Source organism: Oreochromis niloticus, linkage group LG5, assembly GCF_001858045.2.
Source record: "Oreochromis niloticus isolate F11D_XX linkage group LG5, O_niloticus_UMD_NMBU, whole genome shotgun sequence".
In the NCBI taxonomy this organism is placed as follows: Eukaryota; Metazoa; Chordata; class Actinopteri; order Cichliformes; family Cichlidae; genus Oreochromis; species Oreochromis niloticus.
In genome coordinates, this window is record NC_031970.2 from 1,179,788 (window position 1) to 1,250,876 (window position 71,089).

The 71,089-nt window shown below is 44.3% G+C and overlaps 4 protein-coding genes across 10 annotated transcripts in view; all 4 read right to left on the reverse strand.

Annotated features, from left to right (window-relative positions):
* Positions 1-7,425: 7,425 nt before the first annotated feature.
* Positions 7,426-16,261, reverse strand: LOC100707960 (deoxynucleotidyltransferase terminal-interacting protein 1). Its single transcript, XM_019356824.2, has 13 exons — positions 15,962-16,261; positions 15,413-15,483; positions 13,157-13,253; positions 12,973-13,071; positions 12,784-12,843; positions 12,660-12,716; positions 12,528-12,583; positions 12,406-12,448; positions 12,158-12,216; positions 10,535-10,595; positions 10,321-10,392; positions 9,465-9,520; positions 7,426-7,685 (listed from the first exon to the last, which is right to left on the reverse strand). The coding sequence occupies exons 1-13, from the start codon at positions 16,043-16,045 to the stop codon at positions 7,577-7,579; spliced, it is 924 nt and encodes a 307-aa protein (XP_019212369.1). The 5' UTR covers positions 16,046-16,261; the 3' UTR covers positions 7,426-7,576.
* Positions 16,262-23,235: 6,974 nt separating this feature from the next.
* On the reverse strand, positions 23,236-30,760 carry pcif1 (phosphorylated CTD interacting factor 1). The gene is made up of 16 exons (XM_013265688.3): positions 30,609-30,760; positions 28,969-29,128; positions 28,768-28,892; positions 28,563-28,688; positions 28,233-28,366; positions 28,009-28,166; positions 27,664-27,811; positions 27,398-27,481; positions 27,215-27,314; positions 26,960-27,119; positions 26,709-26,878; positions 26,402-26,488; positions 26,113-26,297; positions 25,937-26,030; positions 25,683-25,858; positions 23,236-25,572 (listed from the first exon to the last, which is right to left on the reverse strand). Exons 2-16 carry the CDS (start codon positions 29,093-29,095, stop codon positions 25,245-25,247), a joined length of 2,202 nt encoding a protein of 733 aa, XP_013121142.1. The 5' UTR covers positions 29,096-29,128; positions 30,609-30,760; the 3' UTR covers positions 23,236-25,244.
* A 9,383-nt stretch (positions 30,761-40,143) lies between these two features.
* Positions 40,144-60,077, reverse strand: zgc:77375 (haloacid dehalogenase-like hydrolase domain-containing 5). 7 transcript variants are annotated; one of them, XM_025907045.1, is made up of 11 exons: positions 59,679-60,077; positions 57,385-57,543; positions 56,982-57,207; positions 56,615-56,806; positions 54,941-55,053; positions 53,381-53,474; positions 53,134-53,167; positions 52,883-53,057; positions 52,627-52,803; positions 42,185-42,350; positions 40,144-40,537 (listed from the first exon to the last, which is right to left on the reverse strand). In XM_025907045.1, exons 3-11 carry the CDS (start codon positions 57,033-57,035, stop codon positions 40,349-40,351), a joined length of 1,194 nt encoding a protein of 397 aa, XP_025762830.1. In that variant the 5' UTR covers positions 57,036-57,207; positions 57,385-57,543; positions 59,679-60,077; the 3' UTR covers positions 40,144-40,348. The 7 variants fall into 7 exon arrangements, with proteins under 7 accessions (XP_025762830.1, XP_025762828.1, XP_025762825.1 ...); XM_025907043.1 differs by having other exon boundaries at positions 57,385-57,573; XM_025907040.1 differs by having other exon boundaries at positions 57,385-57,612.
* A 6,199-nt stretch (positions 60,078-66,276) lies between these two features.
* Positions 66,277-71,089, reverse strand: part of isy1 (ISY1 splicing factor homolog) — a 7,802-nt gene continuing 2,989 nt past the window's right edge. The window contains exons 7-11 of the mRNA XM_019356825.2: positions 70,031-70,148; positions 69,832-69,954; positions 69,545-69,657; positions 68,622-68,711; positions 66,277-66,458 (exon numbers count right to left, since the gene is read on the reverse strand). Of these exons, the coding sequence (XP_019212370.1) occupies positions 66,351-66,458; positions 68,622-68,711; positions 69,545-69,657; positions 69,832-69,954; positions 70,031-70,148 (552 nt within the window). The 3' untranslated portion in view covers positions 66,277-66,350. The remainder of the gene's footprint in view (positions 66,459-68,621; positions 68,712-69,544; positions 69,658-69,831; positions 69,955-70,030; positions 70,149-71,089) is intronic.

The window sequence follows — 71,089 nt, forward strand, 5'->3', positions numbered from 1 at the left end:
TCTACATCACAAACCTGCTGTGCAGTGACCTGATTACCTCAAAGCTTAAAGCTCCGGTTCAGTTTTTTTCATATATAAGTATATTTAGTTAGGAAAATGAAGAAAGGTTAATTGTATTTCGGTAAGTGCAAGTACTGTGTTGTTTTCTTTTTATTAATAAAAATATTTGCCAAAAAAAAAAAGCTCCTGTTCATACTGAGTTTACCAGTTTATAATTTATATTTGCGTTCCAGTTATGAAAATGATTCATTAAATATGTTTTCATAGAAAAAGTCCAACTCTTCCCACTTGGGTTTTATTTATTTACTTTTTAGGTCAATTGTATTTATACTTTATGTCCAAATGAAAAAATAACTATAAAATGAAACGTGAGGTTGTGCTGAAAAGAATGAGAGCAAGGCAAGGAAAAACAGTCAAAGTGAAATCAAAGTAGTCAAAGACTGGCAGTTATAGATGCGACGCAGAGGGTTAAGGATATAATCCGCCCACTGTTATCGTCTTCAATGCCCTGTACCAACACAGAGCAGAGCAGCTACCTGAACGCTACGCCAACAGAGGTCGATCATCTGGTTAATAATTTTACCTCCTCACTACGTACGACTCTGGATACTGTAGCTCCGGTGAAAACTAAGGCCTCAAATCAGATGTACCTGACTCCATGGTATAATTCTCAAACACGTAGCCTAAAGCAGATAACTTGTAAGCTGGAGAGGAAATGGCGTGTCACAAATTTAGAAGATTCAGTTTTGTTTATGTAGCACCAAATCACAACAACAGTCACCTCAAGCCGATATTGTAGAGACCCTGCAGAGAAAAACCCAACAATCATATGACCCCCTATGAGCAAGCACTTTGGCGACAGTGGGAAGGAAAAACTCCCTTTTAACAGGAAGAAACCTCCGGCAGAACCAGGCTCAGGGAGGGGCGGGGCCATCTGCTGTGATTGGTTGGGGTGAGAGAAGGAAGACAGGATAGAGACATGCTGTGGAAGAGAGACAGAGATTAATAATAACTATTAAATGCAAAGTGTCTGTTAGCATTTTAGCTCCTGAAATGTTCTCAGGTGTTCTCAGGTTAGTTCGAGGAGGGTTTTTGGCTCACTGGTGCAGTTATGGCGCAGTCGTTGTGTGGAAACTTTCAGACCTGAATGAGAGTCCTGATTTGTTCTTGAGGTTCCTTAGTAAGTCCAACTGATTAAGAGGAGGGATCAACCTGCAGACACAAATTTCACAAATAACAAGTGTGATTCAGCAGAGAGGTCTATTAACACATAGTGAGTGAAGAAGAAACACCCAGTTCATCATGGGAATCCCCCCAGCAGCCTTCGAGGGAGGATTCAGGGTCACCCGATCCAGACCTAACTATATGCTTTAGCAAAAAAATAAACAATTTCTCTGCAGATGATCAGTTTTCCACTTCCTGTTCCTTCTGGGGTCCGTTCTTCGTACCTCGCTAAGTAAGTTAGCCGGATTTGATTGTTGACGATTTCGCGTGATCTTGGATCGTTCGGTTCTCCGAAGCTCATCTGGGACTTGCTGTCATAGCAACAGATCCGTAAGCGTAAACCTGCTCGGGAGCAGGCTTACTTTATGTAAACAGGATTAGATCGCGGCCACTCAGGTATGTCCGCTTCATTTATACGAAAGCAACAGCGATATTTCTCCACTGTTTTACCATAAATAAATATTATCAATGTAACTAAAGATAATGCAGTATTTGATTCTTTTATTGATTTCATACAGATACATACAGGTCATTTCCTTAAAAAAGGGAAATGTTACTATTAATCATTCTATTTCATGTATTTGATTATTTCAGATGTAATCCATATTTTAGAGTAGTAATAGTAAATTACTTCGTGTAATCAAGATGAGAGACCACGGCTATAAAAGCGATAAATAATTAAAAAAAAGATTATATATATATATATGTATATATATATATATATATTTCAGTGAACGGAGGACGTGCCAGTGGCCCTGGGACCTCAGGTGGTGGGTCGTTTTCACACTTTCCTTTGTACAGCACCGGGGGGGTGTAGTGATTTTCTTTTTGTGTGATTTTCTTTTGGGTCCGCGGCTGCTGTTAAGTCCAAGTTCCATGATTGTTTTATTGTACTTTTAGGACACTGTCAACAACGACGCTACATTTTGCTTTCTAATATTTTATTTAATTTAACTACAAATAAAACTATATTAATATTGGAGCCAACCTGCCTCGGTGTGCATCCTTGAATCTGTGCGGCCTCTTTTAAGAAAAATAGATAAAAGGAATAAATGTATATTTCTGTTGCGATTGTGGGGTGATTGTGGCTCAAGAGTTGGGAGTTCGCCTTGTAATCGGAAGGTTGTAGGTTCGAGCCTCGGCTCGGACAGTCTCGGTCGTTGTGTCCTTGGGCAAGACACTTCACCTGTTGCCTACTGGTGGTGGTCAGAGGGCCCGGTGGCGCCAGTGTCCGGCAGCCTCGCCTCTGTCAGTGCGCCCCAGGGTGGCTGTGGCTACAACGTAGCTTGCCATCACCAGTGTGTGAATGGGTGAATGACTGGATATGTAAAGCGCTTTGGGGTCCTTAGGGACTAGAAAAGCGCTATATAAATACAGGCCATTTACCATTTCCTGGGGGTGAAATTCCCCTGGTGGTGTTGTCATTTTACTATTTCTTTTATAACCCCGCCGACCACTTGGTCACACTTGCATTCTTTAAATCTTTGCCTGTGTTCAGGAAAGAAGTCTGCTCTTGGGTGTATTTTATTATTTATATTTATTTTATTGTATGTGTTATCGAGTAAACCAACTCTATAGCTGTTTCATCAAATAGGTGTTAGGGATATATAGAGACACACACACACACACACACACACACACACCAACCAGGGTGCTTTTAACCACTATATAGCTTCCTTCCTTCTCTTTAATTTTTTTTTTTCTACAGCAAATTTTTATTGAGTTTGAAAATAATATCAAGACTTCTCTTTTCCTTCCTCGTTTATAAGAACTACTGTTTATGGTCAGACAGCCAAAGCTCTTCGTTGTTCTTTAGCAGACTGGTGTGTTTCTCTAAGCTCACTGCCTGGACCCCTCGTAACTTAGCTGTTTTACAACCAGTCTGTCAAGAGTTTTGAGTTCAAAAGACGGTTGGAGACTAGCCTATCCGGTTGTTCAGTGATGACGTGACGAATCCTACTTCCGGGCCTAAAGTAGTCTGCGTTTAATATGGCTTTTGTGTTGTTAACATGTTTAATGTTTTGTATTTTCTTCTATTTAATCTCAAAAAGGTCCTAAAACAGTCAGTGATCACTGTTGACCTCCCTCGGCTTTTATTACTGCTAATCATTTATTTAAGCTCAGTTTTTAAAACCTTACGATGTAACTACAGCACAGCCCATGCAGCAGTATATGAATGACTAACCTCGTATTGTGGATGGATTATCTCACTTGTTCTCCTGGCTGAAGTTTAGTCCTTTTACAGCATCCTGCCATGCGATTACATTTGTTCCTGACCACCGAGAACACTCACGTTAACTTTTATCGAGTGGAAAAAAAGTTAGCTTGTTTATGTTATGCTAACATAGCTGTGTCGCTAGCGGTCACGTAGCACATCATTATATACCAGCTAGCCAAACTTCAGTAACCCTACAAACGTCACTGCTGTTTAGTTTTCTGTCTTCATTTATGTTGGAAGTTATAGCAGAGCTGTACGTTTGAATTTTTTTCCAAAACCCCGCAGTCAGGACATGCTATATTGTATTTAGATAGAAGCTAGCGAGCTAACTTCCTGCTAACTTCTAACGCCGTTAAATGTCATAAATTCCATTTTCATGGATGCCTGGATGTTAAACTCAATTGTTACACCTGGTAGAGCAGAACACTGATCATTTTATTAAAGATGAAAGACTTTAGACAGTTTTTCAACTCTCAGTAATGCCACAGTGATCGTTTGATATATGGACCTGCAGCGGAGTTTAGGCCCAGACACGGCCAGTGACGTCAGACTGAACAACCGGATTATTGGCTAAGACTGCTGGGTCTAGTGATGGTGTTTTAAGTACTTTTGGATGTACCAGGAAGCCAATGTGATGGGAGTAAACATCAGTCAGAGCAGGAAGTCCAAACAGGACTCGACTGCAGCTCTCACACTTTCATTTTCACTTCTCGAAAATGACGTTGAATTTCTCGTCTTTCAGGTGTTGCGCCTGCTTTACCTGCAGCTGTTTGTCTGGTTTTGTTGGCTCTCGATTTACAGGAATCAGACGGTTTACACTCAGTGACTTTGTGCAGCAGGTGGGAGGAGTGAGGGACAACGTTTGGGTAACAAAAACACCAGGTAATGACGACCTCAGGTGATCAGTAGAAACTCAGCTGGGTTTCCTGAGAGCTTCCTGAGACCACTGGAGGAGGTCATAGATGTTTCTTCTGGTTTGAACTGAAGATGTTAGAAATGAATTCTTTAAACCTCTGAGTTTTTTGTCCTTCCAGCCTGTTTCATCTTTAGTTTGCTGTAATCCACAGACTTCTCTACGTTTGTGGGAAACCATCAGAGTACTGATGGGGTAGACACCTACACCCTCTCAAACACCACAGTCCTCCGGGAGGGGCATTTTATACTTTCAGCTTCATGTGATGAAAGTTTCGTTCATTCCACCAAGACATTTCTATTACCACAATCCTGTTGCAGGAAGCAGCTGAGGTCATGGAAACTTAACAGGTCTCTTTTAAATCAGACAATGACTCTCAATGGGGCTGCATGTATAAATAAAGGTTAAAAACAAAAACAAACCCCACTCTGAGTGGGTTACCATAAATCAGACAGCTCATTGTTATGTATTCTATTTCTACCGACTTTTCTTCTTCCAGAGGATACCTCCATCTGCTTCCTGCTCTCGCTCCACATCAGAGTATCATCATTCTGCTCCTCACTGATCATCACAGGTGGCAAAACTATACACAATCTGTACTTAAGTAGAAATGCAGATACTACTGTTAAAAACACTCCAGGAAAAGTTGAAGTAAAAGCTCTGAAATGTGCTCAAAGTAAGAAAGCTCTTTGGGCGTTTCTGTTTCTGTGCAAAGCTGAGCCTGTGCTACATTAATGTCAGTAATATCAGTAGATGCAATACAAATGTTAATCTCTTTTTAAATTGTATTAAACTCAGCTTGAATCAGAAGGAAAATGAAAATGTCTCTATTTCCTGTTGCTTCCATTGTAGAGCGTGACTTTGCCTCTAAACAGAACAATGTGCACAGTCACATCAGCTGCAATGGCTCTGTGTGGGGAGATACTCACAATTATCTCTACTGAGAGCTCCAGTCTTAATGTGCAGGCTTTGATCAGCTGACCTGCTGCTCTCTGTGGATGTACACACCTGGATTCATCCAGATGTGAGCAGATGTTTCCTGAGCCGTCCTGGCTGAGTCCATCCTCCACACTGACAGCACACTGTTTATGCTGTCTTTGCTATAAAGCTGGTATGAAGGTGAAATTCAGTGAATGATTCTCTGCTACACTTGATGGAAGCTAACTGTGATCATGAACCCACAGCCACTGTGCAGCAGTCACACACTGTTCTTTACTTTAAACCCATCACAGTGCAGCAAACTCACCTGTTCATCCTGCACTAACCTGCAGCCTTTAAATAACAGTCAGTCTGCCTCAGTTTGTTTAGCAGCAGGTTTATGAACAAACATTATGTGACACGTACAGATTTAGAAACATGAGGTCTTCCATGTGAGCTTTAAATGAGCATCCTTCTTTTAAATCTAAGCTCTCTTCTTCCTCTCCTGTCAAGAACGGTGCCTCCATCTTCAAAGCCAAGAAGCCTGACGACTGTAACTGCCAACCAATCTCCAATCTTCATTTCCTCTTGGAAAAGAAGGCAGTGGCCGCTCAACTCCATCAACAATGTCAAACCACGAGCTCTATGAACCCTTCCAATCTCAGAATACACCACAGCACAGAGACTACTCCTATTAAAGTGACTAATTACCTTCTTATTGCAGCTGACGCTGGCTACATCAGCTTCCTCATCCTCCTGGACCTTCCTGGAGCCTTTGACACTTTTCTCACACCATCCTTCTCTCCCACCTAACCCACTATCTTGGCCTCACTGGTACTGGAACAGCTTCACCGTGGAAGGCTCTCGCGCTACCTCTGCTCCAGTTAACCACGGCGTGCCCCAGGGTTCTGTGCTTGGACCTCTTCTCCTTGCCATCTACATGCTCCCCGTTGGTCAGATCATCCATCGCCATGGTCTCTGCTTCCATTCCTATGCTGGCGACAGACAAACCCTCCACCCTGTCACCTTTCTCTGAGGTTTACAATCTGTGTGTCATTTTGGCCTCTGCTTTTATTCTGTGAGACTCTCATCCACACCTTTGTCCCCGCCACCTGGATTACTGCAGTGGGTCCTGTTTGGGATTTACACTGAAGCCCTGGAGAGGCGCCAGTACGTCCAGAACTTAACTGCCAGGTTTGTAACATGCACTAAGCTCTGGGAGCACATCACCCCACCCTCAGAAATCTCCGTTGGGTCCTGGTTAAGTCACGCCTCCCTTCTCTCAGTGCCCTGCCCCCAGAACCTGTCTCAGATGCTGTGGCCTCAGCCAGGTGTGCTTTCTGTCCCTCACACCAGCCGCTACACCTCTGAGGACAGAACCCCACCCTCTGGAAGTCTCACCCATATGAGCATCACATCACCCATCACTCAAGTCTTTCAGGAAACTTGTCAAAACTCACCTCTTCAACCTGCACCTTTTTCCTGTTGTTGTTCATTGTGACTCTATAAAGCGTCCTGGGGTTTCTTTAAATCTAAGTTATTATTACCCCTGATGATCACCTCGCTTCAGCAACTCTTTCCATATCTTCATACCACTTTGATCTTAAGTTGGCCAGACCAGTGAAACTCTCAAATATTTAACTGTTATTCTACGTGATGAAGAAAAGCTGCTGTGACAGAGAAACATCTGTCAGTACGACTCTTTAAACTGTAAGGAGCTCGTTGACTGTCCAGCTTTTTTTTCTTGACTGTACCTGTGAAATAACTCAGAAATTCCTATTGTAGAAAGTGAAAACGTTTGTCTGTAGCATGAATGCCTGTACAGCAGGGGTCCCCAATTCCAGGCCTCGAGGGCCGGTGTCCCTGCAGGTTTTAGATGTGTCCTTGATCCATCACAGCTGATTTAAATGGATAAATTACCTCCTCAACATGTCTTGAAGTTCTCCAGAGGCCTGGGAATGAACTAATCATGTGATTCAGGTGTGTAGACCCAGGGTGAGATCTAAAACCTGCAGGGACACCGGCCCTCGTGGACTGAGATTGGGGACCCCTGCTGTACAGTATGAGGCCACAGAGGCTGAGCTCAGACCTGATGAACTTCCTGTTACTTGAAAGTGTTTTAAACCGCTTTAACAGACGGATCACAAGCACCTCAAAGACTCAAACATTTTTTATTTTTTAAAAACAGTACAAATAAAAACAGCTGGTCACATGATCGCCATCCTGCACTCTGATACGGCAATCTCTTATTTAATCTGTGGTTACTACAGATCTGCGGGGGTGCCGGGGGTGGGGTGTGAGGGTCAGGGGTCAGTGTCTCTCTGAGCTTCCATGGCTCTCTGCATCTTCTCCACCATCCACTGAGGAACTGAGAACGGCTTCAGCTCGTCCATCCTGACGTCCGGACAGTCCCTGAACACACACACACACACGTGTTCAGGTCAGACTTGTTACTGAACTAAAACAATCGTGTCTGTTTGAAATCAGCGCGGCGCCTCTGATAAATGAGCTGAGGATCAATATGTATGAGCTGATATCAGCCAATCAGAGTGGTGTGAGGAATTTAAATAGCGCCAAATCACAACAACAGTCACCATTAAGGTGTTTTATATCATAAGGTAGACCATACAATAACACAGAGATAGGCCCAATAATCAGTCGACCCCCCACTGAGCAAGTGTTTTGGCGACAGCGGGAAGGAAACTTCCTTTTAACAGAAAGAAACCTCCGGCAGAACCAGGCTCAGGGAGGGGCGGGGCCATCTGCTGTGACCGGTTAGAATGAGAGAAGGAAGACAGGATAAAGACATGCTGTAGAAGAGAGACAGAGATTAATAACAGGTATGACTCAGTGCAGAGAGGTCTATTAACACATAGGCCGTTTATCAATGCCCAAGTATGCGAGTACGTACTCGCCGAGAACGCACGGGAGTACGTACCCGCCAAGAACGCGAGCACGGACTCGCGATATGTACAATTGGAACACCTGCGTACGTGATGATGTCACAGGTCCGGAGGTTTTACTGCCGTCCCCTCCTAATTTAACTGTGAGTAACATGTTATGAAGCTTAACTGTAATCACAGCCAAACCGGTTTACTCAGGAACAAATAAAACACTGAAATAAACCAAACATTAACATTTAGAAGTGATCTAAGTGACTTATATATCATTTTTAACCTCAGTAGTGAAACCTCTATTGATAAAAATAGTGTACATGTACATACGTGTACATACCTTAATAAAAACAAGCAGGTGAGATGTTAGAACGCTTTTATTTCTATTCTAGTGGACACTCAATACTATAGACAGCTGCTGGGGTTTCTTTAACCTGAGTAGTGAGAAGACCGCGAGCGGGGGGGCGGGGTTGAAAACGATGTGCCGGGAGTCCGCTGTTGAGTTTTGGACGAAATGCATTCTGGGATATATAGCTGTCCCAAGTCCACACCGATGCATGCTCGATAAAATGGGCGGATCGAGAACACATCCGGGACTTTTTCGCGTTCTCGGCTTGATGCGTACTTCGAATTGGAACAGTACTTGGTCTCCGACTGATGACGTATCACGAGTACACGAGAACGCAAGTACGCACAAGTACGCATATTGATAAACGCCCATAGTGAGTGAAGAAGAAACACCCAGTGCATCATGGGAATCTCCCAGCAGCCTACACCTATTGCAGCATAACTAAGGGAGGATTCAGGGTCACCTGGTCCAGCCCTAACTGAACTTCCAAGTGAGCAACTGAAGCAACTACCAATGAGAGTGAAGAACAACCGTGACTGACATGTGACTTGGCAGTCATACATTAGAGAGTTACCAAGGCAACCAGACCCTGACCTGCAGAAATCAGGAGTCTCGTGTTGGTTTGTGCAGCGTTTCCCTTGTTGCCGGGTTTTAAATATGGCGTTTTTGATTTTTGTGAAGGACACGCCCCCTTTACTCATCAAGTGATGGCACCAACTAGCCAATCAGTGACATGCGGTCTGTTGATGTCACGTTTTCAGATCACAGGTACTTTAAAAAAAAAAAGCACCTTGTACCAACTACTACCACCTAATGGAAAACCCAAATACGGAGCCCGGCCAGAACAAGCCGGAAAGGGCTGAAAGTCGTCATCACTTCTCCTTCACATCTTTACTTCGCCATTGAGAAAAGTTCTTGAGAGAAGGAGGCAGGAGGTGACACACTTACCTGTACTCATCGCTGCGGGACAGATCCTGGATGTCCTCCTCTATCAGCAGGTAGGCCTGAGCAAGAGACAGGAAGTGGGTTAGCATATAGCCCTAACTCTCCAAAAGTTGAATCTGTTCATCTGGACGTAGCGTTTTGTGGGAGAAACATTTCGTCACTTGAAGAAGTCACATTTAAATAGCGCCAAATCACAACAACAGTCACCATTAAGGTGTTTTATATCATAAGGTAGACCATACAATAACACAGAGATAGGCCCAATAATCAGTCGACCCCCCACTGAGCAAGTGTTTGCTAAAGCCCTAACTATATGCTTTAGCAAAAATAAAGTTTGAAGTCTAATCTTGAAAGTAGAGATAGTGTCTGTCTCCTGAATCCAAACTGGAAGCTGGTTCCACAGAAGAGGGGCCTGAAAACTGAAGGCTCTGCCTCCCATTCTACTTTTAAATACTCTAGGAACAACAAGTAGGCCTGCAGTGTGAGAGCGAAGTGCTCTAATAGGGTGATATGGTACTACAAGGTCGTTAAGATAAGATGGGGCCTGATTATTTAAGACCTTGTATGTGAGGAGCAGGATTTTGAATTCTGGATTTAACAGGAAGCCAATGAAGGGAAGCCAAAACAGGAGAAATCTGCTCTCTCTTTCTAGTCCCTGTCAGGACTCTTGCTGCAGCATTTTGGATTAACTGAAGGCTTTTCAAGGAGTTTTTAGGACATCCTGATAATAATGAATTACAGTAGTCCAGCCTGGAAGTAATAAATGCATGAACTAGTTTTTCAGCATCACTCTGAGACAGGATATTTCTAACTTTAGAGATGTTGCGAGCCACAGATGACATGTTTCATAGTTTCTCACCATCTTCCCTCCTGTCGCCCTCATGTGGTGTCTCTCTGCCAGCCACTGTTTATCCTTGGCATCAGCTGCGTACTGACACAGACACACAGACACACAGAGTCAGGTGAGGCAGACTCAGCATGGCCTTCACTGGCAGTCAGACCACAGACTGTATACCAAAGATGGATGTAGACAGTATGATGTCACATTCCTGTTACATCATGCAGCATTTTACCTTGAACAGGTCGGCGTGTTTGATGTAGATTCGTCCTCTGGTTCCACCCATTCCGAGCGCCCTGCAGTGACATCACAACACATGATGTTTGTTATTTTAATGTCGTTTGAACTAGAGATGGCACGATACCACTTTTTTATGTCCGATACCGATACCGATATCATAAATTTGGATATCTGCCGATACCGATATGAATCCGATATTGTGTTTTTTAATCAATAAAACTGTTTGTTTTAATATCTTGCTGCATTTTGTATAAGTTCATACTCAAGTTTAAATAAACAACAACACTAAAGCTATTCTGTTATACCTGTGTGTAAAAAATACACTGCACCCAAAATATTTCATAGTTCAGCAACACTGATCAATCTAATAAACCTTACCTAACTTAAAACCTAACTTAAACCTACTCCATCCTCCCTATTCTGGTATTTTAAAGAGTACTTAGCAGAAATATTAAGCAACCTAACTAATAGGGTTGCAAACTCCCAGCAAAAAAAAAAAAAAAAAAAAAAAATAGGGAACCACCCACCCTCCACCTCATGATGCTTAATCGATGTAATCAACTTTAATTTGATGCAGGGTGAAAAAAAATGCACAGAAACAAATTATTTTTCAAGAATAATTAAATAGATTCAACTTCTTTCTTCAACAGAATTGCAGAATTCACAGACGGTACCTTCCCAAAGGAAAAAGTACTATAGCTTACTAGGGTATATAGACTTAACAGTTACTATATACAGTAATGGACTTCTATACATTTTACATCAGATTAAAACTTTGGGTGTAAGATTCAGATAATTATTTATTAAAAGCTAGATATTTTAAATGAGAATAAGAAAGAAAAGTATGTCTTTGTGCCCCCTTTTCCCTGTTCATGCCCTATCGGCCCCCCTGGCTGCACTTTGCTAGATCCGCCCCTGCACAGTTACCAGCCGTCAGCTACGTAGAAAAGGATCCTGGTGTAGAAAGTAATATTAAATACATTCTAACAACAGCTTATCAAGCTTAAACGTGCTGCTGTTGTTCAGCCGCTGGTTTCCTCTTTCTGGTGCAAAGTGGGCCAAAAACAAAGAAGAGAGACGGACTCGTGACAGAAAAGCCGATCAGCTGATCATTGATCAGTTTCACGATTGAAGTAGCGGCAGGAAGGTGAGGGAGGGAGAGAGGCAGTCGCTCCATATATCGGTTGTTAAGCTTAACATGGGAACGCTTTACAAACATTCAGAGATGAACTTACACACTTGCTTTACTTCTCTCTGGGATAACTTCCTCGGAGATGAAATGCTGGTTTGGTAGCGAGGCTACAAATACACACAGCCGCTCTATCACGTGAGCACACTGCTCCGACGTGCTACGGTTATGAGCCGAGTTACGCCGTGTTGCAAGTTTTGTGAGGTGCTTTTTTTGATACTTAATGGATCGGATTACATTTTTTATTTTTTACCGATATCCGATCCAGTAATTTAGGTCAGTATCGGACCGATACCGATACGTAATATCGGATCGGTCCATCTCTAGTTTGAACGTTGTATTGCTGTTATGTGGAGGTTTACGTGTTATTTAAACGTTTGAATGTTGTGTGAATGCCGTTTCCTGTTGGCGTTGCTGCTGCGGACTCACTTGTTGGCTCTGGACCCGAGCACGAACGTGCTGCTGTCGCTGAGTCTGGACGGATCCCACTGAAACACAGACAGCATCACTGTGACATCATCACAGCGGCGTCTTTACACCCCTGACATGAAGACAACGCTGTAGAGCACAGCGCCCCCATCAGGTCACTACCCCCGTGTTATTAGGTCTCTGATGATGATGATGATGAAGACATTTATTTCAGGTGAGTTCACCTGTCAATTCAAGCAATGACTCACCTTGGGCCCCTCCCTCTTGATGGGCTCAGACTTGGGCTTCACTCTGAGGACACAGACAGACATCAGTCAGGTGTGTTCATCTACCTGTGCACTGACAATGATGTCACTTATTAGATACTCACACAGAGAAGGTCAGAGGTCGATCAGATGAGGCCACAGGACCTGGACGCATCTTCCTCTAAGGACAGGAAGTGATCAGAGTCAATGATTGCATCAGTCGTGCGTGAGTGTGTGTGTTTGGGGGGTGGAGTTACCTTCTTGTGCAGCGGGCTTCCTCTCTGGCTGCAGTCGTCATCAGCAACTCGTTGCCTCTGTGGGAAACAAACAGGTGAGGCATGTGACTACCTTCCCAGGTAAGCTGCCTGCTCCTACACCTACCTTCATCATCGCCTCTGGCACCACCCTCTTCACCTCAGCCTCCGGAAACAGCTGCTTGGCCTGGAGATGAAATCACAGGAAACAGATCAGGCTTTAAACTCAACACAGCTCACTAACGCACTAATCCGGCTTCACAGGTACACCTGTCAGGTGAGTTCAGGTGGTCTCATGAGCATCAGAATGCCTCACGTGTTCGAGGACGTTCCTGCACGCCTCCTTAATCAGGTGATCGGTCTGAATGTCGTCTCCAACGTTCTCCTTCACATTCTCTGCCGCCTTCTCGAAGAACTGCAACACAAACACACCTGCTCGAACCCGTGCACAGGTCAAACCAAATAACTCCACCCCCTCCTCTTTCAGTGTGACTGCTGACCTTCTGATATTTACTGAACACAGCCATGATGTCTTGGTTGAAGCTGGGCTGGAGCACGGCGCGCAGCAGGTCCATGGACACCTGAGGATCCGTGTAGCTGCACAGACAGGTGAGGACAGATGAGCAGGTCTGTCTCCACGTCCTGCTCAAGGTGAAACACTGACACACCTGGACTCCCGTTGTCTGAGTGTTGTTGATAACGTTTTTTTAAAAACAAACTGAATGGCCGCGTTTACCTTTCCCTTCCTGTGAGCTCAGAGGTCTGCGCTACGAAGCCTGGCTTATCCAGGTGGTTAACCCTGGTTTTCATCACCATGGTAACTAACACTGTGAACCTCACCTGCTCCAGAGCAGGTTAAGATGCAGATCAGAGATCAGAAAGTAAGACATCACTTCCTACTGATCAATGAGCACTCCAGTAAATAGCGTCAGCATCCCTGGAAGATCCCTCGGACGGCTGCGGGGACAGTGGGAGGGTGTGAGGATTTTAACAACAATAGCTGTGTCCAAATTCATGGGCTGCATCCTCCTGAGGACCCGGCCTTCGCGGTCTACGTGGGCCGGGTCCTCAGAAGGTTGGGTAAGCCGGAAGTAAACGGCTGGGGAAATTGGACGGTCTAGCCTTCAGATTTGTGTCACCGCTGTCTCGGTGGAGTTTAATAAACTCAGCCGTCTGCTCCTTGCTATCTAAAATATAACAGGACACTGGCGTAAATTCTCGACCGTCTCACACTTCTGTTTAATCAGTTTTCTGTTTGACGTTTATTCAGCTGTGTGAAAACCAAGGAGGAACCCACCCGGGGGATTAATAAAGTTTTATTTTATCTAATCTAATCTAATAACTTTAATCTCAGCCAAACCGATTTACTCATGAACAAACAAAACACTGAAAAAAAGCCAAACAATAACATTTCTAGGTTGTCTAAGTGACTTATATATTACGTTTAACCAGAGTAGCGAAAGTCCGCGGTGATCTGAAAATGATGTGCCGGGAGTTGTGCCGTTCTCGGCGGCTTCAGTGGCCCTGGAGCTCCCGGCTAGCTATCGAGCTGGTGGGTAACAGATGTCTCCGAAAATGTCGAAGCACTTTTGCAAATATGTGATATCTTGATAAACCGAGCAGATATTTGAAGTTTACACAGCTACATTCTCGCCTGAAAATATGTTAAAAGTTTATTTTGTGACCCAGAAAGATTAATAAGAGTAATTTTAAAACTTAGTAGCGGCCGCCATTGCCGGAAAGTGGAGTTTGGCTGAGCCGCGCTATGAATTCTGGGATATGGTGGGCCACGAAGGACACATCCGACCCATCCTTCAAATTCGGGGAAAAGGAGAACGCATTTGTCGGCTGCATTCGGAGGAGTCTACGAATTTGGACAGCCTTCGGCGCGTCGCTGTGACGTAATCGGTCTACAAATGCATCCTCAGGAGGATGCAGCCCATGAATTTGGACACAGCTAATGTCTTTGTGTTTCCCTGACGACCATCAGTAACCAATGATAAATCACCTCAGCTTCAATTCTTGATTGTTTTCTGTTGGTAGTAAACAGTTTGTATCTTCGAGCATTAATATGTGATCCTGAAACAGCACACCTGCACTGTTCCGGCTGAACCCAGGTCAGATTTGTATTAAGCCATACACAGCAGCGAGTCTGCAGCTGAGAGCATAACAACTACAGCTGTCAGGAGCGCGGGACGTTTTCACTCGGTCTGTTATTCACGAGCGGCCGTACTTTAATAAACCAACTGAATGAAGCACAAACCGTACGTCGCATTGTTTCCTTCATCAGGCTGAGGGACAGGAAGCTTTAACGTGCAGCCGCCACCTTAGAAACAAACAGCAGTGTGAGCGCGCTCAGTGACAAAACTATTAACTAGAGGCAAGATGTTTACGGAGTGCGACAAAAGTCTGAACAACTGTCTCATTTGCATTTTACTGATATGCTTTAATGATCTTTGCAGTAGGTGGCGCTCATAGGGATCGTTTTCTGTGGACGAACAGTGATGTGAGACGTGAAATGCCCGTTTGCAATTGGTCACAATCACAAAAAACCTGCCCCTTTCATGTGAACGTGCAGGAGAAAGCCTCGGTGAACTTAGTGAGGTGATAACCAGCTTCATGTGACCTCCAATCTGGATCACCAAACTCAGGGTACGTGGATCCAGCCAACAGAAAGAAATCCTGGATCTCGTCATAGTACAGAGCCGCGGCCATCACAGGAAGTACGAGCCAATCAGATCCAACGGTCCACTTACCTGACCATCATGTGAGAGCGCCGTCCTCGTCTTTGGATCTGTCTGTGTTTGATCATCAAGTTCCACGGCTTCTACACACACACACACACACACACACACACACACACACAGATGAGTGTAACTGTATGAAGTGTGCGCAGGTAAGAGCAGAGGCCACAGGACAGGTAAGCACACCAGGACATTTTCAACCCAACGTTATTTAGAAAACACAGAGTGTGACCGTGTGCAGGTGTTCAGGTGAAGCGCACCTGTGTTTCCCGACAAATATTAACATATAGTAAAAGATTGCTTCCTACAGAGTAATGGATTACTTTCACCTGAGCAGGTATTTGGCTTATCCTGACAGTAGACACGTGACTCAAACCACCTGACAGCGAACTCTGACAAAATCACACCAAAAAGCGGGGGCCGGGGCTCCGTCTATTTCCTGGAGTTACCCCGGCCACCGTGTTTAGGTTTATTCCGTGACTGTGACGTCATCAGTTTTAATAAAAGAAATATTCACGGTGTCGTGTGACCGGATGTTTGTGCGGTGGCTCGCGGCCTCACCGGGCTCTGCTCCGGGTGGTCCGGCTGCTCCGGCCCGTCCTGCTGCAGCCAGTCCCGGCCTCCGTCACTGCGGTGCGCCCCCATTTGTTCCGATCCGGGTCCAACCGGGCCAAAGACCGCGCTAACGTCAATCAGCGGGCACTAAAAGTGTTTACGGTTACTGCCCCGAGCTGACCGACGATCAACTGATACTCACCAATCAATAATCGATACGTGACTACCACTCTGCCTGTTTATTGTCTGTTTCCCGGAAGCTTCGCTGCTGCTTCTACCACTTCCGGTAAAACCGAATACAACTGCACTTCCTGTCATCGCTTCACAATAAAAGCACCTCCTTCCTGAGGATTTGTGATCGTAAGTGATGGGTTTAAAAAATCGACTTCTCGATTCAAATCGATTTTGAATAATGTGATATCTGATGAACATCGTCACAAGTTTTCTCTGACTTTCCACCACGACAAAAACACACTTCCTCCACAGCTCTCTCTCTCTCTCTCTCTCTCTCTCTCTCAGTGTGCTCTGCTTCCCTTCAGCAGCATCAGGTAATGTTCACATGTTGATTCATGGTTTTCTTCAGTTTTTGATCTACTGCAGAATAATTTTAAGGTTATCTATAAAAGGTCAGGCCAGGCAAATCTGCTTCATGTGTTTCTGTTTTATCCTCAGTTACTTTGACACAAAGGCCTCTGCTGTGATGCTCACACCTCTGTTGAAGTCTCAGTGTCAGCTTTGTTTTATACACAGATATAAAAAAATTTTACTGATAAATGATCAGAATTAGAATACTTGTGACTGTCTGTGTAACTGTCCCTGAGACAGTTAAAATAAAGTTAGTTATTTCATATGTTTCTGTGATAGATTCATGCTTAATTTAGTTCTTTTATTTATAAGATAAGATGATAAAAGTGTAACATTGATTAAAAAACATGTCTAAAATATCTGATTACAAAATATGGGTTTGTTAAATATGTAAAGTGCTGTAAGTTTGTATGAGGTAAAGTTTGTTTGGAGTTTGGTTGAGAGCACAACCATGGCATTGTAGAGCTAGCATGGATACAGAGCTATAGATGCATATACAGCCTCAACGTTAATGTTATTCTGCATGTGGTCCAAGAGGTGCACACGGTATGGTTTCATATATATTGTTTATATAATGTTGCATGTGTGTTCTACATTGGTAATAAGAGGACATTTTCATTGATATCCATTATTTTGCATTTTTTCTGTTCTGCTTGCTCAAGACTGTTTATGGACACTGACATGAGAGACTGATAAGCTCAAAACATTTATGTTGTAAACTTTGTGTTTCTTCAGTTTTCACGGTGTCTGAAGACAATAAAAGTGTGTGAGAGAGAGAAATAAATTTCCGAAGACATCATGATGTGCGGCCATTCTTTGTTGGACCCCTGTAGTTACAGTCTGAGTCAAAAATGAATCGAATCAGTTATAGAAATCAGTGGCGACATTCAGCCCTGAACAGGTGTGCCAAATCAAAAGTACAAACCTGATCGCTATCATCACGTGACTCACTAATTTCATACTGAGCACAATGTAAAAAGGAGATAAATACTGACAGGCACCAAACATATTGTGGCGAGCTCAGACAAGGAGGAGACAGAGGTTTCGTTCGGTCTTGCTTCCCGCCGTGTTAGCCAGGGAGCACAGCTGTTTATTTGGATTTTAACTGGAGAACACTGCTGCTAGCAAACTGCTCAGCGCAGCACTAGCACAACAACAACAAAAAAAAGGTGCTCTCTCACCCGGAAAAACACACAGACGCCGAGAGAGCGCGTCCTCTGTAACCATGGCAACATGACAACAAAACATAACTGTCAGAACAAACCCCGAACAGCCCTGGCCCACTACATAGCCCCCACCTAAGGGGTCATTCGTCCCCGACAACCCCATTACCCCACACAAAGTCCTGCAAATGTCCAGGTGTCTTCTTCTGGCGCACCGGCCGATCTCGACCGGCGGGGGAAAAGTCACTCGGATCAGAACATGGGGTGCCACCAGCATCCCCTGCCCCGGTGTCTGCTGGCGCGAGGGGTCGGTATGGTGAAAGCCTGTCCTGGTGCAACACCACCATGCGCCCCGGGCCCGGCATGCGGCTACGGTACACCACTTCTGTTAGCCGCTCCACGACCCCCGCCGGTGCTTGCCAGTGACTGCAGAGTTTGGGGGACACTCCTCTCTTGCGAACCGGGCAGAGAACCCCTCCCCCCGGCACTTGGTGTCGTAGGCTCTTTTCTGTCGTACTCCGGCGCTGGCCTGGGCCTGGCGGGTGTAGTCATGAACCACCTGCAGCCGCTCCCTCAGCCTCCTGTAGTAGTCCATCTCTGGCCCACCATCAATCTCCGGCTCGGGGGGGACCTGAACACCAGATCCACAGGCGTCCGGAGCTCCCGCCCAAACATCAAAGCGGCAGGTGTGCACTGGCTGGACTCCTCGACCGCAGTCCAATATGACCAAAGGACCAGGGGCAGATGTCGGTCCCAATCCCGCTGGTGACGGCTGGTGAGAATGGCAAGCTGGGTGGCCAGCATGCGGTTAAAGCGCTCGACCAAGCCGTCGCTTTGCGGGTGGAGCGGTGTGGTTCACGTCTTCTCCACCCCCAGCCGCCGGCAGATCTCCCCGAAGACCTTCGATTCGAAGTTACGCCCCTGGTTGCTGTGGCGCTCAGCCGGGACCCCAAAACGGGTGAACATCTCCTCCACCAGCTTCTCCGCCGTCGTCATTGCACTCTGGTCCGGCACTGCGTAGGCCTCCGGCCACTTTGTGAAATAGTCCATAGCCACCAACACATACCGGTTCCCTGACTCCATAACAGGGAAAGGCCCTAGGACGTCCACTCCCACTCGCTCCATCGGGGCCCCCACCAGGTACTGTTGAAGGGGGGCAGTTGAGTCGGGCCCTTCTGTGCCGTGCAGGTGTCACAGCAGTGCACGTGAAGTTCCACATCCCGTCGACAGCCAGGCCAGTAGAACCGTCCCCTGAGACGGCGGAGAGTTTTGGCATTCCCATAGTGGCCGGCCCCCACCGAGCCGTGGACAAGCTCGAGCACCTGCGACCGCAGCGACCGAGGCACCAACAGCTGCAGGAGATCTCTGCCCTGACCAGGGGCCCGCCATCTCCGGTACAGGAGGCCGTCGTGGGTCTCCAGGTTGTTGTACTGGGAGTAGTAGGCCTTCACTTTGGGCTCCTGTCCCGACACCCCCGTCCAGTCTGGGTGTTGCGCCGCCTCCAGCCAGGCCCCCACCTGAACCAATGTCGCGTCGGCCTCCTGCTCCCGCTTCAGCTGCTGCGTGGTCAATGGGAGCCATCCCCCTCCGCTGGCTGTGGCCTGAGCAGTAGCCACGCCCAACGCCTCCTGGGCCCGCTCCTCCTGTCGCAGACAGTAGCGGCACTCGACGGCCATGCAGGGCCGTCTGGAGAGGGCATCAGCGTTGCCATGCTGTCGACCTGCCCAATGTTGGATCTTGAAGTCGTAGCCCTGAAGGACCTCCAGCCAGCGGGGCACCTGACCTTCTGGGTGTTTGAAGTTCAGGAGCCAAGTGAGAGATGCATGGTCAGTGCGCAGGAGAAACCGGCAGCCATGCAGGTATGGCCGGAAGTGCCGCACCGCTAGCACTATGGCCAGCAGCTCCCGCCGGGTCATGCAGTAGTTCCTCTTGGCTCGCCCCAGAGCACGGCTGAAGTATGCCACCACTCGTTCTCCGGCCTCGTCCTGCTGGGAAAGGACTGCCCCGACTCCTACATTGCTAGCGTCAGTGTCCACAATGAAAGGTCGCCAGGCGTCGGGGTAGGCCAGGACTGGGGCTCTGGTGAGGGCCTCCTTCAGCTGTGCAAAAGCCGCAGCGCAGGCATTACCCCAGCCAAACGGCTGGCCCTTGTCAGTCAGGCGGTGGAGGGGGCTGGCTATCGTCACGAACCCCTTGATGAACCGATGGTAGTAGGAGGCTAGGCCCAGGAAGCTCCGCAGTTCTTTGACGTTCGAGGGTGTCGGCCAGTCCCGGACTGCAGCCACCTTTGCGGGATCGGTGGCGATACCTTGAGCGCTGATCACATGGCCTAAGAACGTGGTCTCTCTCGCCAACAGCCGGCACTTCACAGGGTTGAGCCGCAGCCCAGCTCGATGGATGGCACTGAAGACCTCGCTCAGGTGAGACAGTGCACTGTCGAAGTCGCCACAGTGCACCAACAGGTCATCCAGGTACACAACACAGCGGCTATGAGGGATGTTCACGAGCACCCTCTCCATCAGCCTCTCAAACGTCACTGGCGCATTGCAGAGCCCAAATGGCATGACCCTGAACTGCCACAGCCCCTGTCCAATGGTGAATGCAGTCTTAGGCCTTGCTTCGGGGGCTAGCTCCACCTGCCAGTAACCGCTGTGTAGGTCGAGGGAGCTGAACCAGCTGGAGCCGGTAACATGATCTAGGGCCTTGTCGATCCGTGGAAGCGGGTACGAGTCCTTCTTGGTGACTGCATTGAGACGGCGAAAGTCCACGCAGAACCTCGGGCTGCCATCCTTCTTTCCCACTAGGACCACGGGTGCCGCCCATGGGCTGTTGGACGGCTCGATTACCCCAGCCGCAGCCATCTCACGGATCTTTTCCTCCGCCACCTGCCGTTTTGAGAGGGGCAGCCGGTGTGGGCGCAGACAGATGGGTTGAGCAGAGCCGGTGTCGATGGTGTGCTGGACCAGCCACGTCTGCCTGCAGTCTTTGTCACTGGCGGCAAAGATGTCCACATTCTCATCCAGGAGGCACCTCAACCGCTGGCGCTGGTCAACATTGAGACCTACGCTGCTGCGCTGCCACAGGTCACCAACAGCCTCGGTTGTCTCGGTCGAGGGAGATTTGTTGGGCTGAGAGGCTGGGGCTAAGGTGAGTAGAGATGACCCGGAGCCACCGGCACCCGAAATCTGCTGAGCGGCAGCTGCCTGACACCTGTCTCGTCTGGCTCTTGTCCCCTCCGCTACCTGCTTTTGACCGCACTGGAGGGCAAGAGTCTCTGTGCCAAGAGTGATAGCCAGCTTTGCGGTGTCGACACAGGGCCCCCAGCGGGTCAGCAGATCAAGGCCGATGATGCACTGGTCTTGAATGTCAGTAAGCCAGAAGTCGTGCACCAGCTCCAGATCCGTCACTCGGATCCGCAACAGTTTCTTCCCCCACATATCAGTTCTCTCCCCCGTCACTGTCATCAGCTGGATGTCGGTGGGCGACCAACCCTTCACCAGTGGCCCGGACGTTCCAGGGAGCACGCCAGGTCGTATTAAGGAAATGGTAGACCCCGTGTCCACCAGGGCCTGGCATGGCTGGTCCATAACACAGCAGCTCAGGTAGAGTCCCTTGAGGTGCCCAACTCGGCCCACGACCGTGCCTCGTCCTTGGAGGGGGACAGGAAGCTGGAGCGGTGGTCACCTTGCTACACCGCTCCCACCCCGTTTCCCTGAGGCTGCGTAGTTCTGGCCTTCGGGGCAGGTGCTGGGCAGTCATGTGCCACGTGACCAGGCTCATCGCACCGGTAGCAGCGGTTGGTCGGTCGACGAGGGCACCTCCAAGGCACTGAGGGCTGCAGCTGGCATATCTCCGCGACCTCCCCCTCCCCGCCGCAGTCTGCGGCTATGATTTGGGGGTAGTTTGTGGGGGGCACCTGCTGGTTATGTTGCGAGGTGAGCACCAGCTCGGCCCTTTCAGCCTCAAGGAGCACCTCATGGAGAGTTTGAGGCATGGCCAGGAGGAGGTGTTGGCGTAGTCGCTCTGGAAAAAGTCCTCGCAGAAAAGCATGCAGGCTAAGCTCCTCACGGGCTGCTGCTGGGAACTCCGGGTAGCCACGATGAGCATACAGCAACACGTCCGCCGCAAAGGTGCCCAGGCTCTCCCCCGGCCGACGGCTCCGGTTGGTCGGCTGCTCTCTGCTCTGATCAGTGGAGTGCCGCTGCCCGAATCGCCTCTCGAGTGCCACGGTGAGGGCCTGGAGCTCATGCTGCTCTGATCTGCAGTGCATCTCCCTCCAATGCTAGCGCTAGGTGTGTAGCAGCCTCCTCATCGCTCCAGCCACTATGTCTTGCGGCTAGCCGAACTTGTGAGAGGTAGGGCTCTAGCGGGGTTAGCCCGTTGTATTTCGGTACCTTAGCTGGCGTTGTAGGCATAACTGCTCGCAGTTGGGGACTCGGTGTGTCGGTCGACAGAGGCAGCCCATGAAGCATTGCCCTAGCGTCTGTCGCGACGGGCCGCCGCCGCGGTGCGCTCGCGCCATCGGGACCCGTCGGGGGACTTACATGGCCGCTCGCTTCCTCTCTCTTCAATCGCCAGCTTCCCAAGCAGCGGATGCTCTCCTTGACAGCTTGCTCCAGCCTCTGAATGTCTCTCTCCATTATGGCGAGGGTGAGCTATCCCACTTCTGACACCAATGTGGCGAGCTCAGACAAGGAGGAGACAGAGGTTTCGTTCGGTCTTGCTTCCCGCCGTGTTAGCCAGGGAGCACAGCTGTTTATTTGGATTTTAACTGGAGAACACTGCCGCTAGCAAACTGCTCAGCGCAGCACTAGCACAACAACAACAAAAAAAGGCGCTCTCTCACCCGGAAAAACACACAGACGCCGAGAGAGCGCGTCCTCTGTAACCATGGCAACATGACAACAAAACATAACTGTCAGAACAAACCCCAAACAGCCCTGGCCCGCTACAATATTATGTAAAACATAAATACTAAAATTATACAAAATGTTAAAAATTACACAAATTCCAAAATTAGATGTCATCATATCACTGAACTCTTTTTTTAATGCGAGTGCACGAGCTGTAAAAGGACAAATCATAAACGTGGACAGGTGTGCTGTCAGCAGGTATAGGAAGATAAAAGCATCTCAGCTGTCACTCAGATGATTACTGCAGTTTGTTTTGTTTTTTATTTCTAAGATCCAGCACAGTTTTTTTTTGCTGTGCAGTGTGACGAAGAATAAATGCATCAAAATGTCATTACCATGTGCACCAACCACTGCATGTTCTCAGAGAAAACTCGCTATTTTAGTCTGTCCTGTTCATGGTGATGGACCCTGGCAGGCAGACTCCAGGGTGACATCACAGGTGAGCTTACAGGTTAGAGTGTAACACTGAAAACTGACTAAACGTGAAGTTTGTTTAAACTGTCATCACACAGGAACGACAAATAAAACCTGCAGATATTCTTACTGTAGATGACAAACATTTACACTGGTGTGACTGTGTGAGGTCATGTGACTGTAGCAGAAAGAGGAACACCACTGGTTTTACTGGTTTCAGATTTTACTGGAGTACAGACACTATTTACAACCTGCAGAGGGGACAACAAACAAGACAGACCACTTCCTGTTTACAGCCAGGCTCTGGCGAGCCGCCACCTCCAGCAAGGCATCTACATAACAGACAGTTAAAGATGAGTGAACCCAGCAGGTGAGATGGATGAAGTGAGATGTCTGCAGCACTTTTAGCTCTGCCCTCTGACAAACACTTGGAGTTTGTGCACAAGGAACTGGGCACATGGACGCAGCTATGACCAAGACACACACCTATGGAGGCGGAGCCAGTGGATGAGCCTGTGATTGCATCACCGGAGCATCATGTGGCTGCCAGAACAGCATATCACAGCTCAGTATTCACTGTGACATCATTGCAGTGAGTACTGGATGGTGGAACCACAGTGCTCTGCTCACGTGCACACTCCTGGTTTTGAGTTAATCCACTACCATTCTTACATGTGAGCGAACGTCACAACGACAATTACGTTCACATATAAAAATCCGCTGTTCCATCGCGTCCTGCGTCACGTTTCTCCTGGTGAATTTGCTCCCATGGAGACAGATTATGATGGCATCTCTGTGAGCGACTCGGCTCGCCAAGAAAAGTGCGAAAAGTTTCATAGTGAGGGCAGCATTTAAAGGCACGCCATCACACAACGGCGACTAAGACAGTTCATGTCAGGGTTTGATGCCAATAACACGTCCACAGTGGCGTCCTGTGGTGCTTTACATTACTGTCACATGTCGAAGCCGTGACAAACGTTCTTAATGTGACCAAACGAGTGAAGCTGCAGCGGCACGAAACACCTGAACACATGACCTCGTGCTGAACGGGAAAAGGAACGTAAGAATGGCGGTGCTCGCTCTGAGGTTCAGGAACATCTTCGAAATAGTTCACGCACAGCGGATGATGATGAAGATGAGGTGAGGAGGAGGAGTCTGTCTATCGCAGCTTTGTCGCTTTGGTTTCACACCGTCTCTTTAAATTAAAACATCAACAAGCTGTACACTATATACACTGCTGCCAGCCCTGGAAACAGACGCCTCATTGGACCACAGCCAGCCAATCACAGAACAAACATTTGTTGTAGTGTCAGGTTACTGAGTGGGAGGAGCCAGAGAGGAGAAAAGCGGGAAAAAATGTTTGAAACACATTTAACAAAAAAAAAACAAACAAAAAACACACACACAAAGAAAACTCCAAAAAGTTTAAATTAAAAAAAAACTTTAATTTTTCTGACAAACGTTTGATGAACCTGAAAAAAAAAAAAGACGTTAATGACAAGCTGTCGTGTTCACACAAATGTCTGTCAGTTTGATTACATGAGACCCCACCCCCTCAGCCTCAGTGACCCCGCACTCTGAGGCGTCTGTCTCCGAGCATCAGTCTGAATCTGACTCCACCTCCTCCCACCTAACTGTTAATCCTCCACCTCCTCCACCTCATGAGTAGTCCATTTCCCCGCACTGACTGGCCGGGCCATTATGAGTAGGCGGGACCAGAAGCAGGACTGAAAAAAACAAAAACAAAATCAAACCCACGAAAAACAAAGATCTGTCCAATAGAAACAGTAGCTGCCTTATTGACCAATCAGAAAGCCCTATGGGTGCGGGGACCAGAGTCCTCCGTGGTCACAAGTGACATTACAGGTGAGGGAGGGGTTTATTGCCGCAGCTCCAAGTCGCTGCTCACTGATTGGCTGTGATGCTTGTTGCTGAGCAACAGAAGCCACAGCTGAACAAGAATCAGCTGCAGGTTTAAAAAAATAAAAAAAAATAAAAAAGCTCCAGAGCTTTGACCAATCACAACAGAGCGGGGTTAAGCCAGCAGAGGGTGGGGCTAATTCAGGCTTCGCCCGCCCCCTGGTGGTATGTGGCATTATGGATAAACAGTTGCTACAGGTGCTGGTGAGGGACAATCTGAACGAGACAAGTCAGAAAACAAAACTTTAAACAACTGTCCAATAGGTGATAGGGCGTGTCCTCCACAAGTCCCGCCTACACGGTCGACACTTTGTCTCGAGGACTGCTGCTGCTTCCGCTGCCACTATCACCGCTGCTGTTGTTGTTGTTGTTGTCATGGCCACCGGGTGACAATACGCTACTCTGTGTCCTATCAGATGTTTTGGGGGCGGAGTCTCTATCTCCAGGAGAGATGTGGGCAGGGCCAGGGGACGACAAGGAGGAAGTACGGGTGGAAGAGGCGCGGTACGCTGCTGTCAGCTCGGCCAGACGCTCTGGAGTAGGCGCCCACTTCACAAAGCCGGCGTCGTTCTGCAGGAAGAGAACCGCAGTACCGTGTACAGCCCGGTAGTACATCTCGTCCCTGAAAATATATAAAGTAATCAGAGTATAGGGTACTACAGGTCAATCAGAGTAATTCAGCGTACACAGTATTAGTATTACAGTAGTACTACAGCACTATAGTGCGAGTACCTTTTGCAGATGTGCTGACTCCCTGATCGGTACTCATGCTCGTAGGCGGGAATGCTGAGTTGATGACGCAGGAATCTACTTGCTTCCATACGAGTCAGAGCTGGAGTCACAGGGTCACGCCACTCAGGCACGAACACGATGAACGACAGAGGCTCCGAGGACTGGTCCAACAGGTCCTGACAGAAACAGGAGACCGGATCAGAAACCCTGGATCACAGTCCCTTTCAGAGGCCGGATCAGAGACTAGTACTGACCTCAAAGTGCGTCACCATGGCGTCCATCAGCTCCTCACAGAACGGCGGGTTGGCTTCAAACGAGCCGCTGACCGGACAGAAGGACAGGAAGGGCCTGAAACACACGCCAGATTGTTACGCTGGGACAGGGAGAGTGGACAGACTGTGCAGCGGAGTGTCCAGTTGTGTCACCTCACCCTCTGGACCCGAAGAAGCCATCGGTATCAGGGAAGGCGGAGCAAAACTGTTTGAAGTAGCAGTTAAGTGGCGAGGCAAAGCACTCGAAAGAAACACCAAACTGACGGTTCAGCGTCTCAAACACCGACACCGGCAACGCCCCCTGCAGGCCACTCCCCTCGTTAGCACCGCTGCCGAACATCACCTGCACGCACACACACACACACACACACACACACACACACACACCTATTTAGCTCTGAGCAGCTGATGAGGCAGGTAAACAGAGCGAGCACGCCGTCAGCTGACCTGGTATCTCTTCAGGAGGCACCAGACTCTGGACAGGAACTTGTCGAAGCGAGGGTCGTCTATACAGCTGTACCTGTACAACAGCTCCTGCAGCGAGACAGGTGAGAGGGAGAGACAAACGGGACAGATTAGACAAAGTAATCTGATTACAGTGCGATACTGACCAGCTTTTTGATGAGTACTTTGATTACTCTTTTGAGTCCTTGTGTTACTATGTAAAAAGTAAACCGATTACACCGGGGGTACTGACTAGGTTGCTGTAATGTACTCGGATTACAATTTTAAAGGTAATCAGATTACCACTGACCAGCTTGCTGAAGTGTCCTCTGTTAACTTTGACCATCTCTCCTCTAAAGCGTAGACACGCCATGTCATTCTCAAAGTGAAGCTCCACACGGGGCAGCGCCGGCGACGGGATCGCCAGACGCACTGGGTAACAGTAGACAAGGCGGGACTGCGGCGGGGACGCACACGCCTCTGAAACACGCAGAGACAGAACACTATGGGCTCAGACAGCCAGGTGAATAATACACAGGACAGCAGCTGAAGTGTGTGTACCAGTGGGCGGGTCCTGCAGCAGGCTCAGGTGTGTCTGGCGCAGGCGGCGGCTGTACTCCGCAGACAGCTGGTAGATCTTGGAGCAGATTCCCTCTACAGAATCTTTGGCGACAGCAGCAACGTGAGGACCGCACTGCTGCCTCAGGTGCTCCAGACGGTCCTGCAGATACACCAGTGACAGTCACAGGCGACTTGTACAGGTGATCTACAAGCAATCGTGTAATGAGTACAGATGAAGCGAAAGTCACAGGTTACCATGTAGTCCTCCTTGCTGGCGGAGTGATCTCGGCGCAGCCAGTTCATCGTGTCCTCGGCGTTCCATTTCACCACTTTCCTGCTCTCCGGGCTCGCATTCCTGCATGGGTGACAGGTCAGAGGTCAGAGTGCGGGCCCATCTGGTTATCTCAGCAGGATTGCAGTTGGTCAGCTGGGTCCTACCTGGAGTCGATCATCTTCTTGGCAGCTTCGGCGTATTTAAAGAGCAGCTTCCGAGCCTCCTCTTTGTACTTAATGCGAGACAACCTGTCACACACAAACCAATCACTGATCAATAGATGAATCTGCACGTGATCTCTGATCAATAAATTCACTCAATTTCTAGTGTCAGAGATTTATCACTCAACTAAAAGCAAATCTCATGTTCTCCTCACAGCAAACGAAAGTCAGGAGCACGAGACGCAAACGCCTCTCGATTTTAAAGTCACCTGATGGGAATGTCGTTCATGACCTCTCGGAACATCGATGGGGAGATAACAGGGTCACAGTCACTGGGCAGTAAGGGGTCGTGACCTTTGTCAATTACTTTCCTCTCTAGCAGCCAGCGGTTGAAGGACTCCCGGGGCGGATCAATACCTGAAGCAGAGAACCAACACCTGGTCAGAGCTCACGTTCACACATGCCTGTCATACCCATCAATGAACACTCGGGCTTGGACGGCTCCAAAGTCTCTGATGACCTTTGACCTTCACCCTATCTGAAGATGTGTTCTCCCGCCACCTCTCACCTGTGGGGGAGGAGCTACCTGTACACAACCTGCAAGTGTGGCATACCTTCCCTCTGGTGGCACAGCTCGTGGTAGTGCTGCCTCAGCTTGGTGACCAGCTGCGCTCGCTGGAGCTCAATCTCGGGGTGGGGGGGCAGGTGGTGGCTGGCGGGGGCCTGCTCTCGGATCACGGCGTTGGTCTGCACGTCCAGGTCCCAGTAGATCCTGAAAACACCGACCAATCAAAAAAGTCCTTCGACAAAACAAAACAAAACAACATGCAGTACTCACACAGCTGGTCTGTATGGTGCGGGGGCAGGGCTCGGTGTAGTGGGTGTGACGGACTGGGCCTGTTTGTCCTCAGGGGCGGAGCTCCAGGGTTTGACCCCAGGAGTGCTAGGAGAGATGGGCGTGGTCGGCTCCACCTGGTAACAGACAGACCTGGTCAGGGTTCGCTCACCTGCACTCGGAGCATCTTTAGCTACATGCATCACCCTACTCACACTCTGCTGTGATTGGTTGTCAGGTTACTAATCGTGGCACAGGAAATGTAAGGTCAGTACGTCAGCCAATCACAGCAGACCATCTTTCTGGCTCATCCAACCTAGGACTCAGTTTTACCTTTGCACGTTTGAAGCTGTTAGGTCCTCCCCCCTGCTCCTCGGAGCTCCTCCTCTTCCTCTGACCATTACCAAGGTTACTGTCCCCGCCCTCTGCAGGAGCCGCATTTAGACCTAAAGGATCAGACTGCAGACACAGATCGGTACCTGATCAATAACTGCACATCGATCAATAACTGTAACCAATAACCACAGGCGATACTCACAATGACATCATGCTGGCCGAGCACTGGCACCTCCCACAGGCTCTGATTGGTGAATCTGTTGAAGTAATATGGCCGATTCTCCCGCCGAGACCAACACTTGGACCATCCAGCCTGAACCAACTCATCTGGGGGGGAGAGAGAGAGAGGGTCATCAGAGTAAGAGTCCGGTGAGTGGGACAGGTGAGAGGCAGTCGGGCATACCTGGGAGCTCAGGTGCTTTAGAGGCAATGGACGGAGAAAGGGGTGGTCCCCCAGATGAGGCAGAGCCAGAGGGAGCCAGCATCATGGCCGCCTCCCCCTTCGCCGATCCCTGGCTGTCATTCGACATCTTGGCTGTTAGAGTCAGAATGACATCACGTGCCTTCAAAACAAAACACAGGTGTGACTGAGTCAGACAGGTGTGCAGCTGCACTCAGAAGTAGGGGTGGGTTTCTAAAAAATTTATTTGAGTTTGAATAATCTGGTATCGATTTGAAATATAAATGTATTTTGACAGAAACGCCAGAATCTCAGCTCATTTCAACACTCGCCAAACAGCAACGATTAACGAGCAGGTAAAAAAAATGTAAACACAGATGGATGATGGTCCACGGTACCTACACACCGTCGGGGCTGAAAGCCGACATCTCTTCGTCACTCTCAGACCAAAATTCACTGAACCAGCAGCAACAGAAGATCCAAACTACGCTTCACGTTTGATATACATGGTCACGAGTTTTCTCTGACTTTGGCTGTTTTGATTCCACTACGATAAAGTCACACTTCCTGCACAGCTCTCTCTCTCTCTCTCAGTGTGCTCTGGTTCCCTTCAGCAGCATCAGGTAATGTTCACATGTTGATTCATGGTTTTCTTCAGTTTTTGATTTACTGCAGAATATTTTTAAGGCTATCTGCTATAAAAAGTCAGGCCAGGAAAATCTGCTTCATGGTTTTTTGTTTTATCCTCAGTTACTTTGACACAAAGGCCTCTGCTGTGATGCTCACACCTCTGATGGAGTCTCAGTGTCAGCTTTGTTTTATACAAAGATATAAAAATATGGACATGTTCTGATAAATGATAAGAATTAGAATTTTTATGACTGAGTGAAAATCAGTGAGGACACCCAGCCCTGCTCAAAGCGCCATACAGATCAGACAAACTCATCACTAGTTTGATCAACGTTACAGGTGCTCGTTCAGGTGTGTGTTTGCGCGTGCATGTATTCAGGCATCTGTGTGCGTGTGTGTTGTGGCGGTCTCGGTGCTTGCTCCGCTCCCGCGGGTTAATGTGGCGCGCTGACGTCAGACGGCGGCAAACAGCCGATCGGTGGTTAAACTGATCACAGTGATCGATGGGCTCAGACAGATTTAAGCGCGCTGTCGACACGTTTGATCGTGTTTTCTTACACGCAGAAACGAACGCCATGGTTACACGCATGCGCGGTGCAGGTTTCCCAAACAAACAGGGAGGAGGGAGAGAGGGGGAGGAGGACAACAAAAGGCTGCGGCGGCTGCTCGGGAGCCCGGGACTGACACGGACATGCGGTGACGGCCGGTCCGGCTCTGCGGTGGGGCCACGCTGGGCAGCACGCGCAGTAAAGGGCGGGTTCGGAACCTTCGCGCGGTCACATCGGCAGTTAGCCGCCATTAGGCTCAGAGAGCCGCGGCTGTTCAGGCGCCACTTCACTCACAAGATGGCGGACACGCCCCTGCCACAGCGTCGCGCGCCCTCACTAACATTTCTGTTCCGTGCTCCGAGCTGGGCCGCCCCGCGCGCCGCTGTCCAGCTCCCACCGGGAGCTGACACCTTCCGCCGCGTGTCGGTGCGCCCAGAGCCGGCCCGCGGGACCGTCGGCGCTTACCTTGGCCGGTTAAGTCGCGGACAGTTGCGGGTTCTGCGCGTTGTTTCGGGTCCTCCGCTCCGCTCCCTCCCCGCCTGCTCAGACATCTTTACAGGGACCCGGACAGAGCAACTGCGCAGGCGCAGCGCCCGACCTGTTTCCTGTCCCGAGGTGTCCCACTGCGGGCGCCATGTTGAAGAGGTCAAAGAGGCTGAAAGCCAAGAGCTGTCACCAAAAACACCCAACAAATAGTTTTAACACACTCACACATCCATGAACGTGAGGCTGACGCCCTCAAAGGTACATTTCAGCCCTAATTTCTTTAATAAGGCACAGAACTCAGGTGGCGTGGCTGTTTTATAACATAGATTTGAGCAATGTTTTGCTCAGCGAAAGACAACATTACAGTAGACATGTACGCTATGTCACTCACTGATCACAAAACTATACTGATTAAACATATCCACTATCTCTAAACCTGCTACTAACTCGGGCTGCTAGAAACTCAGTAGCTCACTAGTAAACAATAATTTACATTTAGATGGAAGTAAAAGACTTGATCTCTACATTCTGGACAAAGGCTACCAAAGAAAATTGTTTCAGAATAAACTTTTTACATTTGAAACAGGAAAACAAAAAAAGCTCAATCAAAAAATGATTATAAGACTCTAATTTTAGCAAAGAGACTCAAAATGGCCCCGAGTTCCCTCATGGATGAACACAATTGGGTTTTATGGCTAACAGACATATAACCAACAATATCACATCAGTGCTGGCTTTTTAGACTACTGTCAACTTTTTGATGATAATGGATTTATGTTACTTTTAGATTTTTATAAACACTGTGGAACACCAGTTCATTTCATAGTCCTTGCATAAAGTGACTTTTGTTCATCCACAGAGACTCTACAGAAACGCTAATAGCTCAGTGACACTAACTGGTGGAACCTTTCCTAGATCTGATCAACAGGCATCAGCCAAGGATGGCCTGTTTCTCCGTACCTCTTTTTACTAGTCATCCAACTCTTAGCAGACCATATTAGATCCAGTAAAATTCAAGGTATTTCTCTGCTGGACAGAAGTGTGATCATCACTCAGCTGGCTGATGCTACTACTGTTTTTCTAAAGATGAAACCCAAATGTCTGCAGCTCTGGAAGCAGTAAAAGTGTTCTGCCTTAGATATGAATATTAACGAGTGTGAACTTAAGGCTGTTAAGGAATGTTCCAGTACATCTATTTGTAATATACAGGTTAAAAATGAAGTGAGATACTTGGAATAATAATTACTAAAGATCAACAAAGAAGGACATCCTTAAAAATGAAGTCTCAAGCAGACTAAAGCAGTGGATCCAATTCCAATTAAGATATCTTTTAAAATTAAAATATTATCCATATCATCGGGAATTTGTATGTGGTCACGTCCCAATCTTTATTATCGCCATCAGACTCGATGTTCTGTTTGGCCTTACAGAAAACTGTACAGATCTATAAAAGAAGCATGATAAAAATAAATATAACTGACCTGGTTATTATTATGGACAAGTTTTATATACATAAGTGTACATTCAGAGGCACTAAGCCATGCATTATTTCCTTTAAAAATGAATTCAAACAGCACATTCAATGTGTTCAATCATCAGAAAACCCAAAAGCAACTAGAAAAATTTGCATTTCCTGCGAAAATGCTGTGTGGATGCCTTAACGCTGAAGCTGTCTGCTGAAAAGCTGAAAAAGATGAAAAGTTGCAAAAAGATGCATGGTGGTGAAAAAAAAACATGTCGCCCTGAGCAGGATTCGAACCTGGCCCTGCTGGTCTCAAGGCAGCTGCTCATGTCACTGAGCTAAACTCTCTCCCTCAAAAAAGAGGAGGAGAGACAGACAATTCTGCTCAAATGAGCAGAAGCTGCTGAGAATTGTGCTGATAAGAGGTGAAAAGGCTGAAAATTTTGCAGAAAAGAGGTGAATCAGCAGAATTTCTGCAGAAAAGAGGCAAAGGAGCAGAAACTTGCGCTGAAAAGAGATGAATCAGCAGAGTTTCTGCTGAAAAGAGGTTTTTTTTCTGAAAACAGCCAAAATAAATGGAATTTGTGCTGAAAAGGGGTGAAAAAAATGAAAATTTTGCTGAAAAGGGGTGAAGAAGCTAAAGTATACCAAATCAAAGTATTTGTGCCAAAACATAGTGTTTCTGCCATATTGTGGTACTACTACATTACAACATGAATACGGATTAAAGATGAAAGAAACTGGCAACAAATTCCTCCACTACAAACCAGTCTGATACCACTTCTTTGCAGTGTTCACGTTTACTAAGGCACTACCCAAAAGGCGCCATGAGAGGGCACTCCAACACAAGAGATGAGGTGAATGAGCAGAATTTCTGCTGAAAAGAGGCAGAAGGTTCTGTATGTAGAAAAAGAAACACTGTTGAACCATGTGTGAAATAAATACATAAATGAAATGAAAGAACAACCTGGTTCTGCTCAAATTCACCAATCAGAGGTACTGCCTCAGTCTGCTTCATCAGACTGTGTACTTGTTTCTGCCATGGAGCGTTAACAAGAATCTGAGGTCCATATTAGAAAAGCTGCTAAAATCATAAAACTTTGCAGAATTGTAATAAATTAGCAATATAAATTACAGGTCTGTGATAGTGTATCAATTTGTAGTGAAAAAAAAAATGTTGAACAAGGTGGGATTGAACCCACGACCTTTGAGCTGCAGAGCCGTGTCATTACTGATTGCGCCACCTGGAAAGGGGGCGGCGGTCTGAAAGACAGATACTTGAGCAGTCAGAAAATAGATCGCGGTGAGAGGCGAAAAACGCCGTTTTTTGGAGTTACAAAACGTCGTGTAACTCAAAAACTAGGAGGGCTAGCGGCATAATTCTTGTACTGGGTGAATCAGCGGACTTTGGTGTACTTTGACTGCGATTTTCATTGCTCTTTGTGCCTCCGTCGTGGAGATATGACGAGAGAAGAAACGGCTTCATTTCCAGAGTTTGAAAACTGAGAGGAGGACCGATTTCCACCCCTCAAACAAACGTAATTCATTGCTCAACGGTAAGATAATTGTAAAAACTGCTTCCACTGTGAGTGTCAGCAGTGTCTGAAGATATATTGGCACAAGCCTCATGTCCTAACTTTGCTTTGTTAAAGAGATATGGCGATTTTAAAATGCCTCCCGTTACAGAATTTCAGCTCTGAATTTCAAAACCTCCCCATAGACTTTGAATGGGGAGTATTGAGACCTTGTGTCACTCCGAGGCAAATTGCAAAAAAACGGTAAATCTCACAATAAAGATAGTGACATTGTCTGAAAGCCAGCAAAAATACCTACGTTTTGATGTATAATTTGTGGGGGTTGAGTGGAAATTGAGTCAGTAGCAAGAAGTTGTTTAGACATGAAGAGAAAATTCAGAACGGACCAGCACTCACTCTGACTTAATTGCATAGCAACCATAGCAACGCATGTATTTTCTGAAAAATCACAATTTTGCAACTGAAAACTTAAAGAGGTATAAAATTAAAACGGTAGAAGATCTGAAAAAGCTGAATCATTCAGGAATAGCCCAATAGTCTGAGAACATTTTAAAGTTTGAATGGAGTTTCTAGGTGAAAGTATGACAAAGTAGTTAAGTTTCAAAAACAAGCAAGTTTTAGCAGAATTGTGGAAGTTTCCCATTCATTTCAATGGGACAAATTAAAGGAAAAAAGTGTAATATTTTAAAAAGTATAACAGTAATAAACACCAAAAGTCATAGCCGGCATTAGCAGAAAGAGCAGAACAGTTTAGAGTTTGAACGGAGAAAATCGGCTGAAAACTGAGGGAGTAGATAAGTGCCAAAAAGTGTACGGAAGCAACTAGGGGAATAATAATAAAGAAGAAAGAGAAACAGGAAAACAATAGTGTGGAAGCCCTTTAGGGCATCCACACAATTAAAACTGTAGAGGCCTCTCTCTGTAGTCTGTTATCGCCCCCTAGGGCTTAAACAATCTTGCTGTAAACTGTTGTTTGCATAGAATCATCCATCCAACCATGCATCCATCATCGGGGGGACGGGGCTATCCCAGCTGGGTGAGAGGCGGGGTACACCCTGTACAGGCCGCCAGTCTGTCGCAGGGCCAACACAGAGAGACAGACAAACATTCACAGCTATGGGCAGTTTAGAGTTACCAATTAACCTAACCCCACTACTAGCATAGGCTTATCCATCGACCCGTTCCCCGACCCTCTCGTCCAATGGGAGAAACCCCAACGTGCAGGCAGCTAGGATACCCACCCCAGGGCGCCGCCTCTCACCAGGGGCAACTCCACACTGAGACAGAGCCCCTCTCCAGGAGCCTGGTTCCAGAGCCCGAGTCGTGCGTTTAGGTGAGCCCGACTATATCCCCTGAGCCCCTGGGATCCCTGGGACATACAAAGCCCTCCACCACGATAAGGTAGCGATTTCTGGAGGCGTTAGTGCAGTATTATTGTATTTTATTTATTTATGTTTGAATTGTTTTTCTCCCCTTGCAACATTCATGAGTGTCATCACCAGAGATGGCTTATTTTTGTGGCCATTACTTTATTTCTTTTATTTCTCTGTTTATTATCGTTGTTTAACACCTGCTAACATCGTTTATCGAGATGTGCACAAGAACATTGTTCTGCAGTGTTCTGTGTTTCAAATAAAGTACGGTTGGTAAAAAAAAAAACAGAATTACTTTTTTCTGCCATCCCCCTTTAAACGATCTGTGATTAATATTTGCAATGGAAATTACACATAATGAAATCAGCTGATTTTTGAAGGAAAAAAATCATTTAAAGAGTTTTTTTAAGCACAAAATTGGCTTTTACATCTGATCTGTTTCACCGTGTCTAATAAGCTTCATACTTCAGCTTCATGATTTCAGCAGAAATCACTACATGACTGAAACACAAACTTCATGCCTCTTGATAGAATATTAGACAGTAAGCACAGATCACGCTGCGTATTGGATAACAACAAACAGGTCAGATGTTAGAATGCTTTTATTTTTACTTTAGTTGACAGGGTTTGCAGGAGAACAAATATGAAAGCATCATTTGATCATGTGTGGAGCAGTGTTCAGCATCTCCATGCATCAACATGATGTTTCTCCTCCTGGGTTAAATCACCGTCATTTTTAATGTGAGATTTAATTAAACGTCAGCTGTTAAAATAAGAACACTTTTACTTTTTTACATTTTGAGTTTTATTGATGGTCTTGTAGGAGCGCTACAACATTCCTGGAGAAAGAAACCTGACGTTTATATTTGTCCATGCACAACTTTGCTAAACACTGGAGACAAACCTCTATGACCAAACATCCATCCTTGGACTCTATAAACGCACAGAGCTGCTGGAGAAGAGCAGATGGAGTTATCAGGGACTCACTCCCTGCTCAGAAACTGCACACAGGCTTTTCAATAGCTTCCTCCCCACCACAGTCAGACTGCAAACAAAAACTACTGAATAATGTGCAACAATAACAAAGCTCAGAAATGTGCATAACTGTACGACATCTGCAATATAAATATCTTGTAAAGGGGGGTATAATTTATAATCTATCATTTACAGTAGTATTGTATTTTGTATTGTCTTGTTTATTCTTGTCTTTTTCTAACAGCATTGTACAGTTTTTTTATTCCTGGTATGTCTGCTTGGAGCCACTTCCTAGTCAGGAACACTAAAATAATTCTCAGTAGATATTTATGTTATGGACTAGTTATATTTGGCCTAAGTACATATGTAAGCAATCAAAGGGAATTTGGGGTACAGCAAATCTTCTCCAAACATTTGTGGATATCTTCTCAGTAACTTTGGGGCAGGACCAGAATGCATGGCAGTGATTCACCTTTGGACTTTGAAGGGATTCTTTGGTCTGGGGTTGGGAAAAAACAAACCAGCCGAACTCTCCCCAGTTGGATGAACAGGTTGGTTCCTTTTGCATTTTACATAACAAATACCTCAATACCTACTGAGCCTGTTTCTTTCTCCCATTTCTTTTTAACATATAAGGTATTGGTGGATTTGTTTTCTTGAAATCCTCAATAAAACTTTCTGAACAATTTTCCGAACTATAGTACAAGTATAAGTATAAAAATTTGAAATATTTTCAGAAGTCTATTGCTCTTTTCCTGAGCATTGGTCCCCACAATTTCATTACATCTGGTTCTCATCTGTAGGCATTGTTGCGAAATCAATCAATGTAGAGCAGTGAAACAAACCACGGAGGCCCCAGAAAAGTGCAATCAAACGGTGAGTTTATTAACACAGAAGAAGAAATTTCAGCATGAGTCTCCCTCCAAAAATACATGCTGGTTTTATAGCACTGAGGATCACACCCCCACGTGCGTCAATTACAGGTCAAAAATACATTGTGTACAGTCATTGTTTACAGACAACGGTACATCTTGTACATCTTTAATGGCTAGACACAGACATATAACTTCTCTTTTCTATAACACCTACCAAATAAGACAATAAACTTCAAGCCCCCAGGGTCTCTGAGGCTGGTCACTGACTCTGGTCATCAGTCACCAAGTAGACTAAAGGGCAACAGGTTACAAAAAGAAGCAGAAGACACTTGGGCCTTCGTCACTAAATTTATGTGTATTGTAAGCATGCATGCAGTCAACCTTCTATGTTCTCCAGTGAAACTTAAGACCCTTTTGGATGAAACATCAACTTCAAATCAGCACAAATATGCAATGTATATAAAATGATCATAACTAAGCCTGTAAATAAAAAGGTCAATGTGATGACAAACATCTTCAATACAATATGAACCCTGTAAGAAATATTACTAATAAAATAATGCTGTAAAACATGTTATTAATGCAATTATAATAATGCAGGTTATATGGCAGCAATAAAAGAATTTCTGAATCTCCACAGCATCTAAAGAAATCTTGATTATTTAAACCGTGTTTTGTCGAGCCCGTTCTCCCTCCCGAGGCGTAACATCCCGACGTTTTGTCACGTCCCGCGGTGCCGTGAGGAACGCGAAAGGTGACCTTCCGAGTTCTTATGGTACGTGCCGGGTTATGGATTAAATCCAGTGGAATGACGCTCCCACGGTAATAGACGTTCCAGCCCTGTATTGCAGCCCTAAACCTAACCTTTTCCCTAACCCTAACCACAACCTTATCCCTTACCCTAACCATAACCTTATTCTTAACCTTAACCAGCACTGTAATGATGTGAAATAGTGTTTTCCCAAGCGATTTTAAGGAAAAGAACAGTGGCTTACGACAACAACTGTCTGCCATCTATAATCCAGTTTTGAGTTCCCTCCCCAGACGCCTTAATGCCCACTCACACCCTGGGCCATCTGACCTCAGGAAATCACATGATAGGGTGGGGCTAGGTTTCACAATGAGCTCACCTGAAACCCTGGCTGATTGTGACCTACACCCATTTTCACATCTTGGCTCATGTGATTAGGTAGAGGATCATCAGGGGGTCCTTTTGTCCCTCTTGGGGGGGGGATACTCCCAAAGGGTTTAAATCTGGAACTCTCCATCATTTGACCTTAGAACTGAAGAAGCTTCTTGGATTAAACTTAAAGAAGTCCAGACGCTTTTCTTTCCAAGCTCCTTAGACTACAATGACCTGGATGGCTGAGAACCTTCACAGCATATTTCTGTTTTCCCACACAAAGTAATGAAGTGCAGCATCGACTGTTTTACAAATGATTTAGGAACATTTTTACTTTTGCAGGATGCACTGAGTGAGACAATCCCTGTTTAAGATAAAAGGATCAGTGATCGATGGCTCATGAGCCACAGATCAAATCTGTTTTTCATTTTTGGATTTAAATGCTGAAAATTAGAAATGACCCTCTCAGATTGATCTCGACAGATGTTAGTTCCCAAATAAGTCATCTGTTCTTTGACAGGAAAACCTTCTTTATGGACACGAGCCTCTCCGACAGGAACAGGACACATTTTCATGTTTAAAGTCAGACCTGATACTCCAGAGAAAGCATTAATGCAGTTTATCATCTTTGTTTTGAACTCATTTTTAATGAAGACAGCTGTATCACCTGCGAGCTGACAGCATTTCATTTCCTGACCTGAGACGGTGATCCTTCAAATGTGTTATTTTAACAGAAAGAAGAAAGGTTCAGCAGGACCTCCGTGTTTAATGCCTGAGAAACTCTCCGAGTGGTTTCCACCAATGTTTAACCAAAATATTACCATCATTATAAAATGTTTTAATTCTTTTTTGAAGTACTGACCAAAATCTAGTCCAAAACATTGATTAAGAATTTGATGTTTACAGGCTCAAAGGCTTTAAACGTATCTATAAAGAAGATAAACCTGTTTTCAGTTCTGATCCGTCACATCCAGAATCAACCTGACTTTGGTACTTAGATGTGTTCCTTGCATAAAGGCTGAGGGTCATCTCTAATGGTATCCAAACATGACTTCAGTCTTTTTGCTACAATATCAGATCGTAATTTCACATTATTGTTAATCAGTGCCCTCTGAACTGTGTGAAATCTTTTTTAAAGAACAAATATCCGTCAAACATGCTGTGAAACATGTCTGAACCTTTCTGTGGTGCATGTTTTATTTACAGCCTGCATTAGAGACGTCCAGCTCTCCAAAATAAAAGCTGAAAGGTGTGTTTTATTGTGTTATGTCAAGTTTGTGGAAAGTAAAAGTTACAGTGATTTAATGATCTTTAAAATGACTGATGATGAATCAGCTTATAAATCAGGACACACTGCTCTCCCCGACAGGTCACCTTAAGGATTAAAAGTGTTTCTATCGGTAATACTGGTCATGTATTTACTTGGTATCCGACCGATAACAAAATTTGCAGTATTGACACACACGTGTGGATACTTCTTTAACACACTATGGCTAGCCCGGCCACGCCCTGCAGCTCTGTGCAGAAGTGAAACCGGTGATTGCTTGATGTCCACTTGGTAGTGCATGTGTGTGCTTAGTGAGCTCCATGCACTGTCAGTCCACAGGGACTGCTGGATTGGTCCTCCAGCCCAACCCTGCTTTGCTGCCAAAAGGCACAAACGCACCTATCTGTACAGGTGCAATATGTAACGGAGTGGAGCAATAGTCTCTCACTCAGAGAACCAAGGTTACAGTGTAACCACACAATTTGTTGGCCTTCACATCAAACTCCAGAACATGAATCTTCATATTTACGAGATCATCTTGTCTTTCATACGTAGCTGCTCGCACAGAGAGATTATCAACAACATTCAAACTCGATAAGACTGAGTTTAAATGAAACAAACACGTCTCTAAGCTCCACAGCTCTACGTTTAAAGATTCAAAGACTAATAAACATCTAATTTTATTATAAAAGCTTTATTCTGACCCATGAATGTGGAAAGTTATTAGTACTTATGTATGTCTGGAATGTTTGTGGATGAAGTATGTATCTGTGGCTGACCGTGACAGTGAGAGCAGAAGTTGTCTGCGTATGTACAAATGGAGATAAAGCTGCTCTCTTTCTGTCATTCTCCCCTCAGGATACGTGATGATACCTGTCAAGAAATATCAAAATAAAAACACAAGTCACAGATTTCTAAACTTTATTCAACACACTGATGATCAGCTGCTGCAGGACTTTTTCCAACATCAGAGCATCACCTGACAGCAAAACAACCAATCAGAGTAGGAGAGAGTGTGTCCCTCCAGGCAATCTAATTTATCACCAGCTCTGATTAAAGGCAGAGGAGTATATTGATGAGAACCAGGAGCAGGTTTCTCATTGTGAAGGTCAGAGGTCAGAGCCCTCCTGCTGCAGCAGTAGGTCCACAGCAGCCTCCACGTCCTCCACCATGTGACTCGGCTCCATCAGGTCGGGTTCCGGTACCAGGTCTCTGTGACCGTGAAACACCGTCTCCATGATGCTGCTATTCTGGTCACTTGGCAGTGGGAAACTGGGATTGTAGAGACCTGTGCATACCTGAGGACAGGTACATGAGAAGATAAGCATTTTTCCAGTCTCATTATTTTGAATTCAGATGTCCACATGCTTTTATTTTGAAGGACTAAATCACTGATGCTCAAAATCAAAATTAGGCTTATTAGCCCCGATTTACTGACTTGGTTTTAGCTCTCTCTGCAATACAGTATCACTTCCTATTCCTGTTACAGTTCACAGTGTTTTTGTTTAGCCTGTTTAGTTTTGGATAATGACTTATCTTATGGTGTGATCATAAGATAAGTCCAAAGAGCACTCTCTGTTGATTCACCCACTAATTATAGTCACAGTATTCACTCACTGTCTTTAGGGATTCACTAGCTTAGCTTAGCTTAGCTTGTAGCCGAGTCGCTAGCAGCAGGGCCTCTTCACCTGTTCGTTCTGCACTTTCCTGCTCCTTGTGTCAGATATTTAATTACTTACTACTTACTACTTTTTGCTCCTTACGTTTTCATTACTTTAGGGTCAATGATATAATTTATAGTGTTTATACTGGGAAGTTGGAGCAGGTTCGAGTGAGTGCAGACATGATCATAGTAGTCCTTTAAATCCCACTTTAACCTATGACTGTACTCATTTTTGTGTCCAGATGTGGAGGTAAAGTCACCTGCTACAATGTAGGCAACCAAAAAAAATTATTATTTTATAATCATAATAATCATATTGATAATGCACAAAGCTCAGTTTGTATAAAAGTAGATGGTAGAATTGCTGTTCAAGGAACTACTTTTTATTTTCTTACTTTGAGTACATTTCAGAGTCTGTACTTTTCAGTTTTACTTGAGTAAAGAAGTTGATTCAATACTTTTTCAATTCAATACAGACCCCAAGCAGCTGGGGAAAGAGGGCGGCTGGGTGACGGTGAGGAGGAAGCATAGTCTTAAACAGAAGCCCCAGGTACACCACCAACCTGTTCATGTGTCTAACCGTTTTTCCCCACTCGGCGACACACCCGCCGGGGGTCAAACTCTGGTAATTGGTGATTCTGTTCTCAGACATGTGAAGCTAGAGACACCGGCAACCATAGTCAATTGTCTTCCAATTGAAGACAAGGGTAAATGTAAATTCAGTAAAATCATAATTCACGTCGGCAGTAATGACACCCGGTTACGCCAATCGGAGGTCACTAAAATCAATATTGAATCGGTGTGTAACTTTGCTAAAACAATGTTGGACTCTGCAGTTTTCTCTGGTCCCCTCCCCAATCAGACCAGGAGTGACATGTTTAGCCGCATGTTCTCCTTAAAGGAGAGGTCGTGTGGCAGCAATTTTTCACACCAGCCCAAAAATCAACGAAAGACCCAGACAGACTTTTAATTTATTTGAAAGCCTGATGCTTAGCCTTGCCCACCCCAGCTGTAAAACTCAGAAACCAGTCTTACTTGTTATCATCTATCGTCCACCTGGGCCTTACACAGAGTTTCTGTCTGATTTCTCAGACTTTTTATCTGATTTAGTGCTCAGCTCAGATAAAATAATTATTGTGGGTGATTTTAACATTCATGTAGATGCCAGCCTTTGCACTTCGACCTCATTATTTAAATTCATTTTTTAATGAATATCCACCTTTCAAAAAAAGAAAGAATACGTCACCTTTGAGGTTTATTACCTCAAAGGTGATGTACGTACCAGGATAGAGTGGCACTGAATTGCAGACATCGGCTCCTCCTCTGCCATCACCTCACTTCCCATTCCCCGGGCAACCAGCCTGGTGGTGGTTGTCACAGCAGCATGCTGCTGAGCCAGGTAACGGTTGTACAAGTTAGCACCATAGATGTCGGTCATTAGGTTGTCACTAGGCAACAAGAAGACAGTTGGATTAGCCAACAAAGTAGATACTGGTTCCCAAGCTGTGACGCTGGGTCACACCATCAAGTGATTGCTGGTGAGCTGCAAGAGGCAGTGTAAAATACCATCAAAATTTATAATTAAACTCAAAAGCATTCAGAACTTTGTTGTGGAAAATCTTAAATGAAATTGCACCACCAGGTGAGTGATAACATTCTACATGCATGCATACAATTGGTGTCAGGTATTATCTTGCTATACTAAAGTGAGAAAGTGATGTTACTATTACTAATATGACATGATTAAAATATGTGATTGATACATCAAAGGAAATTTCCAGTACAACTACAAACAAAGCCATGATTAAATTATAAGTAATTTTTTATTTATCTGACCAATTCCCAATTAGGAGCTGCTTTATTTCTCTGTTGGACAAGTGAAACTGTCACAATACCAAGACAACCGAATAGAGAAGAAGCTATCAGCAGATGTTGGTATAGATGACGTTGCTGTTGTAGATCATGTTTTACTGATGGTGTTACAGATGGTGTTGTTATGGATGGAGTTGTTACACGTGTTGTTACAGATGGTGTTATTACAGAGGGTGTGACAGATGTGTGGCTAGAGATGGAGTTGTTATAGATGGAGTTGTTTACACATGGTGTTGTTCCAGATGGTGTTGTTACAAATGGAGTCGTTACAAATGGAGTTGTTACAGATGATGTCGTTACAGATGGAGTTGTTACAGATGATGTCATTACAGATGGAGTGGCTATAGATGGTGTTGTTACAGATGGAGTTGTTACAGATGGTGTTGTTCCAGGTGTTGTTATTACAGAGGGTGTTACAAATGTGTCGCTAGAGATGGGGTTATTACAGATGGTGTTGTTATGGATGGAGCTGTTACAGGTGTTGTTACAGATGGTGTTATTACAGAGGGTGTGACAGATGTGTGGCTAGAGATGGAGTTATAGATGGAGTTGTTTACACATGGTGTTGTTCCAGATGGTGTTGTTACAAATGGAGTCGTTACAAATGGAGTTGTTACAGATGATGTCGTTACAGATGGAGTTGTTACAGATGGAGTTGTTACAGATGATGTCGTTACAGATGGAGTGGCTATAGATGGTGTCGTTATAGATGGAGTTGTTACAGATGGTGTTGTTCCAGGTGTTGTTATTACAGAGGGTGTTACAAATGTGTCGCTAGAGATGGAGTTGTTACAGATGGTGTTGTTATGGATGGAGTTGTTACAGGTGTTGTTACAGATGGTGTTATTACAGAGGTTGTTACAGATGTGTGGCTAGAGATGGAGTTGTTACAGATGGTGTTGTTATAGATGGAGGTGTTACAGGTGTTGTTACAGATGGTGTTATTACAGAGGTTGTTACAGATGTGTAGCTAGAGATGGAGTTGTTACAAATGGTGTTGTTATGGATGGAGTTGTTACAGCTGTTGTTACAGATGGTGTTGTTATAGATGGAGGTGTTACAGGTGTTGTTACAGATGGTGTTATTACAGAGGTTGTTACAGATGTGTAGCTAGAGATGGAGTTGTTACAAATGGTGTTGTTATGGATGGAGTTGTTACAGGTGTTGTTACAGATGGTGTTATTACAGACGTTGTTACAGATGTGTGGCTAGAGATGGAGTTGTTTACAGATGGTGTTGTTACAGATGGTGTTGTTACAGATGGTGTTGTTCCAGATGGTGTTGTTACAAATGGAGTCGTTACAAATGGAGTTGTTCCAGATGGTGTTGTTACAGATGATGTCGTTACAGGTGATGTCGTTACAGATGGAGTTGTTACAGATGGTGTTGTTATACATGTCATTATACATGTTGTTACAGATGGAGTTGTTATAGATGGAGTTGTTATAGATGATGTCGTTACAGATGGAGTTGTTACAGATGGAGTTGTTATAGATGGAGTTGTAACAGATGGAGTTGTTATAGATGGTGTTGTTATTGATGGAGTTGTTACAGATGGATTTGTTATAGATGGAGTTGTTACACGTGTTGTTACAGATGGTGTTATTACAGAGGGTGTGACAGATGTGTGACAAGAGATGGAGTTGTTATAGATGGAGTTGTTTACAGATGGTGTTGTTCCAGATGGTGTTGTTACAAATGGAGTCGTTACAAATGAAGTTGTTACAGATGATGTCGTTACAGATGGAGTTGTTACAGATGATGTCGTTACAGATGGAGTGGCTATAGATGGTGTCGTTACAGATGGAGTTGTTACAGATGATGTCGTTACAGATGGAGTGGCTATAGATGGTGTCGTTACAGATGGAGTTGTTACAGATGATGTCGTTACAGATGGAGTGGCTATAGATGGTGTCGTTACAGATGGAGTTGTTACAGATGGAGATTTTATAGATGATGTCGTTACAGATGGAGTTGTTACAGATGGAGCTTTCATAGATGTCATTATAGATGTTGTTACAGATAGTGTTTTTACTGATGGAGTTGTTATAGATGGTGGTGTTACACATGGAGTTTTTATAGATGGAGTTGTTACAGATGGAGTTGTTACAGATGGAGTTGTTACAGATGGAGTTGTTATAGATGGTGGTGTTACAGATGGAGTTGTTATAGATGGAGTTATAATAGATGGAGTTGTTACAGATGGAGTTGTTATACATTGTGTTGTTACAGATGGAGTTGTTACAGATTGAGTTGTTACAGATTGAGTTGGTATAGATGGAGTTGTTATAGATGTAATTATAGATGTTGTTACAGATGGTGTTGTTACAGATGGAGTTGTAATAGATGGAGTTGTTACAGATGGAGCTGTTATAGATGTTATTATAGATGTTGTTACATATGGAGTTGTTATAGATGGAGTTGTCATAGATGGAGTTGTTTTGGATGGAGTTGTTATATATGGAGTTGTTACAGATGGAGTTGTTATGGATGGAGTTTTTATAGATGGAGTTGTTACAGATGGAGTTGTTATAGATGTCATTATACATGTTGATACAGATGGTGTTGTTACAAATGGAGTTGTTATAGATGGTGTTGTTACAGATGGAGTTGTTATAGATGGTGTTGTTATAGATGGTGTTGTTACAGATGGTGTTGTTACAAATGGAGTTGTTATAGATGGAGTTGTTACAGATGGAGTTGTTATACATTGTGTTGTTACAGATGGAGTTGTTATAGATGGAGTTGTTACAGATTGAGTTGTTACAGATGGAGTTGCTATAGATGGAGTTCTTATAGATGTAATTATAGATGTTGTTACAGATGGTGTTGTTACAGATGGAGTTGTTATAGATGGAGTTGTTACAGATGGAGTTGTAATAGATTGTGTCGTTACAGATGGAGTTGTTACAGATGGAGTTGTAATAGATGGAGTTGTTACAGATGGAGTTGTTATAGATGGAGTTGTTACAGATGGAGTTGTTATACACTGTGTTGTTACAGATGGAGTTGTTACAGATTGAGTTGTTACAGATGGAGTTGGTATAGATGGAGTTGTTATAGATGTAATTATAGATGTTGTTACAGATGGTGTTGTTACAGATGGAGTTGTTATAGATGGAGTTGTTACAGATGGAGTTGTAATAGATTGTGTCGTTACAGATGGAGTTGTAATAGATGGAGTTGTTACAGATGGAGTTGTTATAGATGGAGTTGTTACAGATGGAGTTGTTATACACTGTGTTGTTACAGATGGAGTTGTTACAGATTGAGTTGTAATAGATGGAGTTGTTACAGATGGAGCTGTTATAGATGTTATTATAGATGTTGTTACATATGGAGTTGTTATAGATGGAGTTGTCATAGATGGAGTTGTTTTGGATGGAGTTATTACAGATGGAGTTGTTACAGATGAAGTTGTTATAGATGGTGTCGTTATAGATGGAGTTGTAATAGATGGAGTTGTTATAGATGGTGTTGTTACAGATGGAGTTGTAATAGATGGAGTTGTTATAGATGGTGTTGTTACAGATGGAGTTGTTACAGATGGAGTTGTTATAGATGTTGTCGTTATAGATGGAGTTGTTATAGATGGAGTTGTAATAGATGGAGTTGTTATAGATGGTGTTGTTACAGATCGAGTTGTTACAGATGGAGTTGTTATAGATGGAGTTGTTATAGATGGTGTCGTTATAGATGGAGTTGTTATAGATGGTGTTGTTACAGATGGAGTTGTAACAGATGGAGCTCTTATTGATGTCATTATAGAGGTTGTTACAGATGTAGTTGTTATAGATGTAGTTGTTATAGATGGAGTTTTTACGGATGGAGTTGTTATAGATGGAGTTGTTATACATGGTGTTGTTACAGATGGGGTTGTTACAGATGGAGTTGTTATGGATGGAGTTGTTATAGATGGAGTTGTTACAGATGGAGTTGTTATAGATGGAGTTGGTACGGATGGAGTTGTTATAGATGGAGTTGTTACAGATGCAGTTGTTACGTATGGTGTTGTTACAGATGGAGTTGTTACACTTGGTTTTGTCACAGATGGAGTTGTTATAGATGGAGTTGGTACGGATGGAGTTGTTATAGATGGAGTTGTTACAGATGCAGTTGTTACATATGGTGTTGTTAGAGATGGAGTTGTTATAGATGGAGTTGTTATAGATGGAGTTGTTACGGATGGAGTTGTTATACATGGTGTTGTTATGGATGGAGTTGTTATACATGGAGTTGTTATGGATGTAATTATAGATGTTGTTACAGATGGAGTTGTTACAGATGGTGTTGTTACAGATGGAGTTGTTATAGATGGTGTTGTTACGGATGGAGTTGTTATAGATGGAGTTGTTACAGATGAAGTTGTAATCGATGGAGTTGTTACAGATGGAGTTGTTATAGATGGAGTTGTTACAGATGGAGTTGTTACAGATGGAGTCGTTATAGATGGAGTTGTTATGGATGGAGTTGTTACAGATGGAGTTGTTACATATGGTGTTGGTACAGATGGAGTTGTTATAGATGGAGTTGTTACGGATTGAGTTGTTATAGATGAAGTTGTTATAGATGTAATTATAGATGTTGTTACAGATGGAGTTGATACAGATGGTGTTGTTACAGATGGAGTTGTTATAGATGGAGTTGTTACGGATGGAGTTGTTATAGATGGAGTTGTTACAGATGGAGTTGTTATAGATGTCATTATAGATGTTGTTACAGATGGAGTTGTTATGGATGGAGTTTTTATAGATGGAGTTGTTACAGATGGAGTTGTTATAGATGTCATTATAGATGTTGTTACAGATGGAGTTGTTACACTTGGTGTTATTACAGATGGAGTTGTTATAGATGGAGTTGTTATAGATGGTGTTGTTATGGATGGAGTTGTTATAGATGGAGTTGTTATAGATGTAATTATTGATGTTGTTACAGATGGAGTTGTTACAGATGGTGTTGTTACAGATGGAGTTGTTATAGATGGTGTTGTTACGGATGAAGTTGTTACAGATGGAGCTGTTATAGATGGTGTTGTTACGGATGGAGTTGTTATAGATGGAGTTGTTATAGATGAAGTTGTAATAAATAGAGTTGTTACAGATGGAGTTGTTATAGATGGTGTTGTTACAGATGAAGTTGTTACAGATGGAGCTGTTATAGATGGTGTTGTTACGGATGGAGTTGTTATAGATGGAGTTGTTATAGATGAAGTTGTAATAGATACAGTTGTTACAGATGGAGTTGTTATAGATGGTGTTGTTACAGATGGAGTTGTTATAGATGGAGTTGTTACAGATGGAGTTGTTATAGATGGAGTTGTTACAGATGGAGCTGTTATAGATGGAGTTGTTACAGATGGAGTTGTTATAGATGGAGTTGTTACAGATGAAGTTGTAATAAATAGAGTTGTTACAGATGGAGTTGTTATAGATGGTGTTGTTACAGATGAAGTTGTTACAGATGGAGCTGTTATAGATGGTGTTGTTACGGATGGAGTTGTTATAGATGGAGTTGTTATAGATGAAGTTGTAATAGATACAGTTGTTACAGATGGAGTTGTTATAGATGGTGTTGTTACAGATGGAGTTGTTACAGATGGAGCTGTTATAGATGTCATTATAGATGTTGTTACATATGGTGTTGTTACAGATGGAGTTGTTATAGATGAAGTTGTTACAGATGGAGTTGTTATAGATGGTGTTGTTATAGATGGAGTTGTTACAGATGTAGTTGTTAAATATGGTGTTGGTACAGATGGAGTTGTTATAGATGGAGTTGTTACGGATGGAGTTCTTATAGATGGAGTTGTTATAGATGCAATTATAGATGTTGTTACATATGGTGTTGCTACAGATGGAGTTCTTATAGATGGAGTTGTTATAGATGGAGTTGATACAGATGGTGTTGTTACAGATGGAGTTGTTATAGATGGAGTTGTTACGGATGGAGTTGTTATAGATGGAGTTGTTACAGATGGAGTTGTTATAGATGTCATTATAGATGTTGTTACAGATGGTGTCGTTATAGATGGAGTTGTTATAGGTGGAGTTGTAATAGATGGAGTTGTTACAGATGGAGTTGTTATAGATGGAGTTGTTACAGATGGAGTTGTTATAGATGGAGCTGTTATAGACGTCATTATAGATGTTGTTACATATGGTGTTGTTGCAGATGGAGTTGTTATAGATGGAGTTGTTACAGATGGAGTTGTTATAGATGGAGTTGTTACAGATGGAGTTGTAATAGATACAGTTGTTACAGATGGAGTTGTTATAGATGGTGTTGTTACAGATGGAGTTGTTACAGATGGAGCTGTTATAGATGTCATTATAGATGTTGTTACATATGGTGTTGTTACAGATGGAGTTGTTATAGATGGAGTTGTTATAGATGGAGTTGTTACGGATGGAGTTGTTATAGATGGAGTTGTTACAGATGTAGTTGTTACATATGGTGTTGGTACAGATGGAGTTGTTATAGATGGAGTTGTTACGGATGGAGTTCTTATAGATGGAGTTGTTATAGATGCAATTATAGATGTCGTTACATATGGTGTTGCTACAGATGGAGTTGTTATAGATGGAGTTGATACAGATGGTGTTGTTACGGATGGAGTTGTTATAGATGGAGTTGTTACAGATGGAGTTGTTATAGATGTCATTATAGATGTTGTTACAGATGGTGTCGTTATAGATGGAGTTGTTATAGGTGGAGTTGTAATAGATGGAGTTGTTACAGATGGAGTTGTTATAGATGGAGTTGTTACAGATGGAGTTGTTATAGATGGAGCTGTTATAGATGTCATTATAGATGTTGTTACATATGGTGTTGTTGCAGATGGAGTTGTTATAGATGGAGTTGTTACAGATGGAGTTGTTATAGATGGAGTTGTTATAGATGGAGTTGTTACAGATGGAGTTGTTACAGATGGAGCTGTTATAGATGTCATTATAGATGTTGTTACATATGGTGTTGTTACAGATGGAGTTGTTATAGATGGAGTTGTTATAGATGGAGTTGTTACCGATGGAGTTGTTATAGATGGAGTTGTTACAGATGTAGTTGTTACATATGGTGTTGGTACAGATGGAGTTGTTATAGATGGAGTTGTTACGGATGGAGTTCTTATAGATGGAGTTGTTATAGATGCAATTATAGATGTTGTTACATATGGTGTTGCTACAGATGGAGTTGATACAGATGGTGTTGTTACGGATGGAGTTGTTATAGATGGAGTTGTTACGGATGGAGTTGTTATAGATGGAGTTGTTACAGATGGAGTTGTTATAGATGTCATTATAGATGTTGTTACAGATGGTGTCGTTATAGATGGAGTTGTTATAGGTGGAGTTGTAATAGATGGAGTTGTTACAGATGGAGTTGTTATAGATGGAGCTGTTATAGCTGTCATTATAGATGTTGTTACATATGGTGTTGTTGCAGATGGAGTTGTTATAGATGGAGTTGTTACAGATGGAGTTGTTATAGATGCTGTTGTTATAGATGGAGCTGTTATAGATGTCATTATAGATGTTGTTACATATGGTGTTGTTGCAGATGGTGTTGTTGCAGATGGAGTTGTTATAGATGGAGTTGTTACGGATGGAGTTGTTATAGATGGAGTTGTTACAGATGGAGTTGTTATAGATGGAGTTGTTACAGATGGAGTTGTTATAGATGGAGCTGTTATAGACGTCATTATAGACGTTGTTACATATGGTGTTGTTGCAGATGGAGTTGTTATAGATGGAGTTGTTACAGATGGAGTTGTTATAGATGGTGTTGTTACAGATGGAGTTGTTACAGATGGAGTTGTAATAGATACAGTTGTTACAGATGGAGTTGTTATAGATGGTGTTGTTACAGATGGAGTTGTTACAGATGGAGCTGTTATAGATGTCATTATAGATGTTGTTACATATGGTGTTGTTACAGATGCAGTTGTTATAGATGGAGTTGTTATAGATGGAGTTGTTACGGATGGAGTTGTTATAGATGGAGTTGTTACAGATGTAGTTGTTACATATGGTGTTGGTACAGATGGAGTTGTTATAGATGGAGTTGTTACGGATGGAGTTCTTATAGATGGAGTTGTTATAGATGCAATTATAGATGTTGTTACATATGGTGTTGCTACAGATGGAGTTGTTATAGATGGAGTTGATACAGATGGTGTTGTTACGGATGGAGTTGTTATAGATGGAGTTGTTACAGATGGAGTTGTTATAGATGTCATTATAGATGTTGTTACAGATGGTGTCGTTATAGATGGAGTTGTTATAGGTGGAGTTGTAATAGATGGAGTTGTTACAGATGGAGTTGTTATAGATGGAGTTGTTACAGATGGAGTTGTTATAGATGGAGCTGTTATAGATGTCATTATAGATGTTGTTACATATGGTGTTGTTGCAGATGGAGTTGTTATAGATGGAGTTGTTACAGATGGAGTTGTTATAGATGGTGTTGTTACAGATGGAGTTGTTACAGATGGAGTTGTAATAGATACAGTTGTTACAGATGGAGTTGTTATAGATGGTGTTGTTACAGATGGAGTTGTTACAGATGGAGCTGTTATAGATGTCATTATAGATGTTGTTACATATGGTGTTGTTACAGATGGAGTTGTTATAGATGGAGTTGTTATAGATGGAGTTGTTACCGATGGAGTTGTTATAGATGGAGTTGTTACAGATGTAGTTGTTACATATGGTGTTGGTACAGATGGAGTTGTTATAGATGGAGTTGTTACGGATGGAGTTCTTATAGATGGAGTTGTTATAGATGCAATTATAGATGTTGTTACATATGGTGTTGCTACAGATGGAGTTGATACAGATGGTGTTGTTACGGATGGAGTTGTTATAGATGGAGTTGTTACGGATGGAGTTGTTATAGATGGAGTTGTTACAGATGGAGTTGTTATAGATGTCATTATAGATGTTGTTACAGATGGTGTCGTTATAGATGGAGTTGTTATAGGTGGAGTTGTAATAGATGGAGTTGTTACAGATGGAGTTGTTATAGATGGAGCTGTTATAGATGTCATTATAGATGTTGTTACATATGGTGTTGTTGCAGATGGAGTTGTTATAGATGGAGTTGTTACAGATGGAGTTGTTATAGATGCTGTTGTTATACATGGAGCTGTTATAGATGTCATTATAGATGTTGTTACATATGGTGTTGTTGCAGATGGTGTTGTTGCAGATGGAGTTGTTATAGATGGAGTTGTTACGGATGGAGTTGTTATAGATGGAGTTGTTACAGATGGAGTTGTTATAGATGTCATTATAGATGTTGTTACAGATGGTGTCGTTATAGATGGAGTTGTTATAGGTGGAGTTGTAATAGATGGAGTTGTTACAGATGGAGTTGTTATAGATGGAGCTGTTATAGATGTCATTATAGATGTTGTTACATATGGTGTTGTTGCAGATGGAGTTGTTATAGATGGAGTTGTTACAGATGGAGTTGTTATAGATGGTGTTGTTATAGATGGAGCTGTTATAGATGTCATTATAGATGTTGTTACATATGGTGTTGTTGCAGATGGTGTTGTTGCAGATGGAGTTGTTATAGATGGAGTTGTTACGGATGGAGTTGTTATAGATGGAGTTGTTACAGATGGAGCTGTTATAGATGTCATTATAGATGTTGTTACATATGGTGTTGTTGCAGATGCAGTTGTTATAGATGGAGTTGTTATAGATGGAGTTGTTATAGATAGTGTTGTTACAGATGGAGTTGTTATAAATGGAGTTGTTATAGATGGAGTTGTTATAGATGTTGTTACAGATGGGGTTACAGTGTTTTTTTATTTCTTAGAAATTTCAATATGGATGATACGGTTACCCCACGGCATAGATGGTGTTCAGCCTGCGGTTGCAGTTCTGCTGCCGTAACACCTGTTCGGCGTACTGGTACGTGACCAGACTGGGTTTTCCCAGCAGTGTCTTGTACTCCAGCTCCCGGCCCGTCAGATTCCTGTAGACTGACTCCAGACACAGTAAGAACATCCCATGGCCAAACCTACAGCAACACAGAGTAGGTCAGAGCCATCAGCACGACGCCTCCACTCTAGAACCTGTGGGAAGTCTGTGGTTGTTACCGTGGTGATGGGGCCTCGGCCATCCACAGCAAGTCCGTGTTGCAGGCTAAGACCGGCAGCTGTGCTGAAAGCTGGGTGTCGTACCCACACTCTGGCCTGCCATTGGTCAGAAGCACATCAATCAGCAGCTGCAAATTGGTCTCCCATCTGACTGGCTCCCCAAACAGGATGATCGCTGTGGAAACACAGAAAGTCAGAAAAGGAGCTGATGAAGAAATGCCATTCCACTTCCTGTGTGTTGGCTGTCTTACCTTGTATCTGGGGGAGACTCTGTGGTGGAGATGACTGAAACAAACAAAGCAATGATGGAATGAACAAACATAACTCTGGAAGAAGAAAGTAATGAGCATGTGCAGTGCAATTTAACTTACTGATTACTGTCCTTTTTTTCTTTTTTTAAAAAATAGCACTGTTTACCAGATAGAACGAAGTCTCAATTCTGACCAATCCAAAACTGTTTGCACAAATGTGTCTGAGTTTAATGTGTGCAGGACTCACAGGAAGTGTGGGTTTCCTGCTGTGGTCCACCATGTCCAGCAGGGGGTGGTGTTCTGAGAGCTGCTCCATGGTCACCACCTTCTGAAAACCCAAACTGGAAGAGCCATTCAGGATTGTAACACCTCGATTTTTCATTCAGACGTTCCGACAATTAAAGTCCCACAATCAAAAAATTTGTCTGAGTGAAAAACACCTCACAATGTCTCATCATCCAGAGAAACGTTGGGAAACATTTTTAAAGATCAGATTAACAATCAGGATTCAGGTTAACCTGGGGCGTATTCCAGAAACTGTGTTCATCAAACTCTGAGTTTAAGAACAAACTCTGAGGTGATCAGCCCTGAACAGCTGATCAATAATGTCAGCTATCACGACTTGAATCCTGAATCCTAATTTTAGATTTGATTTTAAATCTAATTATTCAGCTGAAATCCAAAAGGGATCTGCCCTCGAGTCCGTTTTTGGACTGTTTGCTACAGTTAATGACCATTTCATTATTTCAAAAATTCCAGTAATACTAAAGAATTCCATGAGATCTGTCCTAACTGGATAAAATTGCTGATAATGTCGCTCTAATATCAGCTTCAAGTTAAAAAAAAGTTTAAAAAACAAAACAAAACAATGCAGGAGAGCTTTCTCTGATGGATCTAAAGTTTGATCATAAAGACAAACATATTACAGACGTCTCAGCTTCTACAGGATCAGGATATTTCAGGATAGTTTTGGAAGAATGACACATTTTAAATCAGGAATAGATATCAGAGCAGAGCTGCAAACAGATCCAGACGTGATCAACTGGGGAATGACCGAGCAGACCTGGATCTGGGACTGATCCGATCCGAATCCATGATCAAAAATCCGTTGGAATCCGTCCTGCCATGCAAGTGGACTTGGTTTGCTGATCCATCACGGAGCCCATGTTCCGGCTGATCTGGTTCTGCGTCGACCCGCAAAGGCTGATTCAGGTGATTTTCCGTGGAAAATCTGCCAAGGCTCAGTTTGACTTTAAATGACCGAACCTCAATCTAATTACATTTCAATGTGAAATGTAATCAGATTACAGTCAGACTGTCTGCAGTGACTTTAAACACATTTAGTTCAGCTTTAGTTTTAAAGCCATCTCAGCCTGAACGTCACTCACATAAGATCCATTTATCCATCAGAGTGATTGATTATAATGAATCAGGTGAATGATTGGTGTGATTGATTATAATAGTTTTTGTAAAAACATCTACAGATGAATTGTCTGCTCTGAGCTTGGACAGAATTGACTTGAATGAGGAAATGAGTCAGTCGGCTGGTTCAGGTGCAGCAGAGGGGAGGAGTCAGAGAGAAATCATGGCAGCCACCAGGTTAGTTTGGAGTCTGTTACCAGGGTAACTGACTCAGAGTAGACGTTAACAGTGTTTCTGGAACAGAAAAGTTTCCTTCATCTCAGGGTTAACGCACTCAGAGCTGCAGCTAAACCTGCTTCCTGGAACTCATCGTGATCTCTCTGTGAGCACCAGGATGAGGTCCTCTCTGCAGTTTTCTGACCCTGATGAACTTTGAGGAGGATACGTGTTAGCGATGTGTGTCACCGGCCCCTGTCCAGACACCAGGACGCATTTATCGTGGAAACTCGTCATCATCTGCAAAGGACTGTGGGAAAGGACCACCTGCTCCGGTGTGATCTACAGACAGAGAGAGGCATGAGTGGTCCAAAGAACAGCTGTAGATAAAAGATGGACCCAGCCACTGACGACTTTCTTGTTTTGTGTGATATTTGACAGAGGGGGCGGAGCCGCCACAAGATAAAGTGACGTACTGATGTTCTTTAGTGTAAGCCAGGCTTTAAAAATGGACCCTAGGAGGCGCTGTAGACTTGAAGTGGTCCCATGATTCTACATTCAAGTCAGGAGGACTTGAATGTCCAATCACAGCACAGATATGAGCAACAACACATTCAATTAAAACATATTAGGGCTGTCAACGTTAACGTTAATCCGGCTTTACGATTAACGCGATTAAAATTTTTAACACAATTAACCCATCTGGAGCGCAGAATGAAATCAAAATCCCTGAAATGTCTCTGTCAATGCATATCAGGCAGTTTGTCCAAAGTTTGTCCGTTCTGCGCTCCACATGGGTTATTGTGCTAAAAATTTGAATCACGTCAATGTTAGCACTGACAGCCTTAAAAAATGTTCATGTTAAAATAATGAACTAATTTTAATAAATGCCACTGTCTAACATCATGTTACACAGTACTGAGCCACACGGGCTCATTTGTAACTGAGGTTAAAGGTCTTAAATTCATAACATTCACAACAACAAGACTAACACACATAAGAGTCGTGACACGGGTCAGCTAAAAGATGAAAGGTGTGTTTTATTGTGTTAACTCATTATTGTGTAAAGTAAAAGTCACAGTGATTTAATGGTCAGTAAAATGTGTTTAGAATTAGCAGATAGATCAGGGGTCCCCAACTCCAGGCCTCGAGGCCCGGTGTCCTGCAGGGTTTAGAGCTCACCCTGGATCTACACACCTGAATCACATGATTAGTTCATTACCAGGCCTGTGGAGGACTGCAAGACATGATGAGGAGGTCATTTAGCCATTTGAATCAGCTGTGTTGGATCACGGACACATCTAAAAACTACAGGACACCGGCCCTTGAGGCCTAGAGTTGGACACCCCTGAGATAGATGATTCACACTGCGCTTCTGCATCAGCTGCCTATAAAGAGTAAAAGTATTGGTACTGGTATCAGCAGCTCTACTGACCACAGCCGACCTCTCACACCATTTGACAGTCATGTGATGTTAGGGCTGTCTTCCTCCTCTCCTCTTCATCACCTCCTGAGTTGAATTTAGAGTCATGGGACCTCTTAAAGTTATAACTTAATGACATTAAAGCCCAACAGAGTCCCATGAACATGGAGAAGCCCTCGGTGTGTTTCTGCAGCCATGTCACAGCTTCCACAGTGAGAACACGGCAAGCGCAGATAAACTTTACCAGAATCACCTGAGGCACACACACAAGTAGGGAGGAGGCTCACTGAGAGGTGAGTCTGACACAGAGCAGAGATGGATCCACTGATGATGACGAGGAGCCCAGTTCTCTAGCTCAGAGTGAGGAAACAGGCTGACTGTGTTAAATTATATGTAAGAGTCCAAAAAAGCTTCAATAATCGATCGATAAACGGCGCCTAGACAGCTGGAATCAAAACAGGAAGTTCTGCAGCCGCCTACCTGGACGTCCAGCAGGTGAGACAGCTGCTGGGCTTTGTGGTGTCTCTGGCAGCTTCCTGCATTGGTGACGAAGACAGTGGGAAATAGGAAGTTGTTGTTTCTGTCCAGGAGCTTCCTGAAAGCTCGCCGAGCAGCTGGGATCACGGTTGCCCCGCGCACCAGGACGCCATCCACATCAAAGATGACGCCCGCCTGATGGACAGGTACGAGAGAGAGAGAAAAGTTACTCACTTTTTCTCCATCATGTGAAGAAGCCTACTGTGCTCCGAAGAACAGTAAGACATGATCAATAGATTATCAAAAGTTATCAGTTTGGGTTCATAGGATATGATAACACACACACGCACGCACACACACACACACTGACCTGCCTGCTGGAAACATGTCTGACCGTCTGCTGCAGGAAACCTCGACACCACATGACGCGCAGGTCCCTCTGCCACTCATCGCTCTTTATATCCACACAGCTGAGATGTCACCAGTGGGAGGAGCCTGATGCAGAACGTCTGTGATGTCACCACAAATACAAGCTTCTGTTCAACTGACGGTACGGTATTTTCCTGTGACACAGGCTGAGATGAGGGACTTGTTACCTGTGGAAGAGAAGAAGGCGTGGCCTCGAGATAACCTGGTCATGTTAGTTTGGTCATTAGTTAATTAGCTCCTGTATTAAGCTGACAACAGGAATTTTAAAATGATCCCGATACCTGAGCTAAACACTCAGCTGTAAGTGTCAGACATGTGATCTATGAATGAAGTGTAAACTGTACCTGTACAGGTGGGAGGAGTCACCTGGATAGCACCTCAGGTTCAGGTTCAAGTTGAGGTTCAGTATCACATTTGGTTCACTGGAGATAAGGACGCTGAAACAGACTGCCACCTAACCAGAACCAGAACCAGAGTCCTGCTGGGTTTCAGTGCTCCTGGTGCTGTGGAGGAAGGACACACACACACACACACTTACACACAGACAAACACACACACACAGCCGTTTCATCCTCACATGACATCACATGAAGCGTTAGGTTATTAATTAGCCACATGCTGCAGAATGTTGCCACCAATAAACCAATCAGCAGGCAGATTGAAGCCACATGATGACACAGACTGAAGTACTGCAGTAACCTCAGTGTTGACAGTAAGCGTGGTACTGTTGATGAACAGTACTCTGACCTTTGACCCCTGCTGCTGCTGCTGAGGTTTAAGGAAGTGTGAATATGAGGGCCAACACAGAAGAAGCAGAGCATTGTTACCATAGCGATGAAACCTTTGTGATATCCAGGTCCAGCCTGAGCGAATGTCAGAGATTGAGAAGAATGTTTGTATATAAGGACCTCATTTATCCAACATGAGTCATGTGTTACACTCCACCGCTCTCTCTCCCTGCTGCTGTCCACGTTGTGCTGAGTGGAAACACACCTGTGAGTGGGATCTTTCTCAGCTCCCACTTATTGCTCCTGTGCTTTACTCTGAGCTCAATATCGGGCACCAGTGAGTTTTTGGGGTAACCCGGGCAGTTTCGATCAGGCTCTGCAACAGTTACTGGTGTAAATACTGGTGTAGATACCCAGTGTAGATACAGGTGTAGCTACCTGCCATGCTGTGTTCCTCCAGAGCTGCTGAGCTCTTGAAAAATATTCAGATCTTTTACTCAGATTCATGTATTTCATGGCCTTTGTCTTCCTCCGCCCACCCCACCTGGTCGCAGCATGTGGACGCTCCTCTCTGAACCTGGTTCTGTGGAGGTTTTTCCTTCCCACTGTCACCAAAGTGCATGCTCATGTGACTGAATTGACCGTTTCTAGAAAATTAAAGATAATTTTAACATAAATCTTAATTACAAACAATATAAGGTCTAATACATAATTAACACCTTGCATTGATGTGTGTGTCTGTGTCTTTTCTGCCTGATATAAAGCATATGCAACAGTCTTTTTAAGGCAAATCTTTTAAAAAAAGATCTATATTTTCTATAAAAAAGATCTATAAAGATAAAAAAGATCTATAAAGATCTATATTTTTACAAACAGACGGTGACACCGATGCCTGCAGAGTGATTTCAGGCTTCTGTCACAGGACCCACAAACACAGTACAGCCTTAACACCAACATCAAGCTTCGGTTTATGGAAACTACTGAACTCCTGTTCGGTGGGTGTAGGCCTTGGGTGTGTCTCTACTGCCATACGGACTGACCTAGACTCTGAGACATCCATGCAGCAAAAAGACATTCTGGCTCATTTCTTACAGTTTCCTCAGCTTTGGTTTAATGTAGACAGTGAGAATGTTAAACAGTCAAAACACCTCGCCCATGACAAACCAGGTGACATCAGGACTGTGGTCTTAGAAGAGTCCGTAAACTGTGGAAGAACTGCTGTGCTTATTTCCAGGGCTGAGCCCTTTCTTTCCACCTGTGGATTCTCTCCTGAGTTCAAGGATAGTTTTGAGCTACTATGATGCTCACCTCAAATTAACAAGGAAATGAAAACGTGTAAAAACAAAAAAAACAAAAACCAAAAGAATAAAACAAGTTTAGCTGCACAAACATGTTCCAGCCATTTTCTTCTGCTTATCCATTTCACTGTCATGGGGGGTGGAGCCTATTTCAGCTGTTATAGGTGAGAGGATGCACACCTGGACAGATGGCCAGTCTGTCACAGGGCTCTTAAAAATCTTTATGCTAAAATGAACTTTTTCCTAAAAATCATGACGTTTGTGATTCTTTTTCCCAATTTTGAGATCAGTTGCACTAAATTGCTGTCGAGTCTCTACGTTTAAAGCGCCCAGAGGAGACTGCTGCGGTTTGGTGCCGTGTGTAGTGGTAAATGGTCTGATTCTTATATAGCGCTTTTCTACTCTCCCAGAGTACTCAAAGCGCTCTATACAACATGCCTCATTCACCCAATCACACCCACTCATACAAGCACTTCTAAACTCGAGTGCAACTAATAAGCATTCACACACATTCACACTCCGATGAACGCATCGGAGGGCAATTTGGGGTTAGTATCTTGCCCAAGGATATTTGGCATGCAGACTGGAGGAGCCAGGAATTGAACCACCAACCTTCCAATCACTAGCTGATCTGCTCTACCACCTGAGCCACAGCCACCCTGCCAATAGTCTCTTAAAAGTCTCAGATAAGAATCTGGGCTTTCCTCCCATCACATGACTGAAGCACAGGTGCACTCTTAAGCCCATTTTCCATTAGTACCTACTGGGATCGACCTGTCACAATTCTCAACAGTCTTCAGGGTTTTCCATCAGGTCGTAGTACTGTGTACTGAAATAGCACCTGCTCGGTTCCATCCAAGCAGGTACTAAAATCTGACGTCAGACTGCATGTCACCGATTGGCTGGTCAGTGGCGTCACTTAGTGAGTCATGAGAGCGTCTAATTCACAGAAATCAAAACCGCTATTTTTGAAACTCGGCAACGAAGGAAACAGCTACAAAAGCAACGCCGTGTTTATGGGCTCAAAATGTGGTCATAAATATTTTGTACTTGTAAATCAGTTTTGTACTTGTAAATCAGGATTTGTATGTGTAAAAAGAATTTGTGCGTGCGTAAAAAAGATTTGTATGTGTAAAAAAGATTTGTGTGTGTGTAAAAAAGATTTGTATGTGTAAAAAAGATTTGTGTGTGTGTAAAAAAGATTTGTGCGTGCGTAAAAAAGATTTGTATGTGTAAAAAGAATTTGTGCGTGCGTAAAAAAGATTTGTATGTGTAAAAAAGATTTGTGTGTGTGTAAAAAAGATTTGTATGTGTAAAAAGAATTTGTGCGTGCGTAAAAAAGATTTGTATGTGTAAAAAGAATTTGTGCGTGCGTAAAAAAGATTTGTATGTGTAAAAAAGATTTGTGTGTGGACTGTGGTCGTCCGAGTTTGGTGATTTTTGTGTCACAGGTCTACGTGCTTTATACAGGGACTTCCACAGCCTTTTCAACAGCGCTGCGGACCGCGGGGGGGGGCAGTGTTTTGGAAATGACAGGCTTCACTACAAAGCTTTCTTGTTATGAATTAGCATACATGTTTTTATTGAACATCTAAAGAACTAGCAAAAAACCCAGAAACTGTTGTAGAGGACATAAAGTCAGAGATAGAAACGACAAGGAGCAGGTGCATCTAGTACAGGTAGAGCTGCTGCAAAAACCCACAGAGCTCAGCAGGCAGCGCAACAAATTCTGGATCCTTTGCTTTTAGTTAGCAGTTAGCATTAGCAGCACATCCTGCGTCCGATGTGAAAGGACCTTTATGCTGCGCACTGTGACTCACAGCAATGGTCCCGGGTCAGCCCTGACTTTGTGTTAAACTAATCCTAAAGTAATAATGGTATTTCTAACCACTGACATACCACAACTTTATCCTTTCAACAGCTGCTGAAAGTAAGGGGACCTAGCTGCTATCGGATATTTATATAGAGATCCTCCAGCTTCAAACTGTATTACCCTTCAAGGACCTGCAGTTCAAAAAAGCGCCCCTCCGACAGCCAAACCCATCTGTTCTCTGATTGGATTGTTACATTTGTGATTGACATGACATTGACCAATCAGATGAAAGGAAGAAAAATAGGGTCAAAATTCGTACTTGTAACTTGCAGGGGGGTTTTTGGCTAAGTCCACACACAAATCTTTTTTACACACACACAAATCTTTTTTACACATACAAATCTTTTTTACGCACGCACAAATTCTTTTTACACATACAAATCCTGATTTACAAGTACAAAACTGATTTACAAGTACAAAATATTTATGACCACATTTTGAGCCCATACGTGTTCCCGAGTCTGACGGAAAGCCACAGACCGAGCAGCAGGTGTATCGTCCACGTCCACCTTTGTTGTAGCGCTCGTGTCACATGCCAATGACATCACAGGACGCTCGACTGTGCTGCTATGACGACGACCACACATATTAGGAGGTACTCTATTGTAATGGAAAAGGGGCTTAACGCTCTGCAGGTTTTTGGCGTTGAAGACGAGCCTGCTCCCAGCGTCAGGTTTAGCAGACGCTGATCTGCAGGTGATGACGTTCCTCCTGCACCGAAGAGGCTGAGCCAGCGGCAGACTTGCGGCAAGAAGACTCGCTGTCGGAGAGGCAGCGGGATTTGTGTTTGATGCTCGTGTGGACGGTGCCTTTGACGTGTGTCGCAGCAGCGGACTTTGTCCGTCTGACCGGAGGAAGCCGAACCACCCCCACGCTCTCTTCAGTGGCACCACTTTGTCTTTGGCATTCCTCGCCAGGACGTCCCGGCTGACATTTGTTTCCATCACAGAGGACAAAGCTAATGTCAACGTTTCTTCTACCCAGTGGCGGTCCTAGCCTGTTTGGCGCCCCGGGCGAACACGCCCTCTGGCGCCCCCCCCCCCCCCCACACACACACACACACACACACACACACACACACACACACAGTTAAGCCCATAATTATTCATACCCCTGGCAAATTTTGACTTAAAGTTACTTTTACTCAACTAGCAAGTTATTTTTTGACTGGAAATGACACAGGCGTCTCACAAAAGATAATAAGATGATGTACAAGATGCATCATTGTGGAAAAAAATATTTCTCAGCTTTTATTTACATTTGAGCAAAAAGTATCATGTCCAGAATTATTCATACCCTTTACAAACTGTCACAGTCTCTGGGAAAATCCAAAGTTCCATACCATTCCAAATAGTCAAAGCTGTTCTAAAGCATCCTAATTACCCTGATTAATTGGAAATAGCTGTTTTGATCAACTCAACAGGTGAAAAACAGCAGCCCTCTGCAGGTGGTCTGTGGACATTCATGGCTAAGACAAAGGAACTCAGTGAGGACCTGCAGCTGTGCATTGTGGCTGCTCACAAGTGAGGAAAGGGCTACAAGGCCATATCCAAATGTTTTCAAGTTCCAGTGGCTACAGCAGTGGTTCCCAAAGTGTGGGGCCCGCCCCCTAGGGGGGGCGCAGAGCTATTGCAGGGGGGGCGCGGCATGAAAAGGGGAAAAAAAACAAAAACAACGCTTGGACAATGCTAGCACGGGGCGCCCACACAAACGCAAAGCAGGAGATGAAGCAATGCTGAATATGTTTCCAAACCAACTTCATTCTAAGCCAAAGACTAGAAAATATGGTGAGGCATATCTTCCCTTTGGCTTCACCTGCACAAGTGCTGAGGTAGGTCTCCCTGCAGAATTAGTTTTCCCTGCATCGGGAGCAGCACTGGGCTGTTCAAATCACGGACAAACAGTATCCCACAGTTGTTTATGTTTTTGAACCCATTTTGTAGAGGGTTTTTTTGAAAAATGTATTGATAGCAATGTTGAACATTATTACACAGGAAAAAAAACAACTACATGTAAAATAATTACACCGTGATGCCTCTGCCTTTCTAAATGCAGGGACAGTAATGGCCTGTATATGTAAGCGTGTAAAACCTGCAGAGTCAGATTAACAGTATTTTGTCTCTATCTGCCATTCTGCAATTCATCTCATGTAAACAATAACGTGGCGCACAGTGTGACGTGAAAAAGGCACATACCTTTGACATTGCGTGACGAACTCTGTATTCCTCGTCCACACGTAAACGCAAAAAAAAAGGAGTTTTAAAAAATCTCCGTTCTCGGTGATTCGATACGCCGTTTACATGTGCCCGAAACAGCTGCGCGTTCAAAAATACCCGTGTAGGTGCGGACGGAGCGTAAAAGAGTTGGTAGTTTATTTTCTTACTACCTGCAATTTATTGCAGATTATTTGTATTTGCTTAATTGTTTAATAAATGTTTGAGGTCTGAAATAAACCGCAATGGAGCAAAATATGGGTTTGCGTGGTTGAAGGATGTGTTTGTGCGTGTGCGTGCGCGCGTGCACGCGGGGGGTGGGGGGGCGCGAACATTTTTCTTGTTAAACAAGGGGGGCCCAGCAAAAAAAGTTTGGGAACCACTGGGCTACAGTATTATTAAAAAATACAAGATGTTCCGCACTGTGGAAAATCTCAGAGGACGTTGTCGGAGGCCAAAAGTGAAACCTGTGTTGGTCAGGAGAATAGTGAGAGAGGTGAAAAAGAATCCAAGGATCACCACCAAGGCCATTCTGGTGAATCTGGGCTCTGCTGGTGGCAATGTCTCAAGGCAGACAGTCCAACGGACACTGTTGGGTTCCACGGATGCAGACCAAGGAAAACGCCACTTCTCCAGGCACTTCTAAGGCATGCCAAAGCTCATTTGGCCTTTGCAAATGCTCATCTGGACAAAGAAGAAGGTTTCTGGTCTTCAGTGTTATGGTCAGATGAAACAAAAATTGAATTATTTGGTCACAATGATGTTGCCTTCATTTGGCATAAAAATGGAGAAGCCTTCAACCCACAGAACACCATCCCCACTGTCAAACATGGTGGTGGGAACCTAATGCTTTGGGGGTGTTTTTTTAGCCAATGGACCAGGGAACCTAATCACAGTAAACAGCACCATGAAAAAAGAGCAATACATGAAGATTCTCAACAACAACATCAGGCAGTCTGCAGAAAAACTTGGCCTTGGGAACCAGTGGACATTTCAGCACGACAATGACCCAAAACATACAGCAAACGTGGTGAAGAAATGGTTAGCAGACAACAACATTAACGTTTTGCAGTGGCCTAGCCAGAGTCCTGACTTGAATCCAATTGAGAATCTGTGGAGGGAGCTAAAGATCAGGGTGATGGCAAGAAGACCCTCCAACCTGAAAGATTTGGAGCTCATTGCTAAAGATGAATGGGCAAAAATGCCTGTGGAGACATGCAAAAAGCTGGTCTGCAATTATAGGAAGCGTTTGATTGCTGTAATAGCCAATAAAGGCTTTTTTCTATTGATTATTGAGAAGGGTATGAATAATTCTGGACATGATACTTTTTGCTAAAATATAAATAAAACCTGAGAAATATTTTTTTCCACAATGATGCCTCTTGTACATCGTCTTATTATCTTTGGGGAGACACCTGTGTCATTTCTGCTCAAAAAAGAACTTGTTGAACAAAAGTAATTTTAAGTCAAAATTCGGCAGGGGTATGAATAATTATGGGCTTAACTGTATATGACCCTATATATGAAGAGAGAGAGAGTATGCATAGTATGCAAACGGCTACCAAACAGACATCATAATTCGTCATATAATGGGAACAGGACAAATCAACAATTGACACTGACTAATTAATATTATATTATTGTATATATTGTTTGGAGTTTAGTCTCTTACTGTTACTATTTTTACCATTTCTTCTTGGAGGAACTGTAACCCACATAATTTCCTTAGGGATTAAGAAAGTATTCTGATTCTTCATGTTTTAGGATACATGACCTGCCATTATCCAGTGACACTTCTGCTTACCTGTATCTTTTGCTCGTTTCTCCTTGTAGGAGCCATAATTAAATGTATTGAATTTTAATGATCACTGGGTTTTCATTTGTTTGGCTATGGTGATGTGTAACGAGAGTCACGTGGGACATTAAGAGGGCGTTGTCAGTCTGTCTTTCACTGGTTTGATTTTGACAGAGCAGGGCTGGGTAGCTGTAGTTTTTGTTGACCGCAGCACAACGAGTTTCCCCTTGTTGCATTAGAGCTGTGATGTTTTAAGAGTTTGAATCGCGAGCCGATCACATTGCTCTGTAAACTTTTCAAGCACTTTAATAAACAAGCAAGCAATTCCACCTCTCGCATTATTGCCTACAGTTGACAGCGCATCAGGCAAATAGGCAGGCTCAGTCCCCGGCCTCTAGCGACTGTGGAAGTCGCTACACTCCTCCTCTTCTTTTCTCTTTTTTTTAAACTTTAAAAACGGGTTGTGTGTGAGACTTTAAATCAACAAAATATAAAATATACATTTTAAATTGTTATTGATCCCTTTACCCCGAGTCCTAAAGTGTATATTTATTTTCTTACTCTTCTTATATTTATTGTTTGTTTACTTGCACTGCTGTAACTGGAGCCTCGTCGTCACGTCTCTCTATATACTGGACTGTATGTAGCAGAGATGACAATAAAGTTTACTTTGACTTCAGCAGCAAGCAGGCGCACCGAGGGCTCTCACGCTCACTTTTCGCCTATAGAATTTCGAAAAAACATCGGTGCAAATTATAAGTCTGTATCATGATGTCTGGTGTTTTCGTGTTGTTGGTTTGTTTTTATTTTGTTTTATTTTGCGAGTTGGTTATTAGATGCTGCTCCAGCCACCCAGAGAATCCCCCGCCGCCCCGCCCGTTCCTCCCTGTGCCGCAAGCAGCAGGCGCACCTCGCAAACGGAGGGCGCCCTTACTCCCAGCAAATGGGCGATAGAAAACCGATCGGTGCCTACGACATTCCCAATATGCGCTGGCATGATGTCGGGGCAGCATGAGTACGAGCAATTTTTTTTTTTTTTTTGCCGATGCCCGTGATGCCGCCCCCGGGCAACCGCCCGTGTCGCCCGTATCAAAAACCGCTACTGCTTCTACCAATAAAACTGTCGTCATGTCGGCATGACCGGCTGCTGTGGTAATGTTACGCCAACCCTGCATACTGGCTGATGAGCTTCGTTTATTTTCTCTGTGGAATTTTAAACCTACATTTGTCAGCAACATTTTTTTCCCCCTCAATGAAATATGTTCACTTCACTGTCCAGCAGGGGGCAGACCTGAGGTTCAGTATAAGCAAGAAAAGTAGACGAGAAGAAACTGAAGAGCAGAAAGTTTTTATTAAGAAAAGGTACAAAAACACGCCTTTATTTACAGCAGCAGACAGATGGGTCAGAGCCCCAGCAGAGCTCGGGCCTCCTGACTCTGAGCCTGAAGAGTCTCGCTGGCGTAACGCTGCAGCAACTCCATCTTCTTCCTCCTGACCAAAGCCTCCTCCACCTGAGAGACAGACAGACAGGTTACCCCTGAATTACGTACCATCACTAGGCCATTCTGGAGGATTCCCATGATGCACTGGGTGTTTCTTCTTCACTCACTATGTGTTAATAGACCTCTCTGCATCGAATCATATCTGTTATTAATCTCTGTCTCTCTTCCACAGCATGTCTTTATCCTGTCTTCCTTCTCTCACCCCAACCGGTCACAGCAGATGGCCCCGCCCCTCCCTGAGCCTGGTTCTGCCGGAGGTTTCTTCCTGTTAAAAGGGAGTTTTTCCTTCCCACTGTCGCCAAAGTGCTTGCTCATAGGGGGTCATATGATTGTTGGGTTTTTCTCTGTATCTACAGGGGGACCATTTATATGGATACACCGTAATAAAATGGGAATGGTTGGTGATAGTAAAGTCCTGTTTGTGGCACATTAGTATATGTGAGGGGGCAAACTCCTCGAGATGGGTGGTGACCATGATGGTGGTCATTTAGAAGTCGGCCATCTTGGATACAACTTTTGTTTTTTTCAATAGGAAGAGGGCCATGGGACACATCAAACTTATTGGTAATGTCACAAGAAAAACAATGGTGTGCTTGGTTTCAACGTAACTTTATTCTTTCATGAGTTATTTACAAGTTTCTCTTTGTTCACAGCCATTGACATGTCGAAGAGGTTAACACGTGAGGAGCGGATCGAAATTGTGTTGATATCTGGTGAACGCAGTAACCGGGTCATTGCAGCAGATTTCAATGCAAGACACCCTACGAGACCACCCATCTCCCATGCTACAGTTAGCAAGCAGTTTGCTAAGTTTCGTGAAACTGGTTCACGACAAACTCCAGCTACTGCAGCATCTCAACGAGGATGACCCAGATCAGCGCACAGAATTTGCAGAATGGGCAAAACAAAAATTGGAACAGGACCCTCAGTTCACGCAGAAGATTTTGTTCAGTGATGAGGCAAACTTTTATGTGAATGGTGAAGTTAACAAACAAAACCACCGCTATTGGTCTGACACTAACCCACATTGGATGGATCCCTCCAAGACTGTTGGAACAACAAAAGTGATGGTTTGGTGTGGTATATGGGGTACAACGATAGTGGGTCCATTCTTCATCAATGGAAACCTCAAGGCCACTGGATATTTGAAATTGCTACATGATGATGTGTTTCCCTCTTTATGCACTGAAGCTGGCACGTTCCCTGAGTTTTTCCAGCAAGATGGTGCACCACCACATTATGGGTGCCAGGTCTGAGCATTCCTAGATGAACAGTTTCCTGGAAAGTGGATTGGTCGTCGTGGGTAGGTTGAATGGCCCCCAAGATCTCCCGATCTGACCCCCTTAGACTTTTATCTTTGGGGTCATCTGAAGGCAATTGTCTATGGTGTGAAGATACGAGATGTGCAGCACCTGAAACTACAGATACTGGATGCCTGTGCTGGCATTTCTCCTGCGGTGTTGCTATCAGTGTGTGAAGAGTGGGAGAAGAGGGTTGCATTGACAATCCAACACAATGGGCAGCACATTGAACACATTTTATAAGTGGTCAGAAACTTGTAAATAACTCATGAAAGAATAAAGTTACGTTGAAACCAAGCACACCATTGTTTCTCTTGTGACATTACCAATAAGTTTGATGTGTCACATGGCCCTCTTCCTATTGAAAAAACAAAAGTTGTATCCAAGATGGCCGACTTCTAAATGGCCACCATGGTCACCACCCATCTTGAGGAGTTTGCCCCCTCACATATACTAATGTGCCACAAACAGGACTTTAATATCACCAACCATTCCCATGTTATTACGGTGTATCCATATAAATGGCCCACCCTGTATTACTGTAGGGTCTACCTTACAATATAAAGCACCTTGAGGCGACTGTTGTTGTGATTTGGCGCTGTATAAATAAAACTGAATTGAACAGATCAAACTCTGAAACCCTGCATGGTAGCCTGACCTGCACCTCCTGGGAAATATAAATATAACACCACCTGCACAGGTGACGCCCACTCAGGTAGGCCATGTTGTTGGCTCTATATAGGTTGGACAACTAAATGAAGTGGGACACAGTATGAGTCCAGAGCTGCTTTCAAGGCTCTGGTTAGAATCAGGCTTCATCCTTGGCAGTGACGGTCCTCACGTTGCAGGAAAACGTGTTTGTGTGTCTCACCTCTTTCTGAGATGGAACAGGTACGTGTGCGATGAAGGAGAGTCCTCCATCCTCTCCCTCCTGCTCCTCCTGGTTCCCCTCATCATCAGGCTGCAGAGATCAAAAAAGATTGTTTGCATATCTCCTGTCTCTGATGTGTGTGTGTGTCAGTAAATCAGTCTTTATTTTTCTCTTCTCTAAACATATTTAACTTTGATGATTTCAGGACACCCTCAAAACGTCCACCATGTTTCTGTAAATAACCCATATCTCGTTGATGATGATGTTTCACTGAAACATCATCATCATGTGACTTCTTCAGTCTCAGCTGTCTGCAGGTTTCTAACCCTATGAACAAGCAGCACTGACTAACAACGGGCTGTGAGGTCAGTTTCATCATCATTAATATGCAAATTATCATAACCACTGATCAAAGACCAGCTGACACTGAAACGTTTCACTGAAAACGATGAACAGAGTCAACCTTCTGGGACTTCCTCACCTGGATGACGTCTACCTCAGCGTTTGAAAAATGTTTCAGTGTCTTCAGCTCGTACTTGTATCATGATAAAGCAGGCGAGGTAAACATGGCTAATGCAATAATCCAGCTGTTAACATCAAACTTATCGCATTTCGTGACGATCTCACCCCAGTACAAGTACTGATAATCTGGATTTATCCTTAAACCTGTACCCGGATTAAAATGATCCTATTCAGTTCTTTATAAAGGACCGGGACAAAAGTGATCTGGATTACATGATCCATGGAAGGAAAACCCGGATCATTTTATCTGGATTATATGTCCAGACCTGTGAAGCTTCATCGGCGACATCAGAGTCGCACGTTCAGACCAGATGGTGTGTTTCTACGAGTGAACCACTCTCAGGTGTGCTGAGGTTAGCTGACAGAAGCTGATTGGCTGAGCAGGTAAAGAGACAGTTCACCTCTTCGTTGTGGACGGTGTAGATGCTCTCCTCCTCTTCCTCCTCCTGCTGTTTCTCTCCAGACACTCGAGACTCTCTCTCTGTTTTCCACCTCTGGACCGCCTCCAGCACAGCTACACACACACGCACACACACACACACACACACACACACACACAGGTGAGGTTACCTGAAGTGTCACACACATGAACAGAAGCTCCATATCTGCTGAACTATAATCCAATAATTCCATCATCCAGGATTTTCACATATTCTCTTGATTGTTTTATAATCTGTGAATTATGAACCTTGTTTCTCGTACTGCGCCTCCAGAGGAAGCAGGACGCCGTCGTCTTCGTCTCTGTAGCCGTAATACTCTGCATCCACATCCTTCATCAGTTCCCCCCTCGTCTTCCTCGGCGCTGGGGCAGCTGGGAAATCGCATACTTGGTGAGGACCGATGGTGTGACAGTGTGACATCAAACAGGAAGTGATGCGAATACGTACGCTCCTTCTCGAACAGTTCCCGGACTCCCGGCAGGTCTCTGGCCGCTCCGAAGTATTTATAGCCGCGGTTTCCGGGCACCTCCTTCCCCTCGTGGTCCAACATCCTTGGCCCAATGCGCTGCGACACAAACACGCGGTCAGCTGCTTCGATCGCACCGATCAATAAATAAGTCGGGATTATCTCCAAAAGTTGATTCTGTTCATCTGGACGTAGCGTTTTGTGGGAGAAACGTTTCGTCACTCATCCAAGTGACTTCTTCAGTCTCAGCTGACTGCAGGTTTCCCCAAACCTTATAAACAGGACATTTGCATAATGACTGAAACCAGTCATTATTTCCCATTATTTCCCTTTCCCTTTTCACGTTACGTGAAAAGGGAAAGACCATCTCTGAATCGAGGAGGGGGCCTAAGGGTACATCTTTCGCCATCTTACAATGCTGTGATTGCAGCCATTCCCCAACTCTCTGTGAATGGGACTCATGGCCATTGATCAGTGTTCTTTGATCAGTGGGTTTTGGTCAGTGATTGTTGATCAATGGTCATGGGAATTTGCATAATTATGATTAAGGAACTGACCTCACAGCCCATTGTTCCCTCAGTGGGCTGGTTTCAGTCATTATGCAAATGTACTGTTTATAAGGTTTGGGGAAACCTGCAGTCAGCTGAGACTGAAGAAGTCACTTGGATGAGTGACGAAACGTTTCTCCCACAAAACGCTACGTCCAGATGAACAGATTCAACTTTTGGAGATTTACTTTCCTGGATGATTGAGAATGCATCAAGAAGTCGGGATTATCAATATCAAGTCAGGATTTGACAAAAGTCTCTCAGCACGATGTTACACAGATTACAACATTCAAAGTCACATGACTCATCACAGCAGGCTTTAAATCAGTGGTTACTATGGTTACTGTGAAAAGATTTTGTTTATTATTCAAATATGCTTTGCTTGTGATTGTGTAAACTCTGAATGACGATTCACCCTGGTAAACATGAAGCCTTGCCTATGCTTATCAAATGCCTGTGAAGACAAGTTTCTGTGTAAAGAGGAACGGAAAG

Coding starts and splice junctions, on each gene's coding strand:
- zgc:77375 (XM_025907045.1), bottom strand. CDS start 57,035: ATGTGGTGTCGAGGTTTCCTGCAGCAGACGGTCAGACATGTTTCCAGC. Junction 42,351..52,626: donor AACACCATCTATGCCGTGGG/GTAACCGTATCA, acceptor CTTGTTGCCTAG/TGACAACCTAATGACCGACA. Junction 40,538..42,184: donor TTCAGTGCCACTCTATCCTG/GTACGTACATCA, acceptor ACCTGTCCTCAG/GTATGCACAGGTCTCTACAA.
- pcif1 (XM_013265688.3), bottom strand. CDS start 29,095: ATGTCGAATGACAGCCAGGGATCGGCGAAGGGGGAGGCGGCCATGATG. Junction 26,298..26,401: donor GCCTCCTGAAGAGATACCAG/GTCAGCTGACGG, acceptor GTGTGCGTGCAG/GTGATGTTCGGCAGCGGTGC. Junction 25,573..25,682: donor AGTCAGCACATCTGCAAAAG/GTACTCGCACTA, acceptor ATATATTTTCAG/GGACGAGATGTACTACCGGG.
- LOC100707960 (XM_019356824.2), bottom strand. CDS start 16,045: ATGGGGGCGCACCGCAGTGACGGAGGCCGGGACTGGCTGCAGCAGGAC. Junction 12,717..12,783: donor TGCCAGAGGCGATGATGAAG/GTAGGTGTAGGA, acceptor TGTTTCCCACAG/AGGCAACGAGTTGCTGATGA. Junction 10,596..12,157: donor CTCGGGTCCAGAGCCAACAA/GTGAGTCCGCAG, acceptor ATGTCACTGCAG/GGCGCTCGGAATGGGTGGAA.